The 72,089-nt window shown below is 38.5% G+C and overlaps 1 long non-coding RNA gene across 5 annotated transcripts; it reads right to left on the bottom strand.

Annotated features, from left to right (window-relative positions):
• Positions 1 to 6,299: 6,299 nt before the first annotated feature.
• On the bottom strand, positions 6,300 to 9,716 carry LOC110928621. Of its 5 annotated transcripts, none has more exons than XR_004888223.1 (8): positions 9,322 to 9,715; positions 8,042 to 8,193; positions 7,709 to 7,796; positions 7,201 to 7,262; positions 6,998 to 7,086; positions 6,848 to 6,934; positions 6,677 to 6,758; positions 6,300 to 6,521 (listed from the first exon to the last, which is right to left on the bottom strand). It is a non-coding gene; the product is annotated as an uncharacterized LOC110928621 (long non-coding RNA). The 5 variants fall into 5 exon arrangements; XR_002586509.2 differs by having other exon boundaries at positions 7,709 to 7,822; XR_004888222.1 differs by having other exon boundaries at positions 7,709 to 8,182; positions 9,322 to 9,716.
• Between the last annotated feature and the right edge of the window lie 62,373 nt (positions 9,717 to 72,089).

The following is a 72,089-nucleotide window of genomic DNA, read 5'->3' on the forward strand; positions in this document are numbered from 1 at the left end:
TATAATGATGTCAAGGATATCCGGGACATGGTCATTAACCCCTAAAGGCTTTTATTTCAAACAATACAGATCAAACCGGGTTACCTCAATAACTTAATCACAATCCGATTAAATATTCAATACCCGACCAAGCGGTATTATTATACCGTATCCCAAGCCCGTATAGGGAAATAAGTTAAGATTATTTACCTGAGCTAGCTCCTGTCTTAAAATAGCAAGAATAATAACTCAGCCGTATTCACTTAAGTAAGCGTAGGTACAATTTACCGGAAGGCTCTAGTCTGGAACGATGGTATAAATAACCAATTAGGTTGCTAACGGGTCTTTAATTAAGCCTAAGCTTAGACCGGTTAGTCTTTAAAGAATTGTTACGGTTTAATCGCGTGAAAAGCGAAAACCATGAATGGAGTGTGATTTTGACCCAAAAAGTTTGAATACTTGTTTCATATGGGTGTAATAATCATACTCTGGATTTTGGGGTCAAAACAATATAGTTTGACCCGTTTCGGCTAAATTATGTAAACTAGTTACATAAGCCGAACCGTGCGCGCAAAAAGGCGCAACGGGTATCCGATAGAGTCCTACATTGTTTTCCTAAGCCAATATACTTAAAGAAGTTGTGGTATCAGTAGGATACCTTCCATAAAGCCCGTAATGAGTTTAAGTTAATAATATGCCCCGTAGGGGTATTTCGGTCTTTTTAAAGATTATAAAAGAGGTTTTAGAGTTCTACAGGGAATCTGAGTTTCCCGATCCGTTTATAAAGTGTAAAATACTTTATTTATTATTTAAAATCAGTAGCAACTGGAATCGGGTCAAAAGACCTTATAGAACTCGATTTATGGCCGAAAAGGGCATATTCGGTATTTACCGAACCGTAGCCATAACCGCAGGTTATGAGCAAGGTAAAAATAATTAAAAATCTTTAAAAATCCCAAAATATTATTTTACATCAGTGAGTAAAAGGTTTGGTGTCGAAATCCGGGTTTAGATAGGCGTTATGCTAATTGCGCTATTTAATTACTAAAGTTTTGCAATTTGCGCTAATTGGCATAACTCTTATTCTGGACCTCGGATTGACATGAAATTTTAGGGACATGTTTAGAATTCAGTAACCAAGGTCATGATCCGTTCACATGTCCGAAAATCTCGTTTAAATTTATAAAGGGCGTTACGGTCAACTTTTAAGTCATTAGCGGAAATGCGTAAAAGACTCGGACAAACCACGAACCGGTCACAGAGGTTTATACCATCATGTAACCTGGTCCTAAGAGAGTCCTAAGGCATGTCTAAATCGATCTTTAACGGGTCAGAACTGAAGTCAATGCAAAAGTCAAACTTTTGCGACTTTCGGTTCCGAACCGGGTCAAAACAATAAATTGTCGGATCATCAAGCTTAGATCAGTTCTTAAAGTTGTTATCAAGCTATATGAATGACAAAATAGATTATACGCCTTCTACATTGTTACTTATGCGTTAAATCGAAAATCTAGCTTCTGTTGACTTTTTATAAACAACTTTGACCCGACATTCGACCTAGATAGAGTGGGAATCAGAGGGTGCCCTTTTAAGGGTTTATAGCCCACATGATTACCAACTTATAACTATCATTGATTCAACAAATCACTGGACCAATTGTGATTAATCTTTAAGTCAACCGTTAATTACGACGGTTTGACTTCTAGGCTATAACTAAGCGAAAACTCAACAAGAAAAGGTCGAGCATACTTACAAGGGTCCTATGAACGACCAGAGATCACTTGGGAGGAAGCTTGAGCTCCAGAAGTGCTCCACAAATGCAGATGAAGGTGTGTGGGATTGTTTGAACACTTGTGGCCTTTTATAGTGATTTCACTCACCACAATTGTTTGACAACAAGGTCTAGCACTCACCACAACTAATCAACATGTGTCCCTAGTGTTTAGGGGTCAATTAGGGGCCTCTTGGAAGGCTTTAAAGGCTTTAAATGTCTTTTAGAAGGCTGAACAGGCTATTTAAACATGTTTCTGCATCTGGGCGCCTGACGCGGCCCGCATGGAGAATCCATGCTTTTGTACGCGGGCCGCCTGAGTTTTAAAAATCAGGCGAGAAAAAGAGGAGGCTCGCGGCCCGCCTCAACTTAACCCAAAACTTCACGCGGGCCGCCTGAGGTTAGAATTTCAGGATTTTTAAATCTTTTTGTAATGATGACAAAATCTGGTAATTAATAACGAAATCTTTCGTAATGATTTACCTGACCTTTCGGGTTTGAAGGGGTAACTTTGCGGTTTGGCCCTCGGTTAATTACAACTAGGGACCTCGTGATATTTACCCGCGTTATTAAGTCCCCGGTTAGTTTATTAATTATTCAGAAAGCCTTAACTTTCATTATTGACGCTTTTAACCCTTCTCATACGAATTTGAGTATAACTCTCTCGTTTTAAAACGGAACTTCGCGGAATTTTTACAGTATATTCTAGTGAGCGTATAATACTGTTACGAAGCCTTGGGAACGTTAAAGGGTCACTCAGAGGTATAATTAAACATGTTGACACAGTTAACCCCTGTGGCTCGTAATCTCTCACTTTCTTCCGCGTTTCGCTTCCGTACGATTCATGATTTATTCGTTTGAAGGTACAAGCACCATTTAGGGTTACTATACAGTATACTTACCCTTGTTGACATTTATAACCCTCGAATTTATATATACTTTCAAGGTTTGTCAAAATTAGTCCTTTATTTATTATGGATGCCACGTGTAATCAAATGACACGTGTTAACACGTCATTGGACGAAAAATTCGAGGTGTTACAACAATGTAGTAACAAATTATATATACAAAACCCCCAACATACCGACGATAATTGTAGAATATAAATACTCAATCATTGTTTAATATAATGTAAAACATTTGAGGTTTTGTAAAAACAGTTTGCAAAAAGGTTCACAAAAAGGAGATTACTCACATTGCTACTTTAGGGTTTTCCTTTGTGTTTTTCTGGTTATAATATATTAATAATACAATGCACACGCGTTAGTATAATAACCCAATATTTACATTAGTTATACCCTCCCCGAGACAGAACTCCAACGACTACGTCGGGCAGAGCCTCGACAGCCGTTACGGAGCACTAGATCAATCGGGCAGCGTATCTAATATGTAACCGGGGGTTATGATACTTACAACGAGGCAGAACTTTGCTATTTTAGGGGGGTATTATGCCCGATATTATATTTTCTATGCAGAACTTTGAGAGAGAATACGGAAATTTTGAATGAATTCAACTGAATCCGATCGAGGCTATTTATAGTGCTGATACAACACTTTGTCGCGCCCCACGACGGAAACCAGGGAGGGCTTCGCCGCCCGCGACGCCTGCTAGGGCAGGCCCTAGCTTGGCTGACTCGGATGCTAGGCTCGACACGAGTCCGACACGTGGTGGCACCAGGTCACGCTGTTTGTCTCCTCGCTCGCGGCCCGCGTAGAACCAAGGATAGTCTGTCGCGGCCCGCGACAGACTTGTTTTTATTGTTTTTATTTTATTTTTAATTATATAAAGGTATTTTGGGATATTTCTCGTATACGGGGTGTATTTTCAGGCGTACAGGGACATTCTAAATATATTAGAAGGGTCGGAAATATTTTAGGAGGGTTGTTAAACAAAACGTAAAATAAAGAAAATAATAACTAAATCGACTTAGGACCAGCGCTTTACAACAGGATCGTTAAACAACAACAAAAAAGAAGACGTAAAAACGATGAACCGCACATGCGCGTAGCGTGTTAACTTGCATTTGCACCGAAACGTAAATCATTATCATATAAAGTGCTTGTTAACTCGCACAAATTAGATCAAAACATAAAATGTAGAAAAAAATAACTAAGTCGATGTAGGACCCGCACGTTGCGAAAGTATTGTTAAACCGCAAAATAATAAACGTAAAAAAGTTGAACCCCACCACAATTTAGATCGAAGCGTTAAACATTATCGTAAAAAATAACTAAAAGGGTAAAAAATAAAAAGTTTAAAGTTTAAATAGTAACATTAATAAAAATGAAACGGTCCATCTTGTAGTCTTTAAAGGGTATAATGTATAAGAAATGAAAGATAAAAGATCAAAATTTGTAAAAAAATTGAATAGTAAAATCACCCACAAACCTCTTTTGCAAGTTAATAGATAGGAAATTATAATTACAATTATAAATATAGGCAAAGGATGAAATAGGACGTGTAATCTTGCTAGGATGGGTAGGAAGTAATCTTGTCCTTACACATGGTTAAGTAAAAAATATAAGGGGGAGACACTTCGATCCACCACAATTTGTTTTGATAGAACCCTTTATATCCAAAACCCATCATGTTTCTACGATTCATTCCACTATCCATCACCACTGCTTCGTCGCCCAGAGCCACAACCACCGCTCATCATTCCACCATCCACCGCTCCACCAAATGCAATGGAACTTGAGAAATTGGTTGAAACTGTACTTCTAGATTTCTCAAAAGATTATATTCAAAGTGAAGATATCTCTGATTCTAACCTTCTCTTGATGTATTCATGCGTTTGGGCAACATCGTTGGTTCTAATTTTATTGAGAAATCAATGCTACAAAGTTGCACACTAGATGTTTAACAAAATGCCTCAAAAATTACAAAACATTTTTTTTTTTGTTTAGAGGTCTATCAAATAACAATTAGCTGTTAACAAGGCAGAGTAACATCAATTTAGACTTTCATTCAGAATTGTGTTTTACATTTGTGTTCAATTGTGTTTTTGGGTTTTGAGTTGGTTAGGTTTTTTTGGATAAATTGTGTTTTATAATAGCTTTAGTTTTTTTTTTAACGGCTAATTTCTTTAATCTCCTGTTGTCTGCGGGACTTGAACCCAAGACCTTCCCCTTCCCAACCTAGGTGTTTTTAAAGGCATTGCCTTTGCCAATGGACCACCACCCCATTGGTTTATAATAGCTTTAGTTTCTTCTTGTTTTTGTTTTTGTTCTCAGGAAGTTGAGAAATGGTTGAATTGTGTTTTATTTTCAGAACAAGTGTATTACTAGAAAGGTGTCAACGTGATGCGGCGTATGGCACAAATACTACCAGGGTGTGCATGATTCAGTCGGTTCGCATATTACCCTCAACCGAAGCCGAAATCGAAGTCATCGATTAGTCTATTTTATTAACCAATCGGTTTCGGCTTATTCGGTTAAATCGAAAATATTTTATTGAGTAAATTACAAGTTTTGTCCTTTATGTTTACACCAAATTGCAGGCGGTGTCCTTTGTCTTTAAAATTGATGGGTTTTATACTTAATGTTTCAAAATCTTGCATGGTATGTCCTTTGAGCCTAACCCAGTTTATTTATTTTTTTAAATTTGGTCATGTGCCATGAGGGCAGTTTTGTCATTTCACCATTCCAGGGGTTATTATGTAAATAATATATAGATAGGGACTATTTTATAAAAATAAAAAAAAATTTACCTGTTTCTTCTCTCTCTCTAACTTTCTCTCCCTCTTTCTTTTCTCTCTCTCTCTCTAAGTTCTCCACGTTCTCTCCGTTAAAAATCACTGCCGGAGTGGTGGGAGATGTACGATGGTGGGTTTAGCGGTGGTAGGAGGCCTACCGTGGTGGGTGGGTGACTGGGTGCTATGGTCACTACTAGAAAACTGCTACTATTCCCACGTCAATTTCCATAGGAAATCCGTGGGTAACTGCGTTTACCCACGGATTTCCCACGAAAATGGGCCGTGGGAATTCTGCTCGTGGGTAATTTTTTTCTGATGCATTTTCTACGGAATTTCCTACTCCTTTCCCACACAAATGTTTCGTTAGAATTCTCCTACTTATTTCTCACGGAATTAAATTTCTTAACTTTCCAACGCATTTCCCACGTAATATTTATTTTTTAAAATTTTGTGCTTAAAACAATTATATTTATATTTATTATATAATATTTATATATTTTAATTTTCTAACAAAATTCCTACCAATCTTTTTTTTCTTCCTACACAATTACAACGGAATGTACTCGTTTTTCCTACAAAGTTCCTACGAAATTTTTTTTCCTACACAATCCTAACGGACTATATTCTTTTTTCCTACGCAATTCCTACGAAATTAGTATTTTCCCTACACAATTCCAACGGACCGTATATATTTTTCCTACGTAATTCCTACGAAATTAAGTTTTTTTCTTACGCAATTCAAACAAAATGTATCTCTTTTTTCTTACGCATTTCTTACGCTGGAAAATAAAATAATTTTGTAGTGAAAAGGCTTTTCGGAAATACATATCAAGCTTATATACACCAATCGAACATTTTCTAATCAACCCAATACACATTCAATTCGAAAACAAACCCGTCAAATTACAATCCTTTGTTGAATGCATAACAAACTACATTAAATTCCATAAATAAACTACATATAATCTTATATAAGCTAAACTAACGAAATACCTAACTCACTAGAAAAATTTTGGCAACATCATCAACAAAAAATCTATATCATTATCCGTAGCTTCTCTTGTGTCGTGCCACATCTACAAATAAGAGTAAACAAAAAGAGTTATTACAAGCTGCAGCAAAAATGTAGTTAAATCATCAAGCTGCAGCAGAAATGTAGTTACATATTAAAAAAAAAAAAAAAATACTTGAGACTATTATATCGTAGAGAACGAAATTCTACATAACTAACCTTGAGCAATTCGGGAATCTCGTCTCTGGAAGTAACAAGGACAATTAACCCTTTACCAACTCTTTATGCATGAAGTAATAATCTAAAATTTTGGAAAAAAATATGTAGAAACATAATATCAATAAAATGAGATATCCAGTTGCATCAACAAATTTATTTAAAAATGTTGACCTTGTGCAAGATTGCGTTAGAGCTGTTTCCTTCCTTTCCTCCATTCAGTAGGAGCCCATTTCCAGTTTTAATGGCTAATGATGCAATCTGTTTAGTTAAAAAAAAATTAGAATTGCATGATAAAATAAGAAAAATATTTTTTCACTATACCTGAACTAGAGCCTCAGGCCGAGACTCAAACAAAAAGAACACCCAAGGGAGACGACATCTTCTCTAAGATGAATCTGTCGGACAACTAACTGGATGCACAAATAGTCATCAAATAAAACACATTTAAGAGATAATCATTACGGTGAACGTGTAAAGGATCTCAAATATGTCTGCAATAAAGTGTTTTTGCTATCATATTCCACCTGCTCACAAAGTGCTCCTAATATCCCCAATGCAAGCCTTACATCATCTCGGGTGACCCAACCTTCAATTCCAAAAGATAACCAGTTCATCATTTTCTTAGACCATTCCCAAACCAGATGAACATGTTATGTAGGTGGTATATGTTCTAAGTTTTAGCACAAACAACATATCTCATCCAACAAATAGTAAAAGACAATTGCCATAAAAAAGGAAAAATATGCGGTGAAATTATCACTTCTGAATCAAAATTACCATCTTCGCAAATCCATATCGACCCAGGCGATTATCCATTTTTCTTTATCTATAATAGCAAGTGTCTTTAGGTGGTAATAACAGAAATTCATCATGATCAATCCATTTTTGAAATCTAATATGGCATACCCCTAGAACATGACAAGTAATCCATTTCAAAGAAAACCAACGGCACATGTAGTAGTTCACCTGAATGCCTCAACCATCATTTCTAATAATCATAGGAAGGGAGTAATTGTAAAAATTGTTAATTACCTGAGCATTACAAACCAGCTCATTTCCATCTCCTCTCTCTCTCTCTCTTTCTCTAATCTCTAGCATTCCTCGAATTCCCTCATATACCCTACATATAGGCACATGCTTGTAGATCTACAACGATCATATGCTAACTTGAGCGTCAAAGGGTTCAAACAGTTCATTTTCGTCTTGACAACTCAAAGGTAATTAAGATTCAAATATGCCATGGATATCAAATTACAAGCCTAAATATATATAAATAATAACAGGTTTTTTTGTAATATATTATAATGTATATAAAAATAAATATATTATGAAGAAAATAATCCGAACTAAGCGGAGCTGAGTTACCAAGCGAGCCAAACCAAGCCAAGTCGGCTCGTTACGAGCCGAGCCGAGCTGGCTCGGCTCACTTTCAAACCGAGCCATGCCAAGCGAGCTTTTTCCGAGCTAAATCCGAGCGAGCTCCGAGCTGCGAGCTTTTTGACAACCCTAGTTAAGATCTGTATTGTGTAAAATTCGATGTTGAAGGGTTCCATCACGTTGTATTGAGTGCAAATATATCATAACTAAGAATACAAGTCATATATGCTCTAATAGACCGTATTAAGACATGTATTATAGATTCCTACGCTTTTTCCACGGAACTATTCAATATCTTCCTACGAATTTCTAACGAATTGTTAAAATGAAACGTTTTCTTAGAAATTGCGTCGGAATTTTCCTACACATTTCCTACGGATATTAATTTAAAACCATTCCGTAGGAAATGCTTCAGTATTTCCGACAAATTTCCTACGGATATTAATAAATTTGTTTTGAAAACAATATATAAAATGTATTACAATTTTTTTATCCATTCGGTGAGTAATTTGTCAGAATTTCCGACACACTTCCTACGGATAGAAATAAATTAATTTAAACATAACATATATTTTTAATATAATACAACTTTATATTTTAGTATCATTTATATTAGTTATTATGAATATTTTTTTAGGATAAATTGGATTCCTACGCATTTCCTACTAATGATTAAAATGAAAACGAATTCCGTTGGAATTCCGTTTAAAATTTCCAACACATTTCTTACGCATACCGATTCCTACAAATTTCTGACTAATAATTTAAATGAAAACGAATTCTGTTGGAAATGGGTGGGAAATTTCTGACACTTTTCCTATGCATAACAATTTGTGGCTTTTTTGTCACTTTTTTTGTCACAAAACTAAGACCCTTTCTTGTTCATCGGAATTTCGTGGGAAAAGTGTCGGTAATTTCGTTCGTAGGAAATATGTAGGAAATTTTAGTAGGAATAATAGCAATTTTCTAGTAGTGGGTGATGATGGGTGATGGTGACCATCACGCCATATGACACAAAACAAAAAACATGAACAACAATTGTTAAAGACAAAATAAGAAGCCAACAATATTAAATACATATAATAGTAAGTTATGAACACATTCTGATTCCCTATCTTCGTATCAAACACCACCAATTTCAAAAGTCTAAAAAAACCCCAAACAATGGTTCCAACTTCTAATTAAAAATTGATGCAATTCATTCAATTGCAGACAACAAACTTGATAACAAAAATGGCACCTACATTAATCATTCAAAAAATCCTAACCTAAAGATGGATCTCCTTCTAGATTTGCCACCGTCGTTGTGTCCAAATCCACTCCGTCTCCACCAGAACAACCGCCGTCAACCCGTCGTTATGTCCGAACACCTCCAGATCTCGCTGGAACAAGTTGGAGTATCCCCGTTGTTCACCCTCCTTCTCGCCACCACCGCTCCCCTTCAACCAGATCTGATCAAGGTGACTCCCAACAAGTAATTGGGTGGGCGATCGGTTAGGGTTAGTGTTTGGATTTTTATTTGGAGGTCAAGTTTCAGGTTTTAATGGAGGGTGGCGGCTTTGAAGGGAGAAAAGGGTGGAGTTAGGATGGAGGATGGTTGCTGGTGATATTAGAGAGAAGAGTTTAGTGAGAGAGAGGGTATGAGAGTGTGTGTGTGTGTGTGTTTTAGGTCTATATATTTTTTATTTATTTTGTTTTTTAATTAACATGTATTTTTAATTAAATGAGTAAAAGTACAAAACTGCCCTTATCTGACATGCACATGATCTAATTTAACTGAAAAAATAAACTGAATTAGGGTTAAAGGATAAAACGTGTAGCATTTTGAAACATTAAGTACAAAACCCGTCAATTTTAAAGGCAAAAGACACCGCCTGCAATTTGATGTAAACATAAAGGACAAAATTTGTAATTTACTCTATTTTATTCGGTTCGTTATTAGCCAAAAGCAAATTTGTGCTAAAAGTTTTGCTTAGAAATACATGAAATTGAGGTATAAATACTTGAAATAGATGTATAAATACTTGTAATGGAAGTATAAGTACAAGAAATAAAGGTATAAAATATGAAATATATGAAGTTGAGGTATAAAAGCTAGAAATATATAAAAATATGAATGGTTTGGTTTGTTTAATTTTGGTTAAACGAGTGTACGAAAAAACGATAACCGTTTTTGGTTATTCGATTATCAGTTAATGGAGTTTTTGGTTAATTTTGATTCGACTTCGGTTAATGATTCAGTTATTGAGCACTCCTAGATTTTGTTAATCGCTTAACATATCATTTTTTTAATTAAAAAACTATAGCAATAGTACTATACTAAAATTAAAGAGAATGAATTGCTTGTTTTTATGGTGTATTTTTTTAAATGTATCGTAAGTTTACTAATATTTATAGTATTAATATAAAAAAATACATGTTTAAATAGTAAAGTATTTCAAAAGTTGATATTCATTCCTTAAAAGATGATATTAATTCTTTAATATGATACGCGCATGAATTATGTTTTATTTTGTTAAGTCAAACTCGGCTCAAGTTGACCAGATTCGATTCTTCGATTTTGGCCGTGGTTGACCGCGTTTGATTCGAGTAATTAAGCGGAGCAGCTGACCTTGTAGCAACTGCTTAGCCTCCAATACCTTGTTTTACAACATTGGTTTAAATAGGCTATGTTGCTGTAGATCGTTAGATTTTCCATTGGTTTCTTTCTAAATATATCACCACCAAATACTAAAGTTTTTTTGTTTTGTTTGAGAATTCTTCTTTATTACTTTGTAGAGCTTCCGAGTTTGTGAGTTGTGAGTCCGCATGTTTGAAACTTTCCGAGTTTGATGAGTCCGAGTTTGTGAGTTGTGAGTCCGCATGTTGGAAAATGGTTCTGATTTTGTGATCCGTCCGGCTTTATGTTTATATAACATGCGGTTTTTCGTTTTGGCGGATTATAACATGAGGAATGCAAATCGCATACGCATCGTACTTTAATGCCAATTGTACGTTAACTAACCGCTATATATATTATATGCTTGTCATACCCTCATGGTTCATAGTATACTAGATGATTACATATATACTTGCTACTATAAAATAGAAACGAGTGGGGTATTATCACAAACCCTAGTTTAAAACTTGGAGGACAATTAATTAAGAAATAAATACATTAAAAAAAGATGAAAAGTGAGTAATATGCGGAGTAAAGAATCATAACAAATCCTATATAAATGCTACTACACCAATGAACTTGTTTCTTACTGTTTTTGTTTTTTTTTTTCTCCAACAACAAATCACACAACAACACTATAACGCTACTCTTACCATAATCCACAGGTATTACTCTCATCGATCAACATTTTGCTCTACGTTTTCATTGATTCTTTTTACTCTATTTCCAGATTTTGATTGTATTCTTTGTTTTCAATCAATATATGAACTGTATTCTGGTGATGTTTGTGTTCGATTTTGATATTATCTGTTAGTTACGGTATAATCTGATTTATGAACGGTTTCAGGGACTTCAATTCAGTAAAGAAGACAAAAAACTGAATCATGAATTATAAGAGAGGAAGTACAGTGGAGGTATTTAATTTGCGACCAATCTTGGCGTTGTGCTCGAATAGTTTCTAGCAAAGGACACAACTACACCGTCAGATGTGTATCCCGGTTTTACTAGCAAAGATGATGTGGAACACATATCTGTAAAATCTATAAGACCTTGTCCTCCTTTGTTAGAAAGTTCAGAATCTTGGGTTCCTGGTGATGTGGCGGAAGTGTTTCACAATCTTTCATGGAAGATGGCAATCGTTTTGAAGGATATCGGTTTGCACCAGTTTATAGTCAGATTAGTTGGATCTTCACAAGAGTTTGAAGTAACTAAATCAGAACTCCGTGTGAGGCAATCGTATCAAAATGGTAAATGGATTGTGACTGGCAAGGTTCCTAGCTAGTGATCATAAAGAGGCAAATGGCCCCGAGCTTTTGAAGTATGGTACTCAAGACAACCATCTGTTAATGGCGTCGCGTATTGTTTCCTCTAAAACCCAAAAACGAGCTTCACCCTGCTGTGATTCTCAAGATGAAATGAAGAAAAAACGTGCACGAAAGTTAACAATGTGTGGAAAAGAGGGCAGGCGTGCCTTGGTGCAGGGAACATCACCTGAAAAGGTGGATGATGTTGAATCCTCAAGTGGTAGTTGTAGCATTAATAGCTATAAACCGTATCATGGTTCTGGCTTTTGTGTTGAAGATATTGAAGATCATGAAAGTGATGCAGAGTCTGTTTGTCAGTGTGGATATCATGAAGAAAGTCAAAGCCAAGGAACTGATGAATCAGGTGATAACAAGGCAGTGGCAGATGAAATTCATAGACTGGAGTTGCATGCCTACCGTTACACCATGGTGTCATTACATGCATCAGGACCCTTAAACTGGGAGAAAGAAACTATGGTAACAAACCTTCGTATATCACTCCATATATCAAATGATGAGCATTTGATTATGTTAAAAAACTTACTTTCTGCTTCAGATAAACCTACAAAATTCAAGTCTTGAAACCTACAAAATTCAAATAACTGTAAAAAAAACAGTTGTACATTCACAGATTCACTCTTATTGTTATGAGGAACGAAGTTTATCTGTTTTTTGAACATTAATGTTAAAGGGGGTCTAGTATTTACTGCTTTGTGATTTTGTACAAGAGTAGAATCAGGCAAAATATTTACAATTTGTCACTGTTTTGTTTACTTATTAAATTTGTCCAGATTTCATTAATACTTTATAGGATTTATACTATATGATAATTTCGCCTAAATCGCTGAGGAACAACCGGAACCATAACCAAAATAACATGATGATAATTTTTTTTTTTTGGTAAAAGTGGACGGCACCCCAGTAAATTTTTTTGATAACCAAAAACTATTTACAACATACCCCAAGGAAGGCACCAACCCTACACCATTCGCTATGGTCTAACAATTGGAACCTTACAAGGCCCCAACCATAAGCGAAACTAGACATTTAAAAAACAGCCTAATCTAGACTTAAAGCCACAACCAGCCCAAGTCCAACATAAAAATAAATCTATACAATCAAGACCCATACAACCTAAAAGGCTAAGAAACAACCATAAACACAATATCAATCAAACAAAAACAAAACAAAACAAACACCTAAACATAGAAACCAAAGATCCATATTGACTTCTTGAGCTTCCCGAAAAATTTGATCTTAACCAAAGCAGCAGCTTCATCCCCACTCCTCAACATACCCATAACACAACAAGCCATACACCACATAACCAAAAAGATGTATCTAAATTCAATAACAAAATAAAAATCAACCAAAAGGATATGATAACTTCGCAACATTTTCCATGTATTCTTGACCTTTAGCATCTTCCCATTTAATTCTATCCACTTCAACAGTCACAAACAACATCATCATGGAATTAACAGCTAATAAAATAACCACAACAACCATCCTCATCCAAATACATAAACCAACCAAACCCATCTATATTCACCCAACCCATATCAGCTTTATCCTTTCCAATTCCCATAATCAGTCGAATTCCCAAACAAACTCACCACACGTGAAAAAATATTGTTAATAAACATACCATGGAACATCATTAAGCAGCACCAACCAACCCTGGTGTGGTTTGGATATTGTTAAACTGAATTGGGTTTCCATTATAAAACCAATCTTTATATATTTTATAAATAAAATTATATGTATGGAACATTTTGTTACAATTTTTATAAATAATCTATTACTTGTTTCTTCCTTTTCCTTCACAAATTAACAGACTTGTTCTTTATTTGGTCTGAAACCTAACTGGATTACTAACTGAAATAAGCTTAAATTGACCAGTTGGCTCATGAAACGATTAAACAAACCTGCTCCCCTTTAGTGAAGAAACTGAACCACTTGTAACTGAAACATAAATGATGTGCTAGAAGTAGTTTAATAAAAACAACTATAAAACTAACCTAATCTAGACACTAAGTAATACTCTAGACTCTCTAAACTCGACTAAACTACTAACCGGCAAGTGAACCGATCGACTCTAGTAAAGCTAAGTAAGTCCGGGCCGGACATCGAACCCACGAGACTCTATTTAACTACGCTAACTACTCTATCTAGACTGACACGACACTTACCATTTTTATATTTTGGGGGGGGGGGGGGTTCTAAAATCCTAAGTTGCAATTTAAATGAAGTTACTAACTAAAGCAAACTTAAACCCGACTGAAACTTTGAACTCAGTGATGACAAATGACTACCTAGGTTGGACTCCCAAATGTTATCGGATGGCTTTCTATTGGATGCTAATGTGATATAGAACCGGGGTCTTTAAATGCTAAACCCTAAGAGAAACCGAACAGGACTCCCGACCCTTCTCGGGAAGACACCCATGGAACTCTAAAAGCTGTTATGGACACCGGTTGACTAGACTCCCTTACGGTTATCTAACTATCTAGAAAAGTTCCCTAAAATGACTAACTACCTCACAGTGGAAAGTCTAAGGCAACTATGGAACTCGATTTGGTTTAATAGACAATGATTCGACAAGACAACTAAAACAGGCTTCTTATAAAGACCTAATCCTAGCAATTTACCAACCCACAATGACTAGGATTAGTAGAATATCCAAACTTATTTAAATCATGAAATTGTTTCTATGGTTTATTGGCCAATTCACCATAAAGTTACCCAAACCCGCAAGGGACCCGATAATCAACATAAACTCATTATATGAAAGACATTCATCAGAATCAATGATCAATGTGAAACAAATAATCAATCAATAAACATGAAAAGATACACACCAAATCATAGAACCGAAGTCGTTACTTTTCAAGATAAATCCATAAACATCATTAACATCCAATAAAAATCCAAACTTTAACTATTTGTTCATCTCAACCTAATTATCATTAAAAGAGGAAAACTAAGAAACAAGATAAACCGGGAAGACAAAACACGTTAAATCTTCAATCTGTATGCCTCTGACTCCTACCAAACGATTCCCGAGCTTCCTTGCCTTCAAAACCATGCTAAGTCAGCTGCTAAATGCGCCCAAGTTTGTCCAGATTCATCTAGGGTCGATTTGGATTGATAAAGTAATATTTATACATTTTCCTCAAACCCAAACCCTACAGCTCACGAATCTCGCAGATAAAAAAAGCTTCTCGCCACCGGCAAGAGGCCAAGGCAATCCTGTCGCGCCCCGCGGCGCCTCAAAATCAGTCAACGAAGTCAACACCTCCTTTCGCGGGTACTTGGTTTCTTCATATTTTGGCTCGTTTTCTACCAGTTTCAGCTATTTCCATTAACCAAGACCTGCTAAACATAAATGGATAAAAAATATGTATATTCTAACTAAAAACAAAACAAAATCTAACGGAAATCGTACAAACTTTACAAGATAAATAGATGTATTTTACAATACATCAATAAACAACTTCGATTGGTTTTATTGGACCGAGAATTATAAATCAAACATTGAACATTGTTATTGTTTATGTATAGGGTGTGCATATTGGTACACCATGTTGCATATTTGAACACCAAACCCTAACAAACCCTATCTTTACCTACGCTGCGTATAGAGTTATACGCAGGCACGCAGCGTATATAAACCATGGATTTCAGAGCCTTATCAGCAATCATTGCACAGAAAACAAGGGTTTATATACGCTGCGTATAGCTCTATACGCAGCGTATATAAACCATAAGTTTTTTTGGGTCATTTTGGTAGGTTTGAGGCATCAGTTTTTCACAAAGTTTATATACGCTGCGTATAGAGCTATACGCAGCGTATATAACCTTTCAGAATTTTGTTTGGTCATTTGGTGTATTTGTGGTATAAATTCTCACCCGGTTCCAACGTTAAATCGCTTAAAATATATAACCGTTAACGTTATACCGATAATATTATATACGGTTAAAATTTTTTGATAGACGTATATATGGTTCGAATATATTATATTGTTAACGTTATACCGATAATATTATAAGTTTGTACATACAAACAAAAGTTATAATATGACTAAATACTAAGGGTAGTCACGTCATAGTAAGATATACAATATAAGCATAAGTTTGTACATACAAACAAAAGTTATAATATAAGCATAAGTTTGATAGACGTATATATACTAAATACATAACAAAAGATAAAATACTATGGCAGCTGCTCCTGCTGCTCCTACTGCTGATGCCATTCCGCAAGCAGAACGAAGTGTCGTGGAGGTAACCCCTCAGCTGTGAAAGCCTCTGCAGCTCTACAGCCATCCACTACACCACATACGTCAGCATGTAAATGTCCCGACGTAGCCACTGATATGATGGGGCAGGACTGGGCCCAACATGTCGTGGGAACTAAGGTGCCCCGGGTGGTCCACACAGCTGTGGTGGCTCCGGAATGTACATGTCCGGCTCATGCTCCGGCACCTCCGGATCGCGTGGGGGATATACCGGTTCGGACTGTGTCGGTAACTGCGTAGGCACGTAAGGCTGGTCGTCCGCAGCCTTAAACCGCTTCCTGCATGGGAAATGTTTGGTAACGTGCATTCCCGATATTGTGTTCATCCCCATCCGCTACGGCTGTGTCGACTCGCCTACACGCGGGTCAGTGTCCGGGTGATAGCCCAACGAAAGGGCTATCACAGTGACGTAGGCGCCATCGTATAATAATCTGCGCTCCTATCGATAATGCGCGGAGGCGAAGTACTGCGCCAACCCGGTGCGAGAGCGCACGGCCTCCTGTACATGAGGCAATATAGGAAAAACATGTCACCGCTCGTACACCACTCCCGACTCTTGTTTCGAGCGGTGATGGAAGTGGATATCATCTTGTGAAGATACCTGCACAAAAGGAAACCAGTCAGTAAATAATAATCAGACGACATCGACTAAATAATAAAAAAAAAACAATATATCTCGTTGCGGATTTCGACCGCGTACGTCCCTAATGAGCGTTGAAACTAAGATCGTTGTTAAAATATAATTTTTTATTATTTAGTCCAAGTCGTATCGTAAGGCGCGTAGGTCCCTAACGAGTGCCGAAACTAAGATCGTCATTAAAATATAATAACTTTATATTTTAACCATGAACTTAGTTTCAACTAACGTTAGGGACCTACGCGCCTTACGGTTCGACTTTGACTAAATAATAAAACTTATATATTTTAACTACGATTTCAGTTTCGACTAACGTTACAGATGACGTCGACTAAATAATAAAAATATAATATATTTTTTACTCGTTAATCGCCGTAAACGGGCATTTTAAACGACGGCAAACGCATCCGCAAACGGCAATGATTTCCCAGCCGTTTAACGGCGCGTTTGTAGCCGTAAACGGTTTTCATGCAGCATGCTTTCCAGTGCCTGCATGGGAGTCTTTCCGTCCATCAATGACGCTCTAATTTTTTGTACCGCATTTTGCACGTCTTTCTGAACATGCAGGCTGTAGGGAAACTGCTTTCTTAGGGTTTGAAATATGTTACGTAACTCCATGTTTTGAGCAGGTAGCTGCTCCACTAGCTTGTATTCGACTTCAGTAAATCTTCGCACTGTCACACCCCCAAAATCCACAAGCGGAGTATCACCGCAGGAGGCATGACTGACCAGGATCAAGCCACCAATCATATTGAACAATATAGTAAAGTAAATAAAAGTCCAACCACACAATATAATTGGTGATCAAAAACAGTTTAACAAGTCTAAGTAATCAGCGGAAGCAAATAGTTCAAAACCCAAATCATAAGTTAAAAGTGTTTAAGTTCATCATGAACACTCAATATCCATGCTCCACAACGACACCTCCCATGCAAGCTCCTGCTAAGTACCTAACGACCTGCAAGGCATGTAACAACGAGTCAACAACAAAGTTGAGCGAGTTCACAGTTGGTTGTCCATTTTATTGTTGTTCCAAAAACCACGAGTTCATTTAAAAACCATGAGTTATCCAATCCATTATTTCCCAAACCATAACCAGTGGGGGCTACCCCATGTTGTAAACCACTAGACCGTTACCATATCGACAACTGACTGAGGAAGTTGTGCCCTACGTCAATGTCTATCATCATTGACAAAGTGCCCAGATCCATTAGTACACGCCCGTCCTACCGGCACGGTGTGAGGCTTGTCAACCCTAATAGCGCTATTAACTAATGACCCGCTCGCCATTGGCCCGACGATTAAGTCGATATAAAAATGAGGGACTTCATGATAGAGTTTTGTCTAGTAAGTTATATGTTGTCGTCCTTCCCAACCGAGGACGGAGGTACGTACTCTGCCCAACCGAGAATACGCAGGTTAAATGTATTCGTCCTTCCCGACCGAGGACGGAAGTACATATTCTGTTAGAGGTGAATATGTAGGTTTTGTTTTAGTTTCTTAACCCATTCCCGAACCACCGGGAATCCCATGCCTTATGAAAGTGTGAACTCACCTTGGTTTGCTCGGTCTGACTAGTTATGGAAAGAAATACGTCAGGTGGAACCGGTTAATCACGTCCTAACATGATTACCGTTTAAGGGTTAGTGGGTGTGCTCATGCGAAAACACGAATCCTACACGTATCTAGCACGTCGCACATTACATCATACAATACTAAATATCATGCATGCATTTATCACGACATAGCTTAGTGACAACACAAGTGTCACAAAAGACTTAAAATACTCTTCAATAAATATTCAGCCATATAGTGCATTTTCGGCAGTTTTCAGATTGTTATCCGGAATAGTTCGTGTACAACAAAATTCCCAAAAAATTATAAAATGTGTTAAAAGATCCAAATATTATTCTGTCAAAATCTCAGGATCCAATTCATCACCAATTATTTTAAAAAATTCATTTACCGGGTTGCAATCAGATTCGTCACTTTCTAACTGCAGTCCACGGAAAAATTCGTCTAAAATTCATCGTAAGTCCGATTGACGAAGTTCCTGTTGGAGGTTTGCACGGACACTTAAGAGCATCTATAGTAAAAGTTTCAAGACTAAACAGTAAACACATATCAACTTATGGCACAAAATGTGAGCTGCATTTTCTGTAGAAAATGAGAGCTTAGAGCAGTTTTACGATTTAATCCGTTAAAAATAGTTAAGCCTGTCCAGAAAATATGAAATCACTGCGGTTTGAAAGCTACATCCAGATACTTGGTTTTAGGCTCTGAAAACGTAGTTCCTAAAAAATACTGCCGAATTTGGCGTATTTTCTGCAGTGAAAGCTGTTTGGTTTCAGCTTTCACTCTCAACACCTATTATGTGAATTAAGGTTGTTTTTCATGTATCCCATGACATATAAACATTAATCATAGCAGGTTATAAGTTATTTACATCAGATTTATCATGCTCAAACCTCAAGATCATTAAACGTATCGAACCCTAAACAACCTTCATGTGTCTAAGCATATCTACGAAATAAAACGAATTCATCATAACCGATCTACATGCATACTAACCCACATATATCGACCATCAAACATTAAAACTCAGCCTAGATCACAGAATTAACAGCATAAACAACATAAAATCACTTACTTAACAACATGAAGCATAAAAACTAGATACCTAGCGATGAGAAGGAAGTTTAAAGCCTTAAAATCAGATTCTTGGAGCTTGGGGAACTGATTTCCGTCAACAGTGGCGAGAGAGAGAGATTGAGGGAAATTATGATCACACTTAATGTGTTGTTAGGGTTTAGGAGATATGAGGGCATGCACTCTACGCAACCAATAATTTAGGTGGGCCGATAACAAGAAAAAAAAATAAAAGAAAGGGGTAAGTGGCTGAGGTTGGGCCGCAAAAATGGATCAGGGAATTGTTATGCCATTTACGTTGTTTTGATGTAGCCATTATTATTATATATTATTATTTTTTACATAGAATTAACTAATATAAATATATAATTAATCAATTAATATACATGTATAATATTCATGCTATGGTTTGGGCCTCATAAGTTTCAAGTTACACGAGTTATGCTCTGGTTTAAGCGGTTCGGGTCGGTTCAACGCGACATGGATAAAATACAATTAGTTCATCAAAAAATGAAAGCGTATGATTTGATTTATAGAAGTGAAACAAACGGGTTACCTCAAAGTTACGGGTTGTCACATCATCCCCAAGTTGCAAGAAATTTCGTCCCGAAATTTAGCACGTAGTTACTGAGGAAGCTAGTTAGATTGTGTGGTTAATAGGTTTTCCTGGGGTGTCACATCATCTCCCTGCTGGTTTGGAATTTCGTCCCGAAATTCCGAAGTAGCTTCAGCCTCAGAAGTGGTTGAACTTTTCTCGAACAACTGGGGATACTTGAGTTTCATTTGGTCTTCTCGTTCCCAGGTAAACTCTGGGCCACGACGGGAGTTCCAACGAACTCGAACAAGAGGTATTCTTGTGCGCTTGAGAACCTTAACGTCTCGGTCAGTAATCTCTACTGGTTCCTCGACGAATCGCAGCTGATCGTCGATAGTGAGCTCCTTGAGAGGAACTATGAGGGTCTCATCTGACAGACACTTCTTCAGATTTGACAAGTGGAATACGTTGTGAACTCCACTGAGTTCTTCGGGTAGGTTCAGTTTGTAGGCCACTTTGCCTATTTTCTCTATGATTTTGAAAGGTCTGACGTATCACGGGTTGAGTTTGCCACGTTTACCAAAACGAACTACACCTTTCCAAGGTGAGACTTTAAGTAGTACTCGATCCCCAACCTAGAACTCGAGTGGTTTCCTTCGCTTATCAGCGTAGCTTTTCTGACGGTCACGAGCTGCCGCCATTCGTTATCATATCTGAGCAATCTTCTCTGTTGTGTCTACGACAAGTTCTGGGCCAGTGATTTGGCTGTCGCCAACCTCTGCCCAACAAAGAGGTGATCGGCACTTCCGTCCGTACAATGCCTCGAACGGAGCAGCCTGGATACTGGTGTGGTAACTATTGTTATACGAAAACTCCACTAACGGGAGGTGTTTTTCCCAGCCGTTACCAAAGTCGATTACGCATGCTCGAAGCATGTCTTCAAGGGTTTGGATGGTGCGCTCAGATTGCCCATCCGTCTGTGGATGATATGCTGTACTCATATCTAGATGAGAACCAAAGGATTTGTGCATCGCTTGCCACAACTCAGAGGTAAAACGCGCGTCACGATCAGATATGATGGAGGTTGGCACCTCGTGCCTTGAAACTACTTCCTTCAGGTAAACGTCTGCTAAAGTAGAAAACTTATCTGTTTCCTTAATAGCCAGAAAGTGTGTAGACTTGGTCAGTCGATCCACGATCACCCAAATAGTATCGTTTCCTCGTTGAGATCTAGGTTGGCCAGTAACGAAGTCCATGGAAATTTGCTCCCATTTCCATGTTGGGATCTCTGGTTGTTGAAGTAGGCCTGATGGTTTCTGGTATTCTACCTTGACTCTCGCGCAAGTCAAGCATTTACTAACGTAGGTCGCTATATTAGCTTTCATGTGGGGCCACCAGTACGTAGTCTTGAGATCGTGGTACATCTTATCCGAACCAGGATGTACCGAGTAACAAGACTTGTGTGCTTCATCCATTACAAGCTCATGTAGATTACCATAAAATGGAACCCAGATGCGCCCTGTCACGTAGTAATTAATAGAGATCTCATTTCGTTCGGTACCAGTTTCGTGTTCCTTCTGAAACTTCATTTTCCTCTGGAATTATAGTTGTCTCTTCCGGGACATTTACCTCTACCGGGGTTTCATTTATAACCTTTTGTGAGTTTTCACCAACTGCGTTACTTTGCTCTTTTCGTTTCCGTGGGTTTTTGTCTTTGGAACCGATTGGCCTCTCACGCTTTCGTTGTATAGTAATCGCTTATGGGATTACTTCAATTCGAGCAGGTGCATTTGATGCTGGTACATGTGACTTTGTCACTCTATTCGTGTCTGTGAATGCATCTGGTAATTCATTCGTTATTCTTTGCAAATGTATAATCTTTTGGACTTCAGATTCACATTGACCACTTCGGGGGTCGAGATTTGATAGCGATGATGCATTCCACTTTATTTCTTGTTTTGCTAGTCTTTCTTTGTTCTTATCTCCCCCTAAGACTGGGAACATTGTTTCATCAAAATGACAGTCAGCATACCATGCTGTAAACATGTCTCCCGTCATTGGTTCTAAATATTTAATAATGGATGGGGAGTTAAACCCAATATAGATACCCAGTCTTCTTTGGGGTCCCATTGTAGTACGTTGTGGTGGCGGTATTGGTACATATACTGCACAACCAAAAATTCTAAGGTGGGACAAACTTGGTTCTTGTCCAGAGACCAGTTGCAATGGAGAGTATTCGTGATCAGCAGTTGGTCTCAATCTAATCAGTGTAGCGACATGCAAAATAGCATGCCCCCATGCAGAAGATGGTAGTTTACATCTCATTAAAAGTGGTATAGCGATTATTTGTAATCTTTTAATCAAAGATTCAGCTAAACCGTTTTTGTGTGTGAACATGAGGTACTGAATGTTCAACATTGATCCCGATTGACATACATTAGTCATTAAACGCTTGAGATGTGAACTCTCCCGCATTATCCATCCGGATGTTTTTAATTTGATTGTCAGGGAAATTGGCTCTCAGTTGTATGATTTGAGCTAAAAGTCGGGCAAATGCTACATTTCGAGTAGCTAAAAGACTCACGTATGACCACCTTGAGGATGCGTCAATTAATACCAAGAAATAGCGGAATGCTCCACATAGAGGATGAATAGGCCCACAAATATCCCCTTGGATTCTTTCTAAGAATGATGGGGTTTCATGTATCAATTTAGTTTGTGAAGGCCGAGTAATAAGTTTGCCCAAAGAACATGCTGCACATGATAAGTCTTGTGGTAGCAAAACTTTTAAGTTTTTGAGAGGGTGCCCGGTTGCACTTTTGATTATTCGTCTCATCATTATGCTACCAGGGTGACTTAGATGGTCATGCCATATATTGAATGTGTCTTTATCTAATAGCTTTTGGTTACTCACCATGTATGATTCGACATGATTGATACTAGTATAATATAATCCGGAGGATAAGGCTTCTAATTGTTCAACAATGGTTTCTTGGCCATTTTTGTTTGAAGTAATTTGAAGATATTCAATATTATTTTCAGATATTGTTTTTAGGTGGTAACCATTTCTTCGAATATCTTTAAAGCTAAGTAAATTTCTTCTGGATTTACTAGAAAATAATGCATTATCAATAGTTAATTGGGTACTCGAAGATAATGTTATGTGTGCTCTACCGGAGCCTTCGATAAGGTTACTAACACCAGATATAGTACCAATCGATGTCTCCGCCGGAGACAATTCAGAGAAAAATCTCATATCTTTGAGAATAGTATTAGTACTACCGCTATCTACCAGACATTTATCACCAATAATAGCTCTGCTGGAGCTGGTATACATATTTCTTCCGGATTACGAGGAACGAAGATGCTCGGAATCCAAAAACGATGTTTGATGAATTCCTGATGTTGAAGATCGCTGGTAAACTTTTCCGTGAAGAGTCAATTCGTGCTGATAACGTGATAAAAATTGAGGGAAAACTAGACTGAATATTTTGGAGTAGTACTGTTCTAATCCAATACAAGAGTGCATATATACATATACATGTTAACTGCCAAAGTGCCAAGTATATTAACTGTTAAACAGTTATTAGATGGGGGTCTGTATATCTGTTTTATGACAGTTCAAGTTTTAAATGATCAAGGATTTGTTCCTCATATCACCGCAAGGAGACGGGATACAACGAACAACCCAACAAAAGTGGCATGGAGTTATGACGCTTGAAGAAAGGTTCCCGCAAGGATTCCACTAATTTCCTGAAATACATGTAAGTTTGAAAAACGTCAACAAAGTTGGTGAATTTATGTAGATATTTTGTATTAAAATGCATATTTGTAAAATGTGAGATGTATTTGTATGAAAAACGGTATGTAAACGTGAATGAAATCGTGATTATTAATGTTTTGCAAGGACATTAATATGCGTGACGACATAGGAAGCATTCCAAACCTTGACGATTTTTGTGCCGATTACCCTCGACTGGGACACAAAAGCACTTTTTCGTGTGGGACATATGGACCAAGAGTGGGGCTCGTCAAAACCCAATAGATCTACCCCTTTTCGTTCCTTGGTCTAAACTCGATTAATGGTGCTTAAGTACAACCCTATTCGCACATGATCTAGTTGTTTCATTTCCTAGTCTAGCATACCTTTTGTACATGTATTTCCCCCAAAAGTTTTTAGAAAACTAGAAAACGTTTAAAAGATGGGACATGAACTCACAGATTTGCGTCTTGATGCGTAATAACTTCACCGGTACTTCCCTTGGCTCGCGACGTAACCTATAAATGCCCTAAGTATGTTAACCGCCTAAGATTACGATTTCTATGTACAAGTTATCCATCTTGATTATGTATTTGCTTTGTCTTAGGTGTATATGTTCTAGAGTTATTATATATATTTTACAAAATATATTTGGTTTTGCTTACTTGTGAGTTGTTTTAACAGATCTAGTTCCTCTTCGGCTTCGTGCCTCACACGAGTAAGATGTGCATGTCCGAGACATGTGTGGGTCGTGACCATTGTAGTCGGATCTCATCCGTTCGTCACGTTATCGTTATTTTAAAATGTATTTTCTATATGTAGGTATATATATTTTTATTCTCAAATAAATAAATGGGTTATTGGATTTTATCACCCCCAACTATCGGCCTTTGGCCATTGCCACCCGCAACTAACACTTTGACACCCAACACCCCAACTTGACTTTTTGTTTGTAATGGCACCACCCAGTTAAATCTCCACTAACTGGGTTTGTTTTTTGTTTGACGTGGGACAGATTTGCTGAGGTGGAGATGATGACATGGAGAACCTTAGGGTATACCTCTTTCTTCATCCTCCTTGGTTGACTTCTTCCAACAATCAACCATCTCAGCAAACCAATCAAGAACAAACATCACCTTCACCAGTTCATCAATCTATCTATCTATACCTACACCTCCCGCACCTTTATCTTCATATTCATATCTTCAACAATTCCGATCTTGAATTTCAGTGTCCAAATTTCAACATGAACGATCTATTCTCCGGATCATTCTCCCGCTTCCGCAGCGAAGAAACCTCATCTCCACCGTCCCGTCACCACAGACGAAACCTATGCGGTGGTGACCGTGCGGGAGAAGGTGTATTCTCCGGCACCGATACAGCAACGGCTTCCACCGCCGCCTCAGCTGAATAATCTACATCTAGTGAAATCTGAAACGGTAGGTAGGAAGGACTTTCGGGTGACAACTATTAACTTCGCTGCTGCGGTAGCTGCCACGATGACTCAGGCGAACTCGTTTATATCGTCGTTGACTGGAGATACAGACAGTTTACAGCCGTCGATGTCTTCTGGATTTCAGATCACGAATCTGTCACAGGTTTCGTCTGCTGGTGAACCGAATCACTCGTCTTCTTCGTTTAAACGGAAATGTAATTCTGTTGGTGATTCCCACACTAAATGTGCTAATTCATCTGGCTGATGCCATTGTTCGAAGAAAGAGGTATACCCTAAGATTCGCCATGTCATCATCTCCACCTCATCAAGTTTGTGCCACGTCGGACAAAAAACAAACCCAGTTAGTGGAGATTTAACTGGATGGTGCCATTGCAAACAAAAAAAACAAGTTGGGGTGTCGGGTGTCAAAGTGTTAGTTGTGGGTGGCAACGGCCAAAGGCCGATAGTTAGGGGGTGATAAAATCCAATAACCCTAAATAAATATCTATATTGAATTTTTGTATACGATATGTGTTAAAAATAATATATTTTTAACTTATCTTTATATACGTAGTCTTGTATTATTTTGTGTATTATTGTCCTTATTTGTTTGACCAAGTCAAAGTTGACTTATACTTTTATTAAATAATATTTTCAATATTATTTTAGTAAAAATATATTTGTAATTTCACCAAATGTATACTTAGGCAAGTATACATATATTTAGGTGTAAATACCTATGTATTTTGTATTTAATGCCAAAAATCATTTCTTATGATTTTATACTTTCTGGAATTTATATTTCTTAAAAATACTATATTTTTGAGGCTTGTTTAATATATATATTTTTATCACACTAGTTAAATATATATATATATATATTTTTTGCTTCCTCGTATATATGTATTTGTCCATATGTCCATAGTCCAAGTGTCCAAGATATTTGTTACGGAAATATATATAAATGTATATTTTGTATTTTGTCCATACACCCATTTGGGCAATTATAAGTATTTTTATACTTAGTTGTATTTTATGGTATTTTTGGGTGTATTTTATACTTGTATCATTTGTGTGTATTTTGTAGTTTTTGAACCCTACTTATATACTAGTACATAATACACATAAGAGGAAGGTTAACATACATTTCTGCTTAACATACATCACGTACGACAGGTAATTACGCACGTTCATTTTAAAATCACGCACGTTATAACTCAAAAATCCAATATCACGCATGTTGAAACACAATAATCACGCATATTGAAAACACTAATCACGCATTTTATAGAACAGATCACGCACGTTGTTGTACGTGAAGTACGTTAAGCCATAATGTACGATATACTTTTTCATACACATAATATACACATAAACACACAAATTTGGGTGGCCACTAAATATATATAACTTGCCCTAATTATATATATTTATGTCCATTTTAATCTTTAAGAAAAAACATTATTTTCTTAACTTATATTTTATATAAAAAAATAGGAAAATTATGGCTAAACACTTTGAACATTTTTCTTGTAAAAATATATTTTCGTAAATGTTTAAATTCTAAAATTTTTTTGCCATACTTTCCCCTAAAATTAGAGGTTTTACCATGTTTATAAACATGTGTTAATTTCTTTTAAAACACAACAATCATCCACAACAATCTTGCAAGTAACAATATACAAAATAATCCATACTTTTCATGCTAACAAACTTGAAATTTCATATGAACTTGTAGTATTTTAGATCTATGTTTTTAACATGTGTATCTACTTGAAACAAGTCTTGTTTGCCATACTTTGTAAACTTTGTAAGAACTTATTTTTGATAACTTGTTCATCCACTTTTATTGTGAGTTTTTACACATAAACATATAATTTTAAGTATACTTACAAGTTCATATTTCAAGTTTTTCAAGTCTATTAAGATGTTCATCATGGATCTTTCAAGATCCATGTGTATACTTGTTAGATCTACACTTCTAACAAGCATGCATGTGACCGATTTCATCCATATCACAAAACAAACAACTACAACTTCATAACAACTTCAACATAACACAAAAATCACTTATTTATGTTAGATTTTGTTATTTCTTTATATGTTCATACTTTAAAGTTTAGTTTTCTTGATGGTTTAACTTGTACACATATAACCTACTACTAATAAGTATCAAAATGAAGGATTAGAAGACTCACAACTAGTACTAGTGGCTAGGGAAGATGCAACAAGAACAAGAAGATTACGAGAGGATGAAAGTGGTGGTTAAAAGCTCCCTTGAGAGGTCCTTGAGCTTCCAAGCCTTGACCCTTCCTTAACTTTGCTTGATACACCTTTGGGAACTCTTGAAATGGCTTGAATGTGAACAAAAAATGAAGGTGATTATGGTGGTGGTTTGGCCGAAGGTTAGTGTGACAACCCGTATTTCGAACCCACTTTGTGTAACGTATGTGAACGTGTTATAATTATATGAACGTTGATTTATTGAATGTTATGATGTGTATGTATGTATGTTATGTGAATGCTACACGAACCGATCGCACAATAAGCCATACCATCGCACAAGCCACTTTGGGCCGTGATGCTTGTAACCGAACCCAATGGGCAGCCTAAGTAGGTTTCGGCCCACCCTTTATGTACGTACATGAACCCTTAGGGATGTGTAATTCTCATTACTTGCAATCACACAACACACGTAAAACCCTAGTTCCTCACTCTCTCCCTCTTGAACCCGACGACAACAACATTCATCTCTTCGAAGCTTTCTTGATTCGGATTATTCTTGTTTGAAGCTTGCTAACCGGTTAGTGCTTAATGAATTCTGTTGTTAGATAATATTGGTTGTGATGATATTATGTGATAGCTAGGGTTCTTGCTATGTATATTAATGAAGGGTTCTTAATGTAGTACTATTCATACGATTCGGGTTGCATGATGTTAATCGGACACTATGTTCCTGTTTGTGGATTGTTGCATATTGAGTATTGCATCTTAATGTTTAATCAAACTGTTTGATTCAATAAAGATTAAGTTGGGTTGTTATGATTAGATGAATTGTTAGGGTTCATGTGAATTCAATGATAAATGTTTGATTTGATCGAATAAGGTAAACTTGGAAACTGTTAGTGTTGATTGGAAACGGTTTAACTGATTGCATGAATTTAGGGATTTAGATAACCAATCGCACAAGTCTTGCATGAACCACACGAGACCTATAAGGGACTAACCGCACAACTTGTTGACCTGATCGCACAAGTTCTGTCGCATAAGATTGTTATATGTTTATTGAATTGGGCCGTATATATATGTCCTGTTGAACCGTATTGTTATTGGGCTGGACCACCCAAGACTCCACTCGCACAAGCAGATCAGTCGCACAAACTGATCTGGTCGCACAAGGCATGTCCAGCCACACAAATGGTAATATTGTTTAACTGCTGGGCCTCAAAGCCCAAAGGCCAATCGCACAACCCAGTTCACTCGCACAAGGGTAACCGGATCGTACATGTTATATAATGCTTGTTTAACCGATTGGGCCTCAAGCCCAATCCTAATCGCACAACCCGTATGAATCGCACAAGCCACTTATGTTATTTGTTTGGGCCGGATAGGTTAGACGGTTCACTTATACGTTGGGCCGGGGATTTGTTGGGCTTAAACACTTAGATCACACAAGATGGTTGGGCTCGCACAAGCTCAATGGCCCAACCATCCGAGTCGCACAAGTTGAGACTATTATGTTATGATACGTTTATGTGACTTGCCATGATCATACTTGATACAATACGTGTAGAACATACGTGCTATATACGAACCTGACTTGTATAATAACCATGATAGGACGTGGTTGACCACTTACTAGCTTACCTGTACTTTCCGTGTATCTGCCGAGCAACCCAAGGTGAGTTCACACAGCCAAGGCATGGGGTTCCCAGGGTGGGAATGGGATTGGATGATTATTCGTGCGTACATAGTTAATGGAACCTAATGATATGGTCCTCAGGGTGAGGATGGTAAATGATAAGATACGGCTAGACTAGTATACCTACATGAACTGATCTTCGCACACACGCCAAGGGTTGGCTGCGATATTATGACTGATCTTCGCACACATGCCTTAGGGAGGCTGCGAACTATACATACTAAACTTCGCACACATGCCAGGGTGGCCAGCGATACAAATATACATAGTCTAGAAATACTTGAGAACTTTCCCTAATCTTCGCATACATGCCTAGAGGGCTGCGATACGAACTAGTACGATACATGATTAGATGAACGAACGCAATGCTTATTATACCATTACTATTACTGAACTTACTTTCTGTGAACTCGCTCAACTAGTTGTTGACTCTCTGCTGCATGCCTTGCAGGACCTTAGGTACATTATGGAGCTTGCACAGGGAGAAGCAGGTCGTTGTGGGCAAAGGATCGTGAATGCTATTTGAACACTTATGATATTTCACACATTAATACTTATGTTTGGGTTTTACATAAATGCTTCCGCTACATTTACTTATGTTGGTTTTGATAAACACCTTTCGTAACGGTGGATAACTATTACTACTTATTTACATGTTCAATATGATTGGTGGCTTGATCCTGGTCATGTCACGCCTCCAAGCGGTGGTACTCCGCGTGTGGATTTTGGGGGTGTGACAGATTGGTATCAGAGCCATTGGTTATAGAGAACTCGGTTTTAATATGGGAAACGTTTTATTAAAACCAGACTATAACCAGAACAGTGCTCTCAACGATCCACAACGACGCTTCGCTCCACGTGAAAGACTCAACATCCTAGGTAATAAGGTCTATGTTTATTACCTGCATGCTAGAACTATATAGAACTTTGCTCGCATTACGTTTAGATACACATGACTTTATTACATGAGAATACCTACGTGCTTACGCTTTTCTGTCATCGCCCTACTCGCGAACCACTCTCACTTACGCTACTTTTATAATGAAGATCATGTCTGGACGAATTAACATGACTCAAGCCCAGCTAGAGGCTCTCGTTCAAGCTCAAGTTGCTGCGACACTTGCAGCAGCTCAAGCAGGTAGTATACCCTGCAGTTTAGATTCACACTAGGATCCTTAGATCCTGCATTCACTCTTGTATTTAAACTTTGCCCTATTCGTACACAATAGGTCAACACGCGCAGCAACCTGTCTGCACTTTCAAGAACTTCATGGACTGTCGTCCAAGTACTTTCAGTGGCACAGAGGGGGCAGTGGGACTCCTCCACTGGTTTGAAAAGCTCGAGTCTGTGTTCGAGATGTGTGAATGCCCTGAGGCTCGCAGGGTAAAATACGCCACTGGCACGCTAGAAGGAATAGCACTAACTTGGTGGAACGCCCAAGTTCAGATTTTAGGGTTGGCAGCTGCTAACGCCACACCCTGGAACGACTTCAAGGAACTCATTAAGAGGGAATACTGCACGCGTGATGACATCCACAAGTTGGAGAACGAGCTTTATCACTTGAAAATGACAGGGTCGGAGATTGAAGCCTATACGAAACGGTCAAACGAACTAGCCATTCTGTGTCCAACTATGGTGGACCCTCCAGTGAAGCGCATTGAGTTGTATCTCAAGGGACTTGCGCCAGAGATCCAGAGCCATGTTACATCGGCAAACCTCGACAATATCCAAGACATCCAGCGTCTTGCTCATCGACTCATAGATCAGGCAGTAGAACAGAACAAGCTGCCCAAACTCGTCAGTGCAACTACTACTCCGGCTGCTACTTCTGCTACACCAAACGACAACAAACGGAAATGGGATGGGGATTCCAGCAGGGGATCAGTTTCCGTTCAGTCTCAAGCACAGCAGCGCAGGACGAATGACTACCAGAATTCGAGTCAGCAATCATCTGGCAGTCAGGGGCAGGGTGGATACCGGGGAGTTCACCTACTATGTAACAAGTGCAACAGGCACCACAGTGGAAGGTGTCGCAAAGAACGTTGTCAGAGATGTCTCAAGCTAGGGCATGAAGCCAAAGATTGCAGGAACTCACGACCTGCGAACCAGAATCAGCAACCTCCGCCACCGGTTCCTCAAAACCCACAGCAGCAGCAACAACAGGGTGGAAACCGGGGATGTTTCCAGTGTGGGGCAGAAGGTCATTACAAACGCGATTGTCCTCAGTTGAACCAGAACCAGAACCGCAACAACAACAATAACCAGGGCAACGGGCACAACAACGGTGGAAACAACAACAACAATGGCAACGAGGCAAGGGGTCGAGCTTTCGTGTTAGGACGAGGAGATGCAATGAACGATCCCAATGTGGTTATGGGTAAGTTTCTCCTCAACGATATTTATGTTACTGTTTTATTTGATTCGGGTGCGGATACAAGTTATATTTCTGTGAAAGCCAGTAAATTGTTAAAACGTACATCAACACCCCTAAACACCAAACACGTCGTAGAACTAGCTAATGGTAAGAGTTTAGAAGCCACGCATATAGTCAGGGGTTGTAGTATTGTCTTAGCCGGCCAGGCTTTCTCCATCGACCTTATTCCCATAGTCTTGGGAAGTTTTGATGTCGTCATAGGGATGGATTGGTTGTCCCAACATCAGGCAGAGATCTTATGCAGTGAGAAGATCGTTCGTATTCCACGTTCTGGTCAAGAACCTCTCGAAGTTCAAGGAGACAAGAGTGGTGCAGTGGTAGGCATCATCTCTTTCTTGAAGGCTCAGAAGTGTCTGCGAAAGGGTCACACCGCAATCTTGGCACTCGTTTCGGATGCATCAGTGAAGGAAAAGAAATTGGAGGATATTCCAGTTGTACGCGACTACCCTCAGGTGTTTCCTGAAGATTTACCTGGTTTACCGCCACATCGCCAAGTCGAATTTCAAATCGAGCTCGCTCCAGGAGCAGCACCCATAGCTCGCGCACCATATCGTCTAGCTCCATCAGAATTGGAAGAACTGTCAAAGCAGCTACAAGAGCTCTTGGAAAAGGGCTTCATTCGTCCAAGCTCTTCGCCATGGGGAGCTCGAGTGTTATTTGTGAAAAAGAAAGACGGTACGTTCAGGATGTGCATCGACTACCGTGAACTCAACAAGGTGACGGTGAAGAACCGTTATCCTCTTCCGCGCATCGACGACTTATTCGACCAGTTGCAAGGGTCGTGTTATTACTCCAAGATAGACCTACGGTCAGGGTATCATCAGCTGAGAGTCCGGGAGGAGGACGTCTCCAAAACCGCATTCAGAACTCGTTATGGCCACTACGAGTTTCTTGTCATGCCGTTCGGGTTAACGAACGCGCCTGCCGTATTTATGGACCTTATGAACAGGGTGTGCAAACCCTACCTTGACAAGTTCGTCATTGTTTTCATCAACGACATCCTGATCTACTCCAAGAGTCAGGAGGAACACGAGCAGCACCTACGCCTTATTTTGGAACTCCTACGGAAGGAACAGCTGTACGCTAAGTTTTCGAAATGTGACTTCTGGCTTCGTGAAGTCCACTTTTTAGGCCACGTAGTGAACAAGGATGGGATCCATGTCGATCCATCCAAGGTAGACTCGATCAGAAACTGGCCTGCACCACGTACGCCAACGGAAATACGCCAATTCTTGGTTTTAGCGGGTTACTACAGACGGTTTATCAAGGATTTCTCAAAGATTGCTCAGCCGCTTACACTACTGACACAGAAGGGTGTCACCTACCGTTGGGGCGATACGCAGGAAACTGCTTTTCAGCACTTAAAGGATAGACTTTGCAGTGCACCTATCCTCTCATTGCCAGAGGGCACGGACGATTTCGTAGTATATTGTGATGCATCCATCCAGGGTCTTGGATGTGTATTGATGCAACGGGATAAGGTTATCGCATACGCTTCTCGCCAACTTAAGATTCATGAACGGAACTACACGACGCACGATTTAGAGCTGGGAGCTGTTGTTTTCGCGCTTAAAATATGGCGACACTACCTGTACGGTACCAGGTGCACGATTTATACCGATCACAGGAGTCTCGAGCATATCCTTAAGCAAAAGGATTTGAACATGCGTCAACGACGATGGGTCGAACTACTGAACGATTATGAATGTGCCATCAAGTACCATCCAGGCAAGGCCAATGTTGTGGCTGACGCCCTCAGTCGAAAGGACACTCTACCTAGACGCGTACGAGCCTTGCAACTCACTATACAGTCCAGTCTTCCTGCACAGATACGAGATGCACAGGCAGAAGCATTAAAACCCGAAAACGTCAGGGCTGAAGCCCTACGTGGCTCACGACAGCGATTAGAACAGAAGGCAGACGGCGCCTACTATGTAACGGGGCGTATTTGGGTCCCACTTTATGGCGGTCTACGCGAACTTGTAATGGATGAAGCTCACAAGTCTCGCTACTCGGTACATCCAGGGTCGGATAAGATGTACCACGACATCAGAACTACTTATTGGTGGCCTAGCATGAAGGCCCACATTGCCACTTATGTCGGCAAATGCTTGACCTGTGCGAGAGTCAAGGTCGAATACTAGAAACCAGCGGGTCTACTTCAGCAACCCACGATACCGCAATGGAAATGGGAAGAAATTTCCATGGATTTCGTTACAGGCCTACCTAGATCCCAGCGGGGGAATGATACCATATGGGTGATCGTGGATCGACTCACCAAGTCTGCACACTTCCTAGCTATAAAGGAAACGGATAAGTTCTCCACTCTCGCAGACATTTACCTTAAAGAAGTTGTTTCGAGGCACGGGGTGCCCACCTCCATCATTTCGGATCGGGATGCACGATTCACGTCAGAGCTATGGCAAGCAATGCACAAATCTTTCGGCTCACGATTAGACATGAGCACAGCATATCATCCTCAGACGGATGGGCAGTCTGAGCGAACGATTCAAACTCTTGAAGACATGCTTAGGGCATGCGTTATAGACTTCGGCAACGGCTGGGAAAAGCACCTCCCTTTGGTGGAGTTCTCGTATAATAATAGTTATCACACCAGCATTCAAGCCGCTCCATTCGAGGCATTGTACGGACGTAAATGCCGGTCACCTCTCTGTTGGGCAGAGGTGGGGGATAGTCAGATTACGGGTCCAGAGATTGTAGTGGACGCCACAGAAAAGATAGCACAGATACGACAACGCATGGCGGCAGCACGCGACCGTCAGAAAGCCTACGCGGACAAGCGTAGAAAGCCATTGGAATTTCAGGTCGGGGACCGGGTTTTACTTAAAGTCTCACCCTGGAAGGGTGTGGTTCGTTTTGGCAAACCGGGCAAACTAAATCCGCGGTATGTCGGACCATTCGAGATCATTGAGAAAATCGGCAAGGTAGCCTACAGATTGAACCTAGCAGCTGAACTCGGGGCAGTTCACAATGTCTTTCACGTGTCGAATCTGAAGAAGTGCCTATCAGATGAGACCCTTATCATTCCTTTTAAGGAACTCACTATCGACGAGCGGTTGCAGTTCGTCGAGGAACCAGTTGAAATCACGGACCGGGATGTTAAGGTCCTCAAGAACAAGAGAATCCCTCTTGTCCGAGTTCGTTGGAACTCCAAACGTGGCCCAGAGTACACCTTGGAACGCGAAGACAGGATGACAGAAAAGTACCCCCAGTTATTCGGAACCAATGCAACCACTACTGAGGCTGAAGCTACTACTGCGGAATTTCGGGACGAAATTCCAGATCAACGGGGGGAGGATGTGACACCCCAGGAAAACCAGTGAACAATACAGCTTACCTAGCTTCCTCAGTGAGTGCATACCAAATTTCGGGACGAAATTTCTTTTTAGTTGGGGATAATGTGACAACCCGTATTTCGAACCCACTTTGTGTAACGTATGTGAACGTGTTATAATTATATGAACGTTGATTTATTGAATGTTATGATGTGTATGTATGTATGTTATGTGAATGCTACACGAACCGATCGCACAATAAGCCATACCATCGCACAAGCCACTTTGGGCCGTGATGCTTGTAACCGAACCCAATGGGCAGCCTAAGGAGGTTTCGGCCCACCCCTTATGTACGTACATGAACCCTTAGGGATGTGTAATTCTCATTACTTGCAATCACACAACACACGTAAAACCCTAGTTCCTCTCTCTCTCCCTCTTGAACCCGACGGCAACAACATTCGTCTCTTCGAAGCTTTCTTGATTCGGATTATTCTTGTTTGAAGCTTGCTAACCGGTTAGTGCTTAATGAATTCTGTTGTTAGATAATATTGGTTATGATGATATTATGTGATAGCTAGGGTTCTTGCTATGTATATTAATGAAGGGTTCTTGATGTAGTACTATTCATACGATTCGGGTTGCATGATGTTAATCGGACACTATGTTCCTGTTTGTGGATTGTTGCATATTGAGTATTGCATCTTAATGTTTAATCAAACTGTTTGATTCAATAAAGATTAAGTTGGGTTGTTCTGATTAGATGAATTGTTAGGGTTCATGTGAATTCAATGATAAATGTTTGATTTGATCGAATAAGGTAAACTTGGAAACTGTTAGTGTTGATTGGAAACGGTTTAACTGATTGCATGAATTTAGGGATTTAGATAACCAATCGCACAAGTCTTGCATGAACCACACGAGACCTATAAGGGACTAACCGCACAAGTTGTTGACCTGATCGCACAAGTTCTGTCGCACAAGATTGTTATATGTTTATTGAATTGGGCCGTATATATATCTCCTGTTGAACCGTATTGTTATTGGGCTGGACCGCCCAAGACCCCACTCGCACAAGCAGATCAGTCGCACAAACTGATCTGGTCGCACAAGGCATGTCCAGCCGCACAAATGGTAATATTGTTTAACTGCTGGGCCTCAAAGCCCAAAGGCCAATCGCACAACCCAGTTCACTCGCACAAGGGTTACCGGATCGTACATGTTATATAATGCTTGTTTAACCGATTGGGCCTCAAGCCCAATCCTAATCGCACAACCCGTATGAATCGCACAAGCCACTTATGTTATTTGTTTGGGCCGGATAGGTTAGACGGTTCACTTATACGTTGGGCCGGGGATTTGTTGGGCTTAAACACTTAGATCACACAAGATGGTTGGGCTCGCACAAGCTCAATGGCCCAACCATCCGAGTCGCACAAGTTGAGACTGTTATGTTATGATACGTTTGTGTGACTTGCCATGATCATACTTGATACAATACGTGTAGAACATACGTGCTATATACGAACCTGACTTGTATAATAACCATGATAGGACGTGGTTAACCACTTACTAGCTTACCTGTACTTTCCGTGTATCTGCCGAGCAACCCAAGGTGAGTTCACACAGCCAAGGCATGGGGTTCCCAGGGTGGGAATGGGATTGGATGATTATTCGTGCGTACATAGTTAATGGAACCTAATGATATGGTCCTCATGGTGAGGATGGTAAATGATAAGATACGGCTAGACTAGTATACCTACATGAACTGATCTTCGCACACACGCCAAGGGTTGGCTGCGATATTATGACTGATCTTCGCACACATGCCTTAGGGAGGATGCGAACTATACATACTAAACTTCGCACACATGCCAGGGTGGCCAGCGATACAAATATACATAGTCTAGAAATACTTGAGAACTTTCCCTAATCTTCGCATACATGCCTAGAGGGCTGCGATACGAACTAGTACGATACATGATTAGATGAACGAACGCAATGCTTATTATACCATTACTATTACTGAACTTACTTTCTGTGAACTCGCTCAACTAGTTGTTGACTCTCTGCTGCATGCCTTGCAGGACCTTAGGTACATTATGGAGCTTGCACAGGGAGAAGCAGGTCGTTGTGGGCAAAGGATCGTGAATGCTATTTGAACACTTATGATATTTCACACATTAATACTTATGTTTGGGTTTTACATAAATGCTTCCGCTACATTTACTTATGTTGGTTTTGATAAACACCTTTCGTAACGGTGGATAACTATTACTACTTATTTACATGTTCAATATGATTGGTGGCTTGATCCTGGTCATGTCACGCCTCCAAGCGGTGGTACTCCGCGTGTGGATTTTGGGGGTGTGACAGTTAGGGAGGGAGAGAAGAAGAGAAAGAGTTTGAAATGCGGGTGTTTGAATGATAGGATGGAGATAAGGTTTCTTCATATAATCTTGTGCACACAATTTTACTTCCACACACCTTATTTTCCAACATTCAACTTACAAGATCATGAGACATTTTGGGGGCTTGTAGGCCTCCCATAGCCCCCATTTGAACCGTCATTTTGAGAGGGGGGGGGGGTGTGCCAAAGTTTGAAAGTTAGGGGCAGTGGCGGATCTAGACTAACATTTTAGGGGTAATGTTCAAATTTTTTTAACCGTACTTCATACAACGTTCGAAAAAATAAAATAAAATTTTAGCGCTAAAATCAACACTATCTTCAATATCCGATAAACCAAAGACAGGTCAAAACAAGTCGGGTAAAACCTATTCATACCTATCCACTTAGTGATTATTGGATAACAAATCAAGTCGTAATATAAACTAATTTTAACCAGATAACAAGTCAAATCATAATATAAAAAGGTGACAACTGGATTAAATCAAGTTATAATATAAACTGCTAATAATCGAATGATATAATCATATTTAAGTAAATATTGGAATAAACATTTTGGAAACCAAAAGACATAACCAATGACAAAACCAAAATTTATTAACTGGGGATCCAAATAGAAGTTTATTTGTTGATTCATAGTTGTATGTTTTTACCTTTTCTTAGTTCATGTGTAGTGGTCGCTCCATAAGGGGGTTATTTGACAAATGGCAAAATATGTAAGAGAAGGGGTAACTTGGGTGTGTAGTGGAATTGAGGGTTTTATATCATGTATGTATATATATGTGTGTGAGAGAAATTATAGATATATATGTATGTGTATATGTGTATGTGATAGAAACAAAAACCATAACCCCCCTCTTATAGTTAAAGATAGCGCGGCTGACCAATATGGCGCTATAAAACGCCGGGCGGGCCGGTGTTCCGGGGCATTATAGCCAATATGACGCTATATAACCCCACTACGGATGACCTAAGAATGCAATGCATTGCCTATAACAACGGTTGTTGACTTCATTTAACATTACTTTAGCTCGTGTTATCATATGTTATATTATATCTATTTTATTAAAACAAGAAAATATCTCCGTTCAAGGATAAAAATAATTTATAAAAATAATAGACCTTAAACTAAATAAAAAGATAAGTTGTATACTTCAGTAAATTTTACCAATAGCAAAATTAAGGTAGAGTCTGAAGAGGGTAAGATGTAGACATCCTAACCTCTACCCCATAAGAATAGAGAAGTTGTTTCTAGTGAGACTCCCAGCTTGATAGTAGTTTTGCATCAAGCTTTGGACATAAGACCAATGTTTTCAGACCCAGACCCAGACCCAGACCCAGATCGGACCGGACCGGTCGGGATCTGCTAGCTTTACCGGGCCGGTTCACAACTTCAGGCTGTTTCTGCATCAGACCGGAGGTCCGGCCGGTGACCGGCGGTTCAGCCGAAAGTTCTTTGACGGGTCAGACCGGACTTTTAACGAGAAAGAGCGGCAGTTGGTCAGATCTGAGAGATCCGAGAGGAACAATGAGGTTTGGTTGGGATTCCAAGCCGGAGTTGTTGCACGTGCAGTTGCAGATCTGAACAAAGAAGAATCCGGCGAGTTGTGAGGATGTGACAGGTTTTATGGAGAAGAATCCGGCGAGTTGCAGTTGACGGTGATGGTGGAGGGTGTAGGCGGTTGATGTTGGCGGGTGGAGGCGGTGACTGTGGGGTTGGTTCATTTGCTGATTAAAGGGAGAAATGGGGTTGGGGTTGATTTGCTGATGGAGGCGGGTAACTGTTTTAGGTTTTTTATGGGCCATTACTCCATTATTTTATCTTCTTATTTATATTTAAGTACTACATTGTCTTTTTATTATTTCATCCATTATTAATCTTATTTTCTATTATTTCTATTGTTATTAATTATTATCATTGATCTATTATATATATATTTTTTATATAATTTATGACGTAATTCGGGTCTTAAATCCGGTCGAACCGGTCGGACTGGTCCGACCTTTGACCCCGTAAGGCGACCGGGTCAACCTCCGGTCCGGTTCTGAAAACATTGCATAAGACACATAACACTCAACAACAAATGAGTCAGATGTCGATTAGGGCATGTACCCGCTTGTCTTCTGCTATCAACGGCACCATATGATGCATGATTAACCAACCCCCTCTTTTAACGTTACTTTCACAAAATTAGTAAAATAACGTTAACTTAGTGCACTTTCACTTATACATTATATCCCGAAGACCCACACATATATACTTTATATGCGCATACCGTAAGCGGACGATTAATAAAAAACAAGTAATAAGGTAAAAATATTAAATAAAACAAGAAGCAAGAAAAGACTTTATTATATCAAATAAAATACTATTAAATATTGATGTAAAGTCGTTGTTGTCATTTACTCATGCTTTTGGGTGAATTAAGGATTGTCCTTTATCTTTATATCCATTTTCAGGCGCTGTCCTTTATGTTCAAAATTGATGAGTTTTGTCCTTTATGTTTTCATATCATACACGTTTTGTCCTTTAGGCCTAACCCAATTAGTTTTTTCAATTAAATTTGGTCATATGCTTTGCACATGAGGGTATCTTTATCAATTCAAATGTAAGTTCAATGGCAGCTTTACAACTCAAAGCTTCTGCAACCTTTGAATTGACCAAAACGCCCTCATGTGCAAAGCACATGAATTTAACTGAAAAAACTAACTGGGTTAGGCATAAAGGATAAAACGTGTATGATATGAAAACATAAAGGACAAAACTCGTCAATTTTTAACATAAAGGACAGCGCCTGAAAAGGGGTATAAAGATAAAGGACAATCCTTGAAATTCACTCCATGCTTTTTACAGACTTTACATCGAAATTTGGTTTCACATTAACGGTCTGTTCCCGAGTTAACTTAATGAGGGAAAAGAAAAGAAAGTAAAAGTAAGAAAGGAAATGACAAGAAAGGAAAAAAAGATGAGTTTCCCCCATTTCCTTCCAAATCAGAAGGAAAGAAAAACTAAAGAATTTAACCTAGTTTTCTTTCCAAATCGGAAGGAAAAAAAAGATGACTTTCCCCCATTTCCTTTATTAGAAATAGGATTCTAAATATACCATGTATAAAAAATATATATGTTATACATGTATTGAATAGATCCTTTTAACGAAACAGTTGATTAAAATAAATATTTTTATTTTAATTTGTGATTATCAGTTATCCTTGTCCTTATCATCAAAATATAAAATCAATTAAAACTACCAATTAAATAAAATCTTTATCTTTATAAATATTTAAAACGCTAATATATTTTTTTAGATTTTAATAATTAATATGTGATTATAATAATATATATCATTATCAGTTATCTTTGTCTTTATCACTAAAATCTCTTCTACAAATTTTAAATTTAATATTATCAATAATTGACTTTCTATAATAAGTATTTAGAAAAATAATTAAGACTGACTCATAGAATGTCGTGTGTCCCTAACATGGTTTCTTTTATTATATATATAGATATAGATATATATTATATACTTGTCATACCCTCATGGTTCATAGTATACTAGATGATTACATATATACGTGCTACTATAAAAATAGAAAACGAGTGGGGTATTATCACAAGTGTGGAGATACAATAGGAAGTTTATTTGGCTAGGAAGTGATCTTGACTATCCATTTAGTTAATCAAGGGCTAACATTAAATGATGGAAATTGAAGGGAAGAAAAGAGGCGCGTGAGTTTGTTTAGGGGCATTCTAGTCAATCTAAGCCAATAGTTTCTCTCTCCTCCAATTCCCCCTATTTTTTAAACGTTAATAACTCTTTCATACGACATTATTTTTTTTATAAAAAATGCACCAAAAAAACAAGCGTTTTTTAAGCTTTAAAACGAGTATACTATTGCTATATTTTTTATTTTTTTTTTGAAAACCCAGTTGCGTAAAACGCAATGGAGAAAACCCAGTTGCGTAAAACGCAATGAAAAAAAAAAACGTAAAAAAATGACTTTTTCTAAAACGCAACGCACCAAAACACAAAAAATGTCTTATTTCTAAAACGCAATGACCAGAAAACACAAATAAATGTCTTATTTCTAAAACGCAATAGCCTAAAAACACAAAAGAAAGTGTACTTTCTAAAACGCAATGGACTGAATGTGTTTTACCTAAAACGCAATAGCCAGAAAACACTTAAAAATGTTTTATTTCTAAAACGCAATGGCCAGAAAACACTTAAAAATGTCTTATTTCTAAAACGCAATGGCCAGAAAACAATTAAAAATGTCTTATTTCTGAAACGCAATGGCCTAAAAACACAAAAGAAACCGTTCTCTCTAAAACACAATGAACTGAATACACATAAAAATGTGTTTACCTAAAACCCAATGAGTAAAAACACTTCAAAAATGTTTTATTTCTAAAACGCAATGACCAGAAACTGTCTAAAACGCAATGACCAGAAACTAGAAACTGTTGTTCACAGAACCAGAATTTGCCTAAAACGCAATGACCAGAACCTATTGTTCACAGAACCAGAAACACTGTCTACGAATGCAGTTTTATATGTGAATTGTCTGAACCAGAAAGCAGGAGATAAAAAACTGTCTACGAACGCAGTTTTCCAGAGGCAATTTACAGAAAATTAAATTTTCTAATGCATTTTTATTAAAGCAGCTCAACCCCAGCCAGGGGCTCTGCCCCTTGGACCCCGCCAGGGGCTGCCGCCCCTTGGACCCTGCTACCAGGGGCGCTGCCCCCAGACCCCCGCCAAGATCGTAAAATGCAACGACTAAATCAAAAACCCAGATCATAAAACTGAAATTAAAGAATTTCTTACATGGATCGAAGCCGATTTCTTCAACGATTGACGAAAGTTGAATGATAGAAACACTTATCAGCGATCGAATAGAACAGATCGAGTGATTATCTTCAAAATCATGAGGAAAAAACGAGATTTTGTATGAAATTAAACTGGGTTCTCTTAAAAAAAGCTGAAGAACACGTTGATCGGGTGTTTGAATCATTGATTGTTGACGAAAATCGCACTATAATGTAGTGATTATTGAGATAGAAAGTGAAGAAAAGGTTGAAGATGGTGGGTTTTGAAAATGGTGGGTTTTGAAGTTGCTGGGGAGAAGAAGGAAGAAGAAAGGATACCATTGACTAAAATACCCTTGCTCTTTATTTTAAATGTTGCCACATGTCATAATCCTATTGCTTGCTATCCTTTCTAGCCAAAATAAACTTCCTATTTGATCTTTTCCCATTATCACAAACCCTACTTTAAAACTTGAAGGACATTAATTAAGAGATAAACACATTAAAAAAGATAAAAAGTGAGTAATATGTGGAGTAAAGAATCATAACAAATCCTATATAAATGCTACTACACCAATGAACTTGTTCCTTACTGTTTTTGTTTTTTTTTTCTCCAACAACAAATCACACAACACTATAACGCTACTCTTACCATAATCCACAGGTATTACTCTCATCGATCAACATTTTGCTCTACGTTTTCATGGATTCTTTTTACTCTATTTCCAGATTTTGATCGTATTCTTTGTTTTTAATCAGCATATATGAACTGTTTTCTGTTGATGTTTATGTTCGATTTCGATATTATCTGTTAGTTACGGATTAGTATCTCTTGATCATCTATAATCTGATTTACGAACGGTTTTAGGGACTTAAATTCAGGAAAGAAGACAAAAAACCGAATCATGAAGTATAAGAGAGGAAGTACAGTGGAGGTATTTTGCGACCAATCTTGGCGTTGTGCTCGAATAGTTTCTAGCAAAGGACACAACTACACCGTCAGTTACGATGTGTATCCTGGTTTTACTAGCAAAGATGATGTGGAACACATATCTGTAAAATCTATAAGACCTTGTCCTCCTTTGTTAGAAAGTTCAGAATGTTGGGCTCCTGGTGATGTGGCGGAAGTGTTTCACAATCTTTCATGGAAGATGGCAATCGTTTTGACGGATATCGGTTTGGACCAGTTTATAGTCAGATTAGTTGGATCATTACGAGAGTTTGAAGTAACTAAATCAGAACTCCGTGTGAGGAAATCGTATCAAAATGGTCAATGGATTGTGACTGGCAAGGTTCCTAGTGATCATAAAGAGGCAAACGGCTCCGAGCTTTTGAAATATGGTACTCAAGACAACCATCGGTTAATGGCGTCGCGTATTGTTTTCTCTAAAACCCAAAAACGCGCTTCACCCGGCTGTGATTCTCAAGATGAAATGAAGAAAAAACGTGCACGGAAGTTAACAATGTGTGGAAAAGAGGGCAGACATGCCTTGGTGCAGGGAACTTCACCTGAAAAGGTGGATGATGTTGAATCCTCAAGTGGTAGTTGTAGCATTAATAGCTATAAACCGTATCATGGTTCTGGCTTTTGTGTTGAAGATATTGAAGATCATGAAAGTGATGCAGAGTCTGTTTGTCAGTGTGGATATCATGAAGAAAGTCAAAGCCAAGGAACTGATGAATCAGGTGATAACAAGGCAGTGGCAGATGAAATTCATAGTCTGGAGTTGCATGCCTACCGTTACACCATGGTGTCATTACATGCATCAGGACCCTTAAACTGGGAGAAAGAAACAATGGTAACAAACCTTCGTATATCACTCCATATATCAAATGATGAGCATTTGATTATGTTAAAAAACTTAATTTCTGCTTCTAATAAACAGTCTTATTAGATGATAAGGTAAAATTCAAGTTTGAAACCTTTCAAATTCAAATAACTGTATAAAAAACAGTTGTTCATTCACTCCTATTGTTATAATGGAATAAGTGTATCCATTTTTAAATATTTGATTATCTTTACAAATTGTCTATGTTTTGTTTATTTGTTTATTTTGTCTAGATTTCATGAATACTTTATAGGATTTATAATAATGTTATGATTTCATCTAAATGGCTGAGGAACAACCTGAACCATAACCGGAATAACATAACAAATTGAGAAACTATGGCTAGGTAATATTCATTATAACTGCGTTGTGTGGTTCGGATATATTTCTTTTTGGTAAAAGGGGACGGCGCCCCGATAAATTTTACAGATAACAAAAAAAATATTTACAGCCTAAGTGCATTAGGCTTCCCGGGACTTACCCCAAGGAAGACACCAACCCCACACCAATAGCTATGGTCTATCAATTGGAACCTTACAAGGCCCCGGCCATAAGCTAAACTAGACATCAAAAAACAACCTAATCTAGACTTTAAAAAAACTAAAACTATTGATCCAAACAACCTAAAACAACAATAAACACAATATCAATCAAACAATAAAGAAACACCTAAACGTAACAAGTAAATATCTATCTTGAGCATTCTGAAAATCATGATCTTGACAAAAGAAACAGGTTCATCCCCACTCCTCTGAAGACCAAAGATACTCAAGTCCATCCGAATGAATCCGGTTTCGGACGGGTAGTTATTTATGTTTATTAGTTTTTGCTTAATGGGTCAAAACAGTTTACTGTTTTATTATTTGTGTTTAGAACTTGGGCCGGAGGCCACGTGATGTATATGGGTCAAACAATTAGTAGTCCAGTAGGTTTAAAGGTTTGGGTCATATGAGGTTTGGGCCATGTTACATGAACCGGCGTGAGTGAGAAGGTATAACCGCTTATACGGTTATTGAGGGAGGAGACGTACCCCTCTGTTGATCGTCGCACCCTTCCACTCACACCCATTCGTTCGGTATAAATACTTGGCTCCATCCTCATTCTGAAAATATCTGTAATGCAAGTTTATGTTTGTTAGAAGTTCAAGTTCGTTCAGATTTGTTTACGGTTAGTGTTATTATCATTCAGCAAGCAAGTTCTGTTAGTTTGATTCATGATGAAGTATTGTAAAGGTTGTGGTTTGTTCGAAAGTGATTGTGTCTGTGGTCACAACTCAATCCGTTCCAACTGGTCCTGGGTTTCCGATGACGATGATACCAACATTGGTATTAGAGCCAAAGGTTTAACAGGAACAGGAAAGGGTTGTGACAATGATGGAAACCGTTTACGAGGAGACAAGGGAAAATCGGTTGAGACCGACTGCGGTGTAGATGTTGTTCGTAGTGGAAAGTGCGGCCGGGCGGCGGAAGAGATGAATGAGTACGCGCAGGGGAAGCCAACCATACGAACCGGGAAGTCACCGGTAAAGAAGTTTCCAAAGAAAATGGTTCCAAAGGGGTTTATGAAGAAGTCCGGAATTAAGGCAAGTGCACCGGTGGGAAGACCAAGGAAACCGGGAATCCGTTGCTTCAAGTGCAAGCAATTTGGTCATAGCGCCTCGATTTGCCCAAGTAAGTACGTTAATTTATCGCCATTACCGGTTGAAAGTGATTATATGGTTAAGGATACATGTGGCGGTAAATGGGATTCGATTTGGGTTGTTGATCCTACATACAAAACACACATGACGGGAAACCAGAATGTGTTCAAATGCTTCAAAAGGCATTTTGGGTTAGTGACAAACGAGAATAGGAAGGATTTCTCGTTTGTGCATGGTATTGGAGAAGTTAGAGTCCCAGTGGATGGAAAAGACAAAACAATCCCATGTGTAAGTTACGCTCCTAGTCTAGACAAGAACGTGTTAAGTCTAGAACAACTGTTGTTTCAAGGAATTGAAACAGTTAATGGGGGATACATGTTTACTAAAGAAGATGTTTGGAAGTCGCTCGAAAGGGTTTGATATTTATGAAGATAAGTCGGAGGTCGACTTAGAACAAGATTATCTCAACACGTTTTATGATAATCTTGGTGTTGATAACGGGTACAAGAAAGAAAAGAAGGAATTTAAAGAATGTTTGGAAGACTACTACGAGAGGGAATTCGAAAAGGAAAGGAACAAGAAAAAGGCGTACGGTGAAAGTTCGAGGGCAAGAAAGAAAGAAATCGTTTACTCCAAGAAAGCAAAGAAGGCGCTTTTAATATACATCGAAGGTGAAAAGGATAATCCGTATGAGTCAAAAGAAACGCTCCGAGAACGAGCGTTAATTCTTTCACAACTCGAGGAAGACGTTATCGAATAGAACATGATCATTGAAAGTTGTGTAGAACCGGAAGATCTCATAACTTTGCACGAAGAATTAAAGAATCATCAAAGGTTCTTCGATGCTCCATTCGAAGAGATTTTGATTTGGTTCATTTCAGATTTTCTTGGAATCGTATGTGAAAAGGCAATGCCACCCGAGTTGATTGATGGCCGTGAACTTAGTCTAATCTTGTTACATCGAATTGTAAAGCTTAACGGGGGATTCAAGGAAGTAATGGAAAAGAATTTATGGGATGTGATTGCGGCTAAGTATGGTTATGAGCCGGATGATGCATACGAAGTCAAGGTTGCCTACATTTACTACTTGGAACTAGTCGAATGGTATTTCGACTTCATGAGGAAAGAGCGTGGGAAAAAGGCAAACGTCATGGCTGGAAATTCTAACAACAACGGTTGGTTGGCTCGAAGAATCAAGTGATGACGAAGTGGTGGTCAAGATAGAGGTCACCAACAACTGCAAGGAGTAATCAAGGCTGAAGATTCGGATGTTCTTGCTTAGGGCGGTGAATGAAGACCAAAGATAATCAAGTCCATCCGAATGAATCCGGTTTCGGACCGGTAGTTATTTATGTTTATTAGTTTTTGCTTAATGGGTCAAAACAGTTTACTGTTTTATTATTTGTGTTTAGAACTTGGGCCCGAGGCCACGTGATGTATATGGGTCAAACAATTAGTAGTCCAGTAGGTTTAAAGGTTTGGGTCATATGAGGTTTGGGCCATGTTACATGAACCAGCGTGAGTGAGAAGGTATAACCGCTTATACGGTTATTGAGGGAGGAGACGTACCCCTCTGTTGATCGTCGCACCCTTTCACTCACACCCATTCGTTCGGTATAAATACTTGGCTCCATCCTCATTCTGAAAATATATGTAATGCAAGTTTATGTTTGTTAGAAGTTCAAGTTCGTTCAGATTTGTTTACGGTTAGTGTTATTATCATTCAGCAAGTTCTGTTAGGTTGATTCATGATGAAGTATTGTAAAGGTTGTGGTTTGTTCGAAAGTGATTGTGTATGTGGTCACAACTCAATCCGTTCCGACTGGTCCTGGGTTTTCGATGACGATGATACCAACATCCTCAACATACCCATACCACAACTAGCCATACACCACATAACCAAAAAGTTGTATCTAAATTCAATAACAAAATACAAATCAACCAAAAAGACATGATAATTTCGCAGCACTTCCATGTATTCTTGACCTTGAGCATCTTCCCACTTTTATCCACTTCAACAGTCCCAAACAACATAATTGTAGAATTACCAACCAATAAAATAACCAACCAACCTAACCCATCTAAATTCAGCCAACTCATTCGTAGCGGGGGGTTTTTGGCGTTTTATCCCTAAAATTCTTTGTGGTGACGCCGGTGGTGTAACCGCCCCTTGGGCCTTTTTTTCAAAGTTTTGGCCCAAGCGTTTTATTTAAAACGCCAGAATTCGCGCAAAGATCGAGACAGGACTGTTGGGTCCAATGGTAATAAAAAATATTTTTTCTTTATTTTTTATCCACTTTTTTACCTGTAAAAACCCCACTATTCACTCCATTTTTTATAAAATTTACCCTCTTCTCTTCACACTTCTTCATATTTTACAAAAAAAAAAAAAAATCATGAATCCCTTCCGACCCCCTTTAGGTGTTCATTCTAGACCCAGTAACCAAACTTCATATCGCCCTAACACAACCCAACCGCAACCGTCCTTCAATTTCCAAGAGATGGACCCGAGGATGATAGTGTACACGCAAATATTAGGCATGTCTCCGCAATTCTTTCACGGTCCACACGACTTTGCATCCATGGGCGGTTCGCATACGGCTCAAGAAGAAACCGAGCCCGACATTGAAATGGTGCCGGAGACACAACTCGGGCCCGTAGCCGAGGTATCTCAACGTGGTAAACAGTCTCATAAAAAAAGCCTAACGTTACAAGAAGGAATCGAACCTACCAAGCTTGGTCGAAAGATGAGGAGTACGCGTTAGCACGGGCGTGGCTCGACATATCGGAGGATTTCGAAGTTGATAAGCTTTATTTACCTTTTTAAATAGTATGAATTTTTTATATAGTTTGTATTATATTATTTTTGTACTATAATTTTTTTTAAATATAACAATATATTTGTTTTATTTTTTGTAGAAAACTATCAAACTCTACCTGTTTTTTGGAATAAAATTCGCGAAACTTTTTTTAATGCAATGGGTATGTCATTGGTTCCAAGAAGTTTTCCAACGCACCAAGGATAGCTGGGTAGCAGTCAAAACGACGCGAATATATTAACAAGAGCTTTGGAGGAGTACAACCAAACGAGAAGCGTTTTTTCGTACTTTAATTGTTGGGAGCTTCTACTTGGAAGTAATGTAATTTTTTTATTTAATGAAATATTATTAGTTAAGCTTTTAAATATAATTCAAAGTCTTGTAATCCGGCCCGGTGCTCGATGACTTGTGATTCGGCCCAATGCCCAAATCACTTAAACAAGTGTTGTTGTGCACGACGGAGGAATGTCGTGACTTAAACCGAATCAAGTCGAGACTCGCCGAATCGATTCGCGTCGAACCGAGTTGCGTCCACAAAATATGTATCAACAAGTAGAGTGTAAGGCCTCCTAATCCAAGATCTCACTCAGCTAAAGCAACCAACAGGTGTGCGGAATCCACCTGATGATCAACCACTGTAGATGAAACACTAGAATGCAAAGATTTGTGAGAGAAATCAAGAATACACTGAGTATTCTAGATGAGGAAGATGAATGACGTCACTCACATAAAGTAGCCGCCAGACAAAACACACAAAATGATTAGGGTTAGGTGCACAGAATTTCACACAGAATCGCCGCCTTGTCTATTCCACATAAAGGTATAAATACAAGGCAAACCCCGGACTTTCAAGACAAACTACAAAGCCCGGACAAAGTAACTACACAATGCAAAACTCTGACTTTTGTCCTAAACAAAACTCAGACAAAAGTCTATCCTAAACCTTGGACAAAATGTCCAAGGATAAAGCTAGGACTATCTTTCAATATATGTACAATAAAGACCCTACAAAATGGGAGACATGCACTTATCACCTAAAGTGCATTAACAAACTCCCCCTTGATCAGTGCATGGTCTTCATTGGTCTTGAGTTCTTCATACTCTCTTCGAGAAGCTGCTTCCTGCCCAGACCTTGTTCTTCACACAGAACTGAACCACCTTGATGAACTGGTCAGCTAGAACACGATCTTCTTTATTGTATTTTAGAGGCAGGCGTCAAAGCTTCTTCAGATGTGCTTCTCTAAGGTTGACAAGCCAAATTGGATCCAAAATTTCTGTAATCTCAACCGTACTTTCTTCTCGGAAATCACTGCTTCCCCAGTCTTGAGATGCACGATCCAGACGCACACAGCTTCTCCAAAACTTCCATCTTGAGATGAACGATCCAGACGCACACAACTTCTCCAAATCTTCCATCTTGTGATGAACGATCCAGACGCACACAGCTTCTCCAAATCTTCCATCTTGTGATGAACGATCCAGACCTGAAACACTTAACACCGGATTAAGAATCTTAACCCCGGAGACATCGGCCCAAACTTGGATCCCAAAAAATAAATTCCAATACCCCAGAATCATCATCATCATCATCATCATACTCAGTAAATCCCACCAATAGCAAAGCTAAGGTAGGTTCTGAGGAGGGTAAGATGTAGACAGCCTTACCTCTACCCGTAGGAATAGAGAGGCTGCTTCCAGTGAGAACCCCGGCTCGATAGTAGTTTTGCATCAAGCCTTGGACATAAGGCACATAACACTCAGCAATTGAGACAACTGCCGATTAGTGCATGTACCCCCTTGTCTTTCGGCTATCAGCGCCACCACATGATGCATGATTAACCATCCCCCTCTTTTAACGTTATTTTCACAAAATTAGTAAAATAACGTTAAAATTAGTGCACTTTCACTTTTGCCCCCTGAGCGCCCACACATATATACATTATAAGCGCATACCGCAAGCGGGGCGTTTCCAATACCCCAGAATAAACAATTGAAATATTAAACAACCAACATTTAATAACTTATTTAGATAATTTTCACAACCCTAGAGTATACTTAATAAAGATAACTCGCACATAGAAACTAGAGAGCAAAATCTTTTTGTGGTTTTTCAATTTTGACTGAAATGGAGATTAAACCTACGAACATATTTACACTAATTATCTTTTTGTGAAATCGGAGCAAAGGAATTATATCGGTTTTACTGTCAGTACCCGACACAAGAACCATAGCATTTAGCTTTAATCTTTTAGAATGATGTTGACAGTTCAAGACGTTCAACGGTATTGTGGTCAACTTAAGTTTTAGCACGCTTTCGAACACTGTTTTCAAGATATGGAATTAAGTGTATTAATAGCTGACAGTAACTATGTTTACCCACCTCAGAATATACTCCCGTATCAATGTATGCACGAGAGATCATCTTACTGGTGAGTATACCATTTATCATCTGTATTTGACGTATAAGCTGATGTGAGATACTCACTTATTTCGAATTGAAAACAAGTCCTTTGTGATAGAATCACTTATTGATGGGGAACTTGAATTTCAGATGCAGAGGGCACAGGAGCAAGTCCGTGAACAGGTTAGTACCATCGTACAGACAAAGAGACGAACTTGACTCCCGCATAATTTTGTGGGACATGTGATTGTTTATCACTTATTTGGGTCGAATGCATCATGAATTAAGGATATTTACACGTATGTATGGTATCATGGAAGATCTAGACTTGCGTCCCCGTTATTTTCCGGTAAAAGAAACAACCATGATACCCAGATGATAAACAGCATAAAGACCACGTATCTCAGAACCTCGGCAATCTATCAAACGAAATTACGGTACCAAGACCATATATCCGAGAGATGTGCCACACAAGTTACGCAGTTCATTATCTTTATATACCAAAGACAGGTTCTTATTTACGCGTAAAACCTACCGAAGCAACGTATAATGAAGCTGTCACTGTTAACGGTTAATTTTATATATATATAACCATAGTCCTGCACCAGATACGACTAACCGATGTACTATCATTTCCCTTATATCTCAACACGATTTCATTTTAAATTTTTCATATGTTTTTGTATTTTTCTGAAAATTTATCCTACAACTAAGTAAAATGTTTTTGGAGTTTTTCAATTTTTTTCGAAAGCGGTAAGAACTGTACATAAAAAAATAAAATAAGGTTTCTATGTGAGTTTAGAAAGCATTTTACTCTGGGTTGATCTTGCCAATCATTCGGACCAGATTTTCAAATCTAGCCCAATCGAATGTTTTTGTAAACAGGTCGGCAAGATTATCCAAGGTGTCTACCTTAAACACTTCTATTAAACCCTTCTCAGCACAGTCGCGAATAAAATGATGCCTAACATCTATGTGATTAGTGCGTGAGTGATTAACTGGATTGTTTGTTATGGAAATGGCAGAGTTGTTATCGACAAGGATAGGAGTTCGAGTAAAATTCAAACCGTAGTCCCTCATTTGCTGCTGAATCCACAAAACCTGAGCACAACAGCTTGATGCAGCAATGTACTCGGCCTCGCACGTGGAAAGAGAAACGGCAACTTGCTTTTTGCATTGCCAAGAGACAAGACGATTCCCAAGAAGTTGTGCGCCGCCAGAGGTTGACTTTCTATTCATCGGGCACCCTCCGAAATCTGCGTCAGCATACGCCATCAAATCCAGACCACCTTCTGCTGGATACCACAATCCAAGCTTAGGCGTCCCTTTCAGATATCTGAAAATACGCTTGACTGCTTTCAAGTGAGACTCCTTCGGAGTTGATTGGTACTTAGCACACAAACAAACAGAGAACATAATATCTGGTCGTGAAGCAGTAAGATACATCAGTGAACCTATCATTGTTCGATATAAAGTCGGATCCACTTCAGGATCTTTCTCCTTATCGGGTGAAAGCTTGAGATTTGTCGGGAGAGGCGTGTCATAGGGTAAGCTATCTTCCAATCCAAATCTTTTGAGAATCTCGTGGACATACTTTGTCTGATGCACGTACGTCCCGGTTTTTCCTTGACTCACTTGAAGACCTAAAAAGAAGGATAACTCGCCCATCGCGCTCATTTCAAATTTTGACTTCATCACCGCTTCAAACTCAAGACATAATTCTTCATTTGAAGAACCAAAAATTATGTCATCAACTTAAATTTGCACAATTAGAAAATCTCCCCCTTTCTTCAAAATGAACAGTGTGGAGTCAATCGCACCACGCGAGAACCCATGCTCCAATAGATGCTTTGACAATGTCTCGTACCATGCTCGAGGGGCCTGATGGAGACCGTAGAGAGCCTTGTCCAACAGATAGACCTTGTTGTCTAACCCTAGAGCTTCGAAACCCGGTGGTTGGGACACATACACAGTTTCATGCAATTTCCCGTAAAGGAAGGCGCTTTTCACATCCAACTGATAGACTTTGATACGCATATGTGCAGCAAAGGCTAGAAATAAACGAATAGCTTCCAGTCTTGCCACCGGTGCATAAACTTCAGTATAATCAATCCCTTCCTCCTGATTGAAGCCTTGAACAACCAACCATGCTTTGTTTCTGACAACGACACCCTTATCGTCTTTCTTGCACATGAAAACCCATTTCGTATTGATTGCATGTTGGCCCTTTGGAAGATCGACAAATTTCCACACTTTTAACTTGTCGAACTGAGCTAACTCTTCTTGCATCGCCTCACACCAAGAATTATCCTTCAGAGCCATTTGATAGTTCTTCGGCTCTATCTGAGAGATAAAACATTCATGCAGGCTAAGATTGTAGATTTCTTCTTTCTTGATAGCAGAGAACAGACATTGCATCTCTGAAATACTCCTTCGCGTTTGCACTCCCGCATTTGGGTTCCCAATAATATTATCAACAGGATGATGAATATTTGTTCTTGGAACTGGGATTGCCGGAGCTTGAAGATTGTTTCCCAAATTCGATTGAATCTCCCCCTCAGCATTTGTATTACTACTAGAAGGTTGATCATTTCCAGAAGACGTGTTAACATTAGGATATGCTGAAAAGTCAACGTACAGATCTCCACTTGTAGTTTGAGCAGCTGCATTGGGGATCTGCTCAGCAACAACATCATTTACGGTCGAAGAATCAGTGACTGGAACATTCGAAGACACAACATCATTTACGGTCGAAGAATCAGCGACTGCATTGGGGATCTGCTCAGCAACACAGTAGTTTGAGCAGCTGCATTCGAATACTTGCTCTCCAGCTCGCATCCACTTCATCTTTGTTCACAAGATGTGTGTATGCAACCTCCGAGTCTTCTTCTGAAACATCAGGAAGATCAAATGAATCAAATAATTTATCATAATCATAACCGATTTTGGGACCGAGTTCGGACAGTGGAGGATCAAAACTCAAAGGAGTTATATCAAACACGATCTCCACTGATCGCTTCTAGATGTTATAAACGCGTTTGTTTGGAGTTCCCTTGGCATATCCCAAAAAGAACCCCACTTCACCAACTTCCCCCATTTTAGGAGTATCTTTGGTGCATTTGACAACACACTTAATCCCAAAAGGTTGAAAACCAGATAAGTTCGGTTTCCTGTTTTCAAGCAATTCATAACACGTTTTATCTTCTCTTTTGACAGTAAGCACATGATTCAACACATAACATGCAGTGTTTACCGCCTCGGCCCAGAAGAAAATTGGCAATTTTGATTCAGAAAGCATAGTGCGGGCCGCCTCAATCAGGGTACGATTCTTCCGTTCTGCAACTCCGTTCTGTTGAGGAACATATGGAGCGCTGAACTGATGAACTATTCCCATTTCCCGACATAACTCATCCATATAATGATTTTTAAACTCAGTGCCGTTGTCACTTTGGATTTTCTTAATAGGAAGTGAATAATTTTTCTCAAGTTGTTTGAATAAGTCTCTTAAAATACCAGCAGTTTGATCCTTTGTTTTTAAGAAAAATACCCATGAGTAACGTGAGAAATCGTCAGTGACAACTAAGCAATAACACATCCCACTAATGCTCGCAACATGGATCGGGCCGAAAAGATCCATGTGAAGCAATTCAAGTGGTTTTTGGATTGAGTTAACTGTTTTCGGTTTATGAGGCTTTCGTTTGATTTTTCCTTTTTTACATGATTCACATTTGTTGTGCATATTGAAACTACGTAAAGGAACCCCCAACACTAAGTTGTTTTTCACTAAGTGGTTCATTTTTCGCAGATGCACGTGGCCCATTCTCCTATGCCAGAGATACGATTGATCTTCAGTCGCCTTCGAAAGTAGACATGTCGCTGGAGCAGACGAGTTAACCAACGGGCGCATGTCCATGACATATGTGTTATTCACCCTTGGAGCCCTCATAACGATCCAATCTTCAGGAACAGCAAATCCGGGATGCAAAACGAAGCAAGCTTTATCAGTGAACAACATCGTGTACTTGGTATCACCGATTTGAGAAACCGACATTAAGTTATGCTTCAATTCTTCAACGTAGTTCACTTTATGCAGCGTGATTTTTCCATTTGACACAGAGCCTTCACCGGTGATGTATCCACCCTTTTCACCGGCAAAGTTCACATAACCACCACGAATTTGTTTAAACTCTTTATTTCCTATCATGTGTCTGGAACAGCCACTATCGATATACCAAATATAGATAGCCCTCTTCAGCTGCTCATACACTCCCCAACAAGAAAATTTAGTTAGAGTGTGGGAACCAAGCCATGATGGTCTTGGGTCGTCCCGATTCGTCAACATAAGAAAATTCTTTGAAATAACCATCATCGCCTCTGAGTCCACCATTTCCATTTCGGAAATTGTTGGAATGAGTCCCCGCAAATCGTGGATTATACGGAGTTGACGATCTGTTGGTATAACCAGAGTTTCCATACCCTCGGCTTCCATAGTTTTGGTAACTGTAATTTTGATTCCTGGGTGGCTCAAAATTCCTACCAAATCTAGGAGCATCTTCGTGTCTTGAGAATGATCGTGGATGATTATCCGAATGCGGTCTTTGATTTGGAAATCGGGGGGTGACGCAGTTCTATCATTCACGAATCTGTTCTGTGCATGAGGTCTAACATAGTTGTTGTTCGAACCTCCAGAGCGTTGGTCATTCTCAACTGTTTGGAATGTAACATGATTTTGTCGTCTGTGAGGGGTTTTCTCACGAGTATCATGTCTTTGAGATGTATTTTCCGATCTGTCCCCACGGTTAATAACAACAGGTTTCTCCTCCTGATCCTGATTTTGTTGTGATTTAACATTTGGTTTGACAACTAGTTTTACTTCTTGTTTAATCACTTTGTTTTTCTCAACCTTCTGATTTTTTACCATTTTTCTTTTCAACATTAACTACTTCATTTTGTGGTTTTTCAACAAAAGGTTTCTTTTGATCAGGATCAACAAGAGATTTACCCCTGTCATCTGGACAGTCTGCTGCTAAGTGTCCTTTCCCACGACACTTATAGTATTTGCGAATTTTTACAGCATTCTTTGGACGTTCCTCATGAGTGGTCGAAGATGATGAGACGTTGGTGGAATTTTTCAAAATTTGGTTCACAAACTGAGAGTTGGAACCAGTTTCGATCTTTATTTCTTCTTTGACAAAATCCTCCCCTTTAACAAACTCAGTTTTAGGGATATTTTTCAAAGCCTTTTTAGATTTCCCACGTGACTTTGGTTTTGACTTCACATTTTAAACTTGATTAAACATTTCCAAAATCTTATTGCTTATCAAATTTTCAATGTTTTCAAGATTTACTTCATTTTTCTTTGAAGCTCCACTCATCTTCGACTGATCTGAGTCAATAACTTCATGTGGCTCAGATTCTGACTCACTTTGCGGTTCAACCGTCAGAGGGGTCTTTGGCACAAAATTTGCCAATTCAGGATCAATGCTTGGCATCGATGTATAGTTATGGTTTACCGGTGGAGGCACCTTACTATATCCAATGCCGAATATTTCTTCCTTAGATTCTTTGAGACGTTGGCTGTTAATACAGAAATTTATCACTTTGGATGAATCCCCGAACTTTTCAATCTTTCGTTGCAGATCTAAAATCAGATTATCTTTTTTCCAAAATGATTTTGTTCTTTTCCAAAACACAATTTTGATTCATTTCAAGTTCAGATTTTAATTCCTGATTTTTAAGATTTCCCAGAGCTACAAGTCTCTCAAATTCAGAGATATCATTTTTCAGCCCTTTTATCTTAATTCGGTGTTCTTTATCCGAATTAGACAAAACAGCAATGAGTTCTCTGGATTTTTCTAAATCTGCAATTAAGTTTGTGTTATGAAGTGCATATCTATCAATCTTGGTAACAAACTCAACACATCTAGCACATCGCTTATCTACAGAAGATGATTTTACCTCAATGCCAGCCATGAATGCACAAGTCTCATTTTCTACGGAGTTTTCTTCCAATCTTTTAGCTTCTGCATCCGCAAATTGCTGCATTTCAGCTGTGGAGATGTTGAATTCAAAGCGTTCTCCCTGTTCTCCATCTTCTGTCTTGTTAGACTTTTCAGCAGTCTCTTCAATCGAGGGATCTTCATTCCCATCAACATTCCCCGAATCCAACTCTTCCCCAAAAACCTCAGCTACAACCGCAAGCTCCTGAATACTAGTCTCTTCGACAACCTCTTCATACACTTCTTCGTTCACAATTTCAGCTATAAATGCTTGTGACACAATTGCCCCTGAGATGTCTTCCAAAGCACAACCCCAGTCATAAGGCTCAGTCACACTCTGTAGAGGTTGAGCCACCATAGCATTGTTTGTCGAAGGTGTAAGATTTTCAGACCCACTTGAACGAGCACTTGAATTAGAGGTAGCAACTGATGCATTGTTGTGAGGTCTTGAATTATTCCTCGAGAGTTGTTGCCTCTATCAGATCTTTCCATTTTCGGCTTTCGACAATCACGTGCGAAATGCCTGTAGATACCGCAGTTGTAACATTTTACATTTGACATGTCGACTCCCATTCGAGTCATTGTCTGACCTCCTATGAACTTCCTACCCGTTCTCAACAGAAACTTCTTCGCTCTACGGACTAAGAGTGCCATGTTGAGTTGTAGATCAAGTTCTTCCATTTCGTCTTGATCTATCTGATCAAAGTCCTCATCGAGACTTGATGGTTCAACGAGTCTTCAATCAACTTAAAACATCTTGCATCTATCTTAGGAATGTTCAAGCTTGTTCCTTGAGATTTCTGAGCTCCACTAGAAGAATACATCCCTTGATTGGAATTGGTTGTTCCACTTGAACTGTCATTGTTGCTTATAAAGGCGTGTTCACTTGCAGAACCTTCATTCTCCGAATACAAGGAAACACCGACTCCACCATTACTACCCTTATCCGTTGGTTTCGAAGCCTTATATAACTGAGGATCTTGGATCTTCTCGAAATCAGATGCTTGATCTTCTATATTCCAAGCATAACCCCTCAGTTTTTGAACATCTTCTTCCAATGAGAGCTCCTCATAAAGAACACCCTCTCTAATTAAAGCAGTGTACATATTCCATTCTCTGGAAAGACAATTCAGAAACTTCTCAACCTTCTCAAATTCGGTGTAGATACCCTCTTGACTTCTATCAAGTTCGCTCAACAGATGATAAAATCGGTTCACTGTGTCATCAAATGATTCATTTCTTAAAGCCTTGAACACAACAAATTGAGTCTTCAAACGTTCGAGACGTCGTTTCTTGTACATTTCATTTCCTTCATATCGCTGGATCATACTATCCCACAATTCCTTTGAGCTACTTATCTTACGGAACGTATGAAGTATAGATTGTGTCATAGCCATCGTTATCATTGACATAGCTTTCTCTTCACAGTCATAAAATTTCTTCTGGTCGTCAGTGAGTGCCAAATACGTATCAATTGTCAACGTACGTACTGGAGTAGCTCCACATCCTTTAACGATACACAACCAGATTTTGATGTCTTTTGCTCGTACATATCTTTCAAAACGCTCCTTCCACTCAGGAAAATCAAGCTCGTTTATCAACAAAGGAGGTTTGTCGTTACTTCCTACCTCAGCATTGTGCTTGAGGTTTTGCACCATTGCAGTCAGATTGTTGTTTGCCATATCAGAAAACAACAGCAGGTTTCCAAGTAAGAACTGTGTTACTGAAAAGATTTTCTAAGTCCAAACTTGGAGAGAAAACACGGAGTGAAATGTCTGAGCTTTAATCAGAGTGTGAAACCCGGATCACAAAAACCTGAAATAAAACACAAACAGAAAAACTCGGACACTACACTGTTAGGAATTTAAACTCAGCCCACCTAATAAAAGAAGAAAAATTCGGACTCCCTAACAAAAGAAAAACTCGGACTTCCTAATGAAACACAAAGTTTGGACTGGGTTTAAACTTCGGACTCCCTGAGAACTATGAAGCTCAGACCCTAATAATAAGTGAAAATTCTGACTCTAAGAAGACATAAAGTTCGGACAAGAATAAAAGTAAAAAGTCGGACACTAATAATAGATAAAAGTTGAAATTCGGACCTATAAAACTCAGATCAAAGAAACTCGGACTAGTTCGGACTAAACAAAAAATTCGGACTTAAGAGAGATCTAAAAAACTCGGACCTAAATAAACTAGGGTAAAATTCGGACTTAACTAAAGAAGAAACAAAAATCGGACTTAAATAAACTAGGGTAAAATTCGGACAATATGAGAAGTTTAAAAATCGGACAAGAGTTAGAGATTTGAAACTCAGAACAAGTAAGAGTTTCTCAAAACTCAGATCCAGTAACCAATCTCCGGAAACACAAACACAGAATTTAAACCACGGACAAATCTTCCAAGGATCAAACTCAGGAATCCTTTTCAACTTTCAACACTATATGAACAAGAACCAAAACCCCTGTAAAAACCCAGATGAAGAACAACACTAAAAATCACCAAACTACTCAAAATCCATCATCAAATCACTAGAGATGAATGAAGAATCATGAATAAAACACAAAAACTCACTAAACACTCACTAAACCCTATCAAAGTTTCAACTTTTCTCACAAAAACCTTCAAACTAAGAAACACCTACAGTAGCATGTGCACACTGCTCTGATACCACTTGTAGGGCCTCCTAATCCAAGATCTCACTCAGCTAAAGCAACCAACAGGTGTGCGGAATCCACCGGATGATCAACTACTGTAGATGAAACACTAGAATGCAAAGATTTGTGAGAGAAATCAAGAATACACTGAGTATTCTTGATGAGGAAGATGAATGACGTCACTCACACAAAGTAGCCGCCAGACAAAACACACACAATGATTAGGGTTAGGTGCACAGAATTTCACACAGAATCGCCGTCTTGTCTATTCCACATAAAGGTATAAATACAAGGCAAACCCCGGACTTTCAAGACAAACTAGAAAGCCCAGACAAAGTAACTACACAAAGCAAAACTCTGACTTTTGTCCTAAACAAAAGTCAGACAAAAGTCTATCCTAAACCTTGGACAAAATGTCCAAGGATAAAGCTAGGACTATCTTTCAATATATGTACAATAAAGACCCTACAAAATGGGAGACATGCACTTATCACCTAAAGTGCATTAACATAGAGTTATTGGGACCTTTGTACTAACATCCATAACGGATCAAACAACTATGTAGTGTTTATGTTTCCTATTGATGCACTTTTGTGTGGATGTGGCTCGGTTTGGTTCAAGACCGAAGTTGACGACTTTCCTTTGTCGTACAACCCGGAAAACGGGATACAAATGACGAAGACACGAGAAAGACTCGGTTAGATATTGATGATATCATGACATCATCATAAAGGAAAGCATGAATGCATTAATATCCACATACATCGATCAGGAGGTTCATGTTTACTATCGATTCACAAGTATATCGATCCAAACTTATAATATGAGAACTATCGATATATATATATATATATATATATATATATATATATATATATATATATATATATATATATATATATATATATATATGTATATGGTGGGGTTCTAGAGTGAACAAGGGGTAAGTTGTGAACAAAGTGAACAGATCTTGTCCATTGATTTGATAGTTCTTGACATTTAATATTAATTACAATTTAGTTATTGTTTATTATAATATAATTGGTATAATTAATTTCTAGGGGTTGTATTGTAAAACTACACCATTCTTAATTATAGGAGCATGGAACCGTTTTTGAGAAAAGATTTGCAGAAATCTTTTCTTCCCGTAATCATTTCCATCTTTTGAAATCCAAACAAACTCTCCTTGAATATAGTGATCAGATTAAACCCAGAAGAATACACAACCCCATACGGTGAGTCAGAAGATGGCGACGGTGAAGGATTCCGGCGACGGTATGGAAGTAAAGATTAATGACTGGAAGTTCTTGTTCACTACATTGATTCTTGATGTATCTCAGAGTTAATTTTGTTGATTTTAGAGAGTTGGAAAGTTAGGGTTTTTTTCAATCGGAGGGTATGGACTGAATATGTAGTTCTGTTAGATGTTTAATCAAAGGATGATGGTATGATATTGTGTTTTGGTTGAGTTTTCAGTCGTTGTCATGAGCACCTTGTGCCGTCGGAATGTGATTTGGGAATCGGAGGTCCGACGGTGATAGGCGGTGCCGGAAATACGGTGATATGAAAAGATTTTGTAATAATCAATTCCATTCAAAGTAGTACACTTGTGTATTGTATGTTCATTAGTTATAGTCATCTTGTTTAACACGTGAGTGAAAAATAATTAAATGCACAAGTGTATTTTCATGTTCTTAATGTGTACACCAGTTGTCTGTATGTACATCAGTATATTATATTGTATGAGGGATATAGAAAGGGATGAGTACATTAGAGTAATAGCTGTCAAATATTTACATCAGTGTGTGTATTGTATGAGGGATACAGATTAAAAACAGTATTCACTGAGAATATAAAGGAAAAAATGAATTTAAGGTAAAGGGGTATAGTATGGTATGTATATATGTGTATATAATAGCACTTTTTTGTGTCCCTATGTTATTGTGGTCTAAGTTTCTTATTTTGAAACAGGTATCGAGAAGCAGGACGTTAAAATAGATGAGAAAGATTCTGGAACGCAAGGAGCAAAAGTGGGTGCTAAACAAAAAATTTTAGCATGGAATAAGCGGCGCGATGAAGTAATGGGTGAAGCCGTCGCATGGAATATTGCCCAAGGGTTTCAGGTCGAAAAAGTTTAGGATGTTGCCAGTTGTTTGAAGGAACTTGGAAGTGAAACTGAATTTCTTTTACGTTTGCACTGAAAAAGTTTAGGATGTTGCCAGTTGTTTGTGTATGGGCATGGTGTTTTTTTGTTTAATCCGTTGTTCGGAGATTGACAATGCGTATATACTTCATAACAAATAATGTATGATCTAAACACAGCTGTATAATGATTAAGTACATATATGTAAGATATGTAAACCATTACTGTATATGTAGGCGTAATGAAAACTAATTTCTAGCACCTTAAGTTTTGGAGGTTGGTGTATGAATATACACACATGTACGTTATGGGGCTTGCAGATGTAGTTTGTACAGTTGGTTTGATGATAACTAGACATAAGGGTTGCTGGTGTACATGTGTGTAACAACTGTATACGAGTTAAGTACATATATGTAACATATGTAAAACACTAGTGTATTTTTGTGTAAGTACTTATATATAGTAACCTGTGTACACTGGTGTAATTCATTGGTTAAGTAACCGTATCATTCGTCGATGAAGTACTATTTGTCTAAAACACTTATGTATCAAATGAAGTCTGTTGCTTTAAGTTTACATGGTATTTATTCGTAAAAACGCTGAAGTAATAGGAGTTGTTATAGATGTAGTTAGAAAAAGCATAAACAGTAGAAAAAAAAGTAAAACAATCACCAATGTAAGTGTTTAAAATCGTCCTAGTTAACGAAAAAGAAGCTTAAAAAGGTAGTTTCTTTGGATGAATATACTAATAATCGCTGGCATTGCCGTCCCTATCCGATTCGTCCAATTCTATCTCCATGTCTTCCTCATCTTCGTCTTCCTCATCGTCCTCGTCTGTAGATGAGTCATCCTTAGTTGGCTTCCCTTTTTTTAAAGGGCAATTCCTTTTATCGTGTTTTCTGTTTTCCACAATAATTACATTTCCTTCGTGGCTTCTTGACAACTTTTATTGCTTTTTCACGTGGACCAATCGGTCTTTTGTGCTTCCCACAACCCTTGTTATGTATTTTCTTTGGTGTTGTTCACGAGATCTCGTCCGGTTCAGTGTGGGCAATAATTTTTGCAATTGCAGCTTCCATCGAACTAAATCTCGCATTGAAAAAGGTTTTGAAACCGGGCGTAACAAATGGCGTCCAATACCTACTGCAGTTAGGTGTTTCGTATACGTTGCTAGCAACTGACTCTGATCATTAATAGAACAAGCAAGTATAACTAACTAAAGTTGAGGAATTTTCTTATACAAATTAGTGTATCATACAAAAAAATCTGGCAACAAATAAAAATTACATGCTTTCAGTAAGATATGAAGTTACAGGAATGTCCAGAATATATGCGTACTTGCAACTGTTAGCTTAACGTAAATTACTCAGTTAATCCAATACATGTGTGAAACTAGTCATTCTAAAATACTCAGGAAACGATTAGTACATATGTGTACATGCGACTGTTAGCTTAACATTAAAAATACTCTGTTAATAAAATACATCTGTGAACAAGTCATTCTAAAAAAATCAGGAACGATGAGTACATATGTGTACATGCATCAGTTGTCTTAACCTTTAAAATTCATCTGTGAACAAGTCATTCTTAAAACTCCGTTAATCAAGTACATCTATGAACAATTCAATCTAAAAAAAATCAGGAACGATCAAATACATCCGTTAATCAAAATACATCTGTGAACAAATACATCTAATCAAATTACCCATATCTCACCCATATCATATTTACTCTGTTAATAAAATACATATGTGAACAATTCATCCTAAAAAAACTCAGGAACGATCAGTACAAATGAGTACATGCAACTGTTGTCTTAACCTTAAAAATTCATTTACTCCAGTAAATCTGTAAACAAGCCATCCTAAATCTCATTCATGAATGGTATAAAAACTGAATACACGTTAACAATCAAAACATAAATAAAAAAAAAACGAATGAAAATCCTTGAATGCCATGAACCGGAAACTGGTCACAAAGATCTCGACTATTGAAATACAGAAACGGATGAAAATAAAACCTGGATGATTACGTAGACTGTCGAACAAAACAAATAGAAATACTAAACCTAGACGATTCATGGTTGTGTAAAAAACTGGATTCAAATCCTCTTGTTGTATTGGGTCTTGACTATTAAAATTGCTACTATGAGCAGCCTCCATGATCGACGTTGTGATTTGATTATACGCAGCGATTGATTTCGAAATTGTATGAATAAAATATGATAGAAATTGAATATAATCAAAGAATATCTAGTTAAATCTCCTAACAAATAGGAATTGTAACTGCCAATGATTTATTGAAACTAATTTAACATAAAAATATAAATTGTATATTTACAATCTTGCCTTCACTCTCAAGTAATAAAACAAATGGCTGAGATTGGTTCACAAGGTTCACAAATAGGGATGTTGTTCACTCATGATCCTCATCCTATATATCACAAGGTTCACAAATAGGGATGTTGTTCACTCATGATCCTCATTAGGATAAGGATCATGAGTGAACAACATCCCTATTTGTGAACCTTGTGAACCAATCTCAGCCATTCGTTTTATTACTTGAGAGTGAGGGAAAGATTGTAAATATACAATTTAATTTTTTATGTTAAATTAGTTTCCATAAATCATTGGCAGTTACAATTCCTATTTGTTAGGAGATTTAATTAGATATTCTTTGATTATATTCAATTTCTATCATATTTTATTCATACAATTTCGAAATCAATCGCTGCGTATAATCAAATCACGACGTCGATCATGGAGGCTGCTCATAGTAGCAATTTTAATAGTCAAGACCCAATACAAGAAGAGGATTTGAATCCAGTTTTTTACACAACCATGAATCGTCTAGGTTTAGTATTTTTATTTGGTTTTGTTCGACAGTCTACGTAATCATCCAGGTTTTATTTTCATCCGTTTCTGTATTTCAATAGTCCAGATCTTTGTGACCAGTTTCCGGATTCATGGCATTCAACGATTTTCATTCGTTTTTTTATTTATGTTTTGATTGTTAATGTGTATTCAGTTTTTATACCATTCATGAATGAGATTTAGGATGACTTGTTTACAGATTACTGGAGTAAATGAATTTTTAAGGTTAAGACAACAGTTGCATGTACTCATATGTACTGATCGTTCCTGAGTTTTTTTAGGATGAAATGTTCACAGATGTATTTTATTAACGGAGTAAATATGATATCGGTGAGATATGGGTAATTTGATTAGATGTATTTGTTCACAGATGTATTTTGATTAACGGATGTATTTGATGGTTCCTGATTTTTTTTTAGATTGAATTGTTCATAGATGTACTTGATTAACTGAGTTTTAAGAATGACTTGTTCACAAATGAATTTTAAAGGTTAAGACAACTGATGCATGTACACATATGTACTCATCGTTCCTGATTTTTTTAGAATGACTTGTTCACAGATGTATTTTATTAACGGAGTATTTTTTATGTTAAGTTAACAGTCGCATGTACACATATGTACTGATCGTTTCCTTTCCTGAGTATTTTAGAATGACTTGTTTCACACATGTGAGTAATTTACGTTAAGCTAATAGTTGCAAGTACGCATATGTTCTGGACATTCCTGTAACTTCATATCTTACTAAAAGCATGTAATTTTTATTTGTTGCCAGATTTTTTTGTATGATACACTAATTTGTATAAGAAAATTCCTCAACTTTAGTTACTTATACTTACTTGTTCTATTAATGATCAGAGTCAGTTGCTAGCAACGTATACGAAACACCTAACTGCAGTAGGTATTGGACGCCATTTGTTACGCCTGGTTTCAAACCCTTTTTCAATGCGAGATTTAGTTCGATGGAAGCTGCAATTGCAAAAATTATTGCCCACACTGAACCAGACGAGATCTCGTGCACGGCACCAAAGAAAATACATAACAAGGGTTGTGGGAAGCACAAAAGACGGATTGGTCCACGTGAAAAAGCAATAAAAGTTGTCAAGAAGCCACGAAGGAAATGTAATTATTGTGGAAAACAGAAAACACGATAAAAGGAATTGCCCTTTAAAAAAGGGAAGCCAACTAAGGATGACTCATCTACAGACGAGGACGATGAGGAAGACGAAGATGAGGAAGACATGGAGATAGAATCGGATGAATCGGATAGGGGCAATGCCAGCGATTATTAGTATATTCATCTAAAGAAACTACCTTTTTAAGCTTCTTTTTCGTTAACTAGGACGATTTTAAACACTTACATTGGTGATTGTTTTACATTATTTTCTACTATTTATGCTTTTTCTAACTACATCTGTAACAACTCCTATTACTTCAGCGTTTTTACGAATAAATACCATGTGAACTTAAAGCAACAGACTTCATTTGATACATAAGTGTTTTAGATAAACAGTACTTCATTGACGAATGATACGGTTACTTAACCAATGAATTACACCAATGTACACATGTTACTATATATAAGTACTTACACAAAAATACACTAGTGTTTTACATATGTTACATATATGTACTTAACTCGTATACAGTTGTTACACACATGTACACCAGCAACCCTTATGTCTAGTTATCATCAAACTAACTGTACAAACTACATCTGTAAGCCCCAAAACGTACATGTGTGTATATTCCGTAGGTCCCTCGTGGAGGATGAGGTTAAACCTTAACCTTGTTATAATAACACACTAGCGAGTGCGGAATCCAAGCTAGAGTGCAACCGAGTTGAGACAAGCATAAACACAAAACACACAAGGTTCACCGATTAACACCACTGTATTAATACGTATGAAAGGTTCCGGTTACAAGCACAATGTTTACAAATCAGTTTTGTAAACTCTCTCTAAGTGTGTGTGTGTTCCTGGACAGAATGCTCTCAATCTCTTTCTATCTGTGTGTGTATCTGTCTAACTAAAATGAACACACTGCATGGGTATTTATACCCATACACAGCAGGTCTGTTCCGAAGGATCCGATAGATGTCTCGAAGGATCATCTATCGATGTTGAACCTGTCGAAGGATCAGGAATGCTGATCGAAAGATCATCTTTCGATCAGACTTCCATCGAAGGGTTCACAGTGACCTTGAAGGGTGATCTATCGAGGTCTATCCATCGAAGGTTCAACATTCGAGCTCATCGAAGGATCTAAACTATCCTTCGATGAGACATCCTTCGAACCAGACATGTTACATACATAAACTAACTGTTTGGCCAAGTCAAACCAGGAGGATGGTTGACTTGGTCAAACTTACATGATAAACAAGAACATCGTTTTACATCGAGACTGAATACAAACAAAGTACAGACATAAGTGCACCAACAAACTCCCCCTTGGCTGTAGCTTTGTCTCGATCTTCGATGGGTGCAAATTTGTCTCGATCTTGATCATCGTTGAACTTCATGTCTTCAAGACTCTGATGTCCTTTTACGTCTTCAATGTCGGAGGATCTTCAAAGTCTTCACGTCTTGAAAGTAGAGAGTGTATCAACAAACTACCCGTATCGTGTAGGAAGTGTGTTGACAAACTCACCCTTAACATAAGCTCCCCCTTGAGTTATGCTCGTGAATGACTTGATCTTTATGAAGTGAGATCCTTGTGGTGTTGATGATGGTCAGCGGCTACTCGATCATCTTCATCTTTTGAGTGCCTTTACGTCGTGTCTTCATTCCGAAGCTTGTCATCGACCATGTTTTCCTAGCCTTTAGAATCTGCACATGCAAGAAATCTAAACGCGTAATGAGAACAAGTGCTTGGAATTGTTAGCATAAACAAATGACACACGAATGACCATGTCACAATCAAACACCGTCCGACAGTTTGAAAGTTTTATAAATTTCTCAATTTTAGATTTAACTTTCAAAACTTGCAAATTTCGACCGTTTATGAAGATTTAGTCAATTCGGTTTTCATTCAGGTTTCAGGTAACGAAGACTCGAGCTCCAACATAGTACGATCGAAAATAAAGTAGAAATAAAATCTTTTTGGCTTTTACAAAGTTTATATCAAAACACACCTAAAATCTTTTTGGTATTTTTTGAATAAATTAAAAGACAACAATTTTAACATCCTTTGAGTGTTATCAAGCGACATCACCGCTAATGTCGTGCTGATATGCACCAAACGACGAAACTGTTTAAAAGAAAACAATAAAAGTTAAGCAGTAAATAAATATATACATACATTCTTTTTGCGAGTTTCGAGGGTAAGAGAATCATATCAGTGTACGGTCATGCCAAAACACTCTTGTTGTTCAGTTAGTTAACATTAAAATAAGCATCCTATAACAATTATCGGTATTGTTGTCCACTTAAGCTCAACTTATCAGATGTAATCATGGCGAGGGGATACGTTAAGGTATGATTTATACTTACCGACCGGTGTTCATCCACATCACGACACATTCCCGTATCAAGGTATGCACGAGGATTCGTCTTACCGGTGAGTAACTGATTATCATCTGTTTGACCGTATATGATGTGAGATTCTCACTTATTTTGATTTGAAAACAAGCCCTATGTGATATAATCACTTATTGATGAGGAACTTGATTTTCATATGCATGAGGGCATAGGAGCAAGTCCGTGAACAGGTCAGTACTTCCGTACAGCAGAGAGACGAACTTGACTCCCGGATAAATGTGATATTTTATCACTTATTTGTTTGGACATGTGATTGTTTATCACTTATTGAGGTCGAATGCAGTATGTAATATGTACACGTATGTATAGTATCATGGAAGATCTAGACTTGCGTCCCCGTTATTTTTTCGGTAAAAGATACAACCATGATACCCAGATGATAAGCAGCATAAAGACCGAATATCTTAGAATCTCGGCAATCTATCAAACGAAATTTCGGTACTAAGACCATATGCCAATGAATGGTTCCCACCTGGTTTTCAGTCGATTTAAGTTTATATCACCCTGCACACTTTAAAATGATTGTGAGCCTACCGATACATCTTATATAGAGCTGCTTATCGTTTTTCATGTTAAGGTTTAAAGAGGTTTGGATAGACCACTGATGTACTATCATTTTCTCTTTTGCTCGCCAGGAAACTCATTTTTGTTTTTCTATTGTTTTTGTGTTTTTGAAATTTTTCGATGTTTTTGGATTTTCCGATTTTGGATTTACTCCCCCTAAAATCAATAAACTAAGATAAATTTAAAACACAAAGATATTTACAAAAATGATTTTCCGATGTTGGTTTACTCTTGCTTGACCTTAATGCCGTTTACCAATAATAAAAAGTCAAATCTAGATTTGTCAAAAGCTTTGGTAAAAAGGTCGGCACGTTGGTCATCGGTGTGGACCTTAACAACATCGATTAGCCTTTTCTCAAAGCAATCATGTATGAAGTGATACTTAATTTCGATGTGTTTGGTCTTTGAGTGCTGCACAGGATTTCTAGTGATCTGTAATGCAGCAGAATTATCAACGTAAATAGGAGTAGTTAGGAATTCAAAACCGTAGTCCCGCAATTGTTGTTGGATCCAAAGAACTTGGGAGCAACAACTTGAGGCAGCAATGTATTCAGCTTCGCATGTTGATGTAGCGACGCACGTCTGCTTCTTACACTGCCATGTGACTAGGCGATTTCCTAAAAACTGACATCCAGCCGTTGTGGATTTGCCGTCGATTTTGCATCCGCCATGATCAGAATCACTGAATGCGACTAAGTCAAAGTTATTATCCCTAGGGTACCATAGACCGGTGTCAGGATAACCCTTCAAATAACGAAAAATCCTTTTTACAGCTGCAAGATGTGAGGCCTTCGGGTTGACTTGATATCTGGCAAGCAGGCACGTTGGGTACATTATGTCTGGCCTTGATGCTGTGAGGTACATAAGAGATCCGATCATTGCGCGGTAGTATGAGGGGCTAACAGCTTCACCCTTCAAGTCTGGAGTAATTCCGTGATTTTGTGGCAGTGGGGTACCAATGGGCGTTGCATCAGACATCTGGAACCAGCTCAAGATGTCACCAACATATTTAGTCTGATGGATGAATATCCCAGACTCAGTTTGTTGCACTTGTAGGCCCAAGAAGAAGGTCATTTCCCCCATAGCACTCATCTCGAATTTATCCTGCATAATGCGCTCGAAATTCCTACACAAAACATCATTAGTAGAACCAAAAATAATACCATCAACGTATACCTGTACCAGAAGAAGATCTCCATTTTGTTCTTTGATGAAGAGAGTACAATCGATAAGACCTCTTCGAAAACCGTTCTCCAGCAGATAGGTAGATAAGGTTGCATACCAAGCTCGTGGCGCTTGATGAAGACCATAGAGAGCTTTGTTGAGCAACCAAACCCGATCGGGATGGATAGGATCTTCAAAACCTGGAGGCTGTTCGACATATACCTCTTCTTCAACCACACCATGTAAAAATGCACTTTTGACGTCCATCTGGTAGACCTTGAATCCTTTGAATGAGGCATATGCCAGAAAGATCCGAATGGCTTCCAGACGTGCAACAGGTGCATAGACTTCGTTGTAGTCGATTCCCTCTATCTGTCGAAAACCTTGAACAACTAAACGTGCTTTGTTTCGAATAACCACTCCACGGTCGTCTTTCTTGCATTTGAAGACCCATCGAGTGCCGATTTTCTTGTAGTTCTCAGGTCTTTCAACAAGCTTCCAAACACCAAGCTTTTGAAATTGCTGCAATTCTTCCTGCATGGCTTCAACCCAAGCACTGTCTTTCAACGCTTCTTTCCACGATTTTGGTTCTTCTTGTGACACGTAACACGCGAAGGACCAGACATTTTGTTGATCAGATTCTCTTATAGCTGAATACAAACCAGCATTCCGGTTGTTTCTCAGCTGATTACGCGTCTGCACACCGCGATGGACATCTCCTATAATATTCTGCTGGGGGTGGGTATCATGAATCCTCATTTCAGGATTTTCTGGCACACGTGCATTGATACCCAAATTGGTAAGATTAAGATCAACAACCAACTCCACACCAGGAATGTGTGTAGAGGTGGATGCATTCCCTTCAGCAGTGTCTACATTCTGCATATGAGGCGTATCAACAGAGGCACCTTGAACAGGAGCAACTGGAGCCGAAGATCCTTCAGCTGCATCATGATATTCATCATCTTCAGAAGATTCATTATAATCAGCAGCATCTTCATAAACCTCATTTTGAACCATATTGTTGACAGACGAAGAAGCTTGTGGGTCAACAACAATAGGTCTAACCAAAGGCGAGACAGCAGCGTTGTCACTTTCCAACAACATCCTAGCCGCTGCTGACTCTTCGTCAAAGGTTGGCAGATTGAAGGATTCAAATAGTCCATCATAATCGAACATCCACGGATCACCCGGAGCCCTAACAAGACTTGTATACCTTTGAACCCTCACTTCACTCCATAGCTCAATCTTTTTGGTAGCCAGATTCCAAACACGAAAATTCGGAGTAGCATATCCAAGGAAGAAACCCTCGATAGCTCTTGCTCCAAACTTTCCATCCGGCTCAATCATAGTACATGGAGCACCAAACGGTTCTAGGTAAGAAAGATCCGGTTTCCTTTTCTGAAGGAGTTCGAAGCAAGTCTTGCCATGTCTCTTTACTGTAAGAACTCTGTTTAACGTGTAGCATGCAGCCGATACAGCCTCCCCCCAGAATTGAATAGGGAGTTCCGACTCTACTAACATTGTTCTTGCAGTTTCTATAATCGTTCGATTCTTCCTCTATGCGACACCATTTTGTTGTGGAGTATAACGAGAACTGTACTCATGAAGAATGCCTTTAGAAGTACAAAACTCATCCATAACTTGATTCTTGAATTCGGTTCCATTGTCGCTTCGGATCCTCTTCACTTTCAATGAATAGAGATTCTCCAACATTGTAAGAAGATCCTTGAGGATACCAGGAGTTTGACTCTTGTGTGCCATGAAGGATACCCAAGAAAATCTAGAATAATCATCAGTAAAAACTAGACAATAAGCATCTCCGAATGTTGTCTTGTGCTTCATAGGTCCAAAAAGATCCATATGAAGACGTTCGAGAGGCATGCTGACAGTGCTGATTTTCTTCAAAGGGTGAGACTTCTTTGTTTGCTTCCCCTTTTGGCACGAGACGCAGATATCTTGTAAATGAAAACTTCTCACATGCACACCATTCACAAGATTATTTTTCACCAAATGGTTCATCTTTCTCAAGTGAATGTGTCCCATTCTTCTGTGCGAAGATATAGACTCCTTTTCCGTGGCTTTCGAGACAAAGCAAGTGACTTGTGCAGATGTTGTAATCGCTTGGCTCATGTCGAGAATATAAAGATCATTAACTCTCGGAGCCGATAAGAGAATCCATTCTTGTGGAATTTTGAATCCAGGTTTCAGCACATAGCAGCCGGCATCATCAAAATGCACTGAGAATTTTTTATCG

The sequence above is a fragment of the Helianthus annuus genome, chromosome 3, assembly GCF_002127325.2.
Source record: "Helianthus annuus cultivar XRQ/B chromosome 3, HanXRQr2.0-SUNRISE, whole genome shotgun sequence".
In the NCBI taxonomy this organism is placed as follows: domain Eukaryota; kingdom Viridiplantae; phylum Streptophyta; class Magnoliopsida; order Asterales; family Asteraceae; genus Helianthus; species Helianthus annuus.